This window comes from Rosa rugosa, chromosome 2 (assembly GCF_958449725.1).
Source record: "Rosa rugosa chromosome 2, drRosRugo1.1, whole genome shotgun sequence".
Taxonomy (NCBI): Eukaryota; Viridiplantae; Streptophyta; class Magnoliopsida; order Rosales; family Rosaceae; genus Rosa; species Rosa rugosa.
Window position 1 is genome coordinate 56,036,527 of NC_084821.1, and position 72,089 is coordinate 56,108,615.

The window sequence follows — 72,089 nt, forward strand, 5'->3', positions numbered from 1 at the left end:
CCACCCGAAGCAATAGCGAGAGAAGCAGCAAAACTTGCTGTGACAGCATCAATGGAGGCCATGGAGGGATGGAGAGGCAAGGAAGAGATAGCAAGGCTAGGGATGGAGGCTAGGGCGCCGTAGAGAAAAAAAACTAGGGTGAGAGGAAAACTCTCCTAGGTTTACTGTTTAATTGATATCTTAACAAGGATGCTAATTCTATACTTCAATTCTCTCTTTTTGGAAGGCAAAAGGGGTGATGTACTACTTATCTGTGGCTGCATATAGCATTTTCTTCAATGCATCCAGAGTTTTATATATACTACTTCTACTTCTCTTGGTTTCGATCTATGCCTTTTTAGTCTCGAAAAGAAAGAATCATTTTCATGACTTAGCAGCTTTGGCTTGTAACCAAGATGGCAGGAACTTGTTTTTTTTGCAGTTTCAAGAGGCTGTAGCATACTCAAATGCATCAAACTGCAATTGTTTACGAAATCGAGCATGGTGAGGTGATCATGACTGGTTTTGAAGAGTAACAGAAATGGAATCCTGTGATCTTCATACCAACCTAGTATCTTGATACAATAATCGTACACAGTACTACATATCTTAGGGGTTTCTATTATGAATTACTGTCAGAGAGAGATAGGAAGTTGATGTAATGCCACATTAATTTCTATGTTATAATCTGTTTTTGTGTTTTTCTTAACAAAACCTGAAATAATGTTTGGGACTCTTTGGGGTTCCAGGTCTTCTGACCAACTAGCTATTGCTATAAAAGTACTTTCGTCACAATACTGAATGAGATCTCATCCTTGATTCCCCAATAGCATTTTCTACAATGCATCCAGAGTTTTACATATTCTTGTTCTACTCCTCTTGGTTTCATGTTGTCTTTTTAGTCTCAGAAAGAAAGAAACATTGTCATGACATAGCAGCTTTGGCTTGTAACCAAGAGGGCAGGAATTTGGTTTGTCGTTTCAAGAGGATGCAAAATATTCAAATGGACCATATATACCATTCATATGGCAATGGCTTTCGAAACCGAGCATGATGAGATCATCATGACCAAGTTTAACATTAAGATCTTCACCTACTTCAACCCCGATACTAAAATCATACGCAGCACCACATCATTATTCTTTTGGGGCCTCAGTTTGAAATATTGTTCTAGCTTAATTAGTAATTAACCGTACCAGTTGTTGCCTGTCAAGCACGGCTGTTACCCCTCAGAATTCAAAGATAACGATCATCCAGGAGACAGATATACTCATATGTATACCCTATACAACAGATAGTGCACAGAAGAATTATGATTTATGAGCTTCCACACATGCCTCCGTTTTTTAACATTGGGGGTTGAAAACTGTACCAAGCTCTTTTAGGGATTCTCAGACTTGTGGCAGGTCATTTCAACTCTTCAAATTGAATTTCTAGGTTTTCTTTTTTTTTTGTTTTTGTCATCTTAGTGCTCTATATTCATTAACTGATTTCATGTGTGGTTGCTAGATAAAAAGGTTAGGCGTCATTTGGTACTCATCACTGATTATATTAAACCAGTGAATTTGTACAGTACAATAATTGTTCTTATTTACTCAATTTTTACAAGTTCAGCAATAGCTGTATATATATGTGCCTAGAACTCTGGCTAGGAGTATACCGCAGGACTCGGTCAAAAAAAAAAAAAAAAAACTCCAGCGAGGACGTACAGCTAACCCATTAAAATGGCTATTAACTTGTAGCTCCAAATACTAAAGCCATGAGTAAGCTTTGTTATGGATATAATAGGTATTAGATAGGTGTCCGTTTTTTAGAATAGTATAAAATTTAACACTGCTGTAATATTCAACATCAATCCAGTAAGTCCATTTGTGCACTCTCTCCCTTCCTCTTCTCTCTTTACCTTTCTTATTTAAATTTTTCTGTAAAGCTTTTATGGTACCAGAGCCAGTACGTACTATGATTGCTATGCAGAGACAATACTTATTCGTTGTAGTATGCTAGGAGGATAGTGTATGTTCCCATTACACATTGTAGAAAGCTTCTCAAAATTAGTGATTGTTTAAGGAAATAAGATGCAAGAATGAATTGGTGTGTCTATCATTTTTTTTTTTTTTTTTTTTTTTTTTTTTTTGAAATAATGGTAATTCCATTGATAATAGCGCATGCCAAGAAGGCCATTACATACCCATCCGCTGACACATAACAATGGCCAGACAAGACTTCGTGGAGGAGCCACAGTGATACATAGGATAGACCAACTATATTTGAACTTATCGCTCGCATAACAGCGAGCCTATAAGCTATGAAAAAACATAGCAAATAGACAAGCTAAAACAAAGACACTCGTTAGGTTCCTAATACAAGGAAATTATTGTAATTAGACAATAAAGCTAAAAACATAGAGTTGGACCAAGGGCCAAAGCCCTAGCCCAAATTAAAGCCCAGCATCCCAACAAATAAAAACCAAACTCAGGCCCAGCAAGACAGCTGGCCAGAAGGGAACGCAGACCCGCCCCGAAGCCATTCTGCAACCCTGATGCGGCGCCGCCCGACTCCGCTGCCACAATCCGCAGGACCACCATCCTCTCGACCCATGCCGCCGTGAAGCCGCCCGATCGATCTAGCGCCCACAAGAAACCGGCCTCCACGAAGCCCCTCGACCCATGTCGCCATGATGCCAAACCGTTCGATTCAGCATCCCGACCCATGCCGCCGTCTTCAGCATCCTCCGACACTGTCGACGAGGCCCCACCAGACCCGTGCAGACACAGCCCCGCGCTGCAGTGACGACCACCCGATCCGGCCACCCATCCTGCAAAAAACCTCGAGCTCGAGCACCTATTCATGGGAGCCCAGGAAAAATACCATCAAACATCCCGTCCGGCAGCAGCCAGCAACGTCGGCAAGGCCAGCAGAGCCAGCCCGGACGTCCGGCGCCACCGGACGAGAAAGAGATCTCGCAGCCGAAAAGACTTTAGGGTTTTTTCTAGAGATGCTACCCGTCCGTCAGAAAGACTTGGTGTGTCTATCATTGATAATAGAAGCTCTATATATAGGGATTACAAAGTACAATTTCTTGGAGGAAAATTCTAGTATATGTTGACGTATGTCATACATCAAGTTTTTTGAATATTTTAGACCATTGGATTTAATTAAAAGTTTAATATATCTGACGGTCTGAAATATTTAATAGTGGTAACCTGTTTACCCGTTAACCTGTATTAACTTTTTTATTTATTTATTTATTTTTTATGATTTCCAATTACATATTGAAAATAAAATTTAGAAAACCCTAAATTGAAAAGGAGAAGAAGAACTCCTCAACTCTCTCTCTCTCTAGATTTCTATTCGATTCTTCCATCTTTTTACACTTTCTTTGACTTTCAATATAGTTTAATCTGGTCCCTAGTCAAATTGTAGTCTTCTACTGAGTTTAATTCTAGTTCTCAGTAGATTTGAAAGTGGGTCATCCATTTACTGAAACTGATGGATGAAGATCCCCCCTGGCATGCCTCCAGTAAAGGGAAGGAGAAGTAATTCCCTATTCCTTTTTCAATTAACCATAATTCTACGTATACTAAAGGTGGTCGCACTGTTCATCACTGTTCATGTAACAGTGAGATGATGGTTTCGCCCTTGGTTTTTGTGGTCATGTAACAGTCAAATGATGGTTTTGCCATTGCTTTTTTGCTTTCTACCTTCGTTTAAGCCTTAAGGGTTCATAAAATAGTTGAATGCCGGTATTGCTCTAGGTTGTTCTACAAGCTTCTCATTCGATTTGTTGCCGGTTGCCGACAAAATAATCTTGAGAGAGAGAAATAGCGTGCGTTTCTTTGAGATCAGTCGTTGCTGCAATCAGGTAATGAATCGCTCCGGTTTCTGAAATTTTCGCTTCCGTATTCGTTTGGCTTCTGATTCAGTGGGTTTTTTTTTTTTTTTTTTTTTTATATATTGGTTTTGCAGGAATAATCTGAGGATCATACAGCCAAGGGTTGGGATCGTGTTCCGAACTTCTGGGTAGGGGTTTTTTTTTTGCTGATATTGATATGAGTTTGAGTACTGGGTCAATTGGATTTTGATTTCAATTGGGTTTTGAATATTGTTATGCGTGTTTTTTTTTTCCATTGATATTGATATGTTGCTACTTGAGAATGACTTTTGTAAAGAATTCGTTAATAATGGTTCATGTGTGTATTCTCTGTATTTTTGTTGGGTTTTTTTTTTTTTTGGATGTACTTATTTTATATAGCTCAGATTCTAAATGTCAGAAATCTGATTATAATGTCTTCCTGAAATCAGCTGGAAGGTACTCCGGTCTCATATTTAGATCAAATCTCGGTCATGTCATTATTACGGGTGCCTACTTAGTTTTTCTATGATGTGTTCAATGGGTTTAATTCAACTAGATTTTACCTACCAATTCCAAACTGGTTGTGTAACTTGAATATAATGGAGTGATTAAATTCATTGGGACCCATTTGATGTTTTCAATTTCAGGAGACAATGGCACAATAGATGGTCAACGTGAATTCTGGTGGCAACAGTTCCACAGGAAGAAACTAAAATACAACGGCCCTTACCTGATTGAGATCATAATTGTTCTTATATGCCTCTTCAGCTTCGGCTTCAGTTTTTGTACAACAACAGCTGAAGCAGCCAGTTTTTTGAACCAACTCCAGTAGCAACTTTCGCTACGCTAACCTATTTCATACTGCTAAAACTGGAGCAGCTATCCTTTCTGTACTGTTACAATTAGAGCAGCTACATTTTTAAATATACTTTAGCAGCAAGTTTAACTAGGTTAACCTATTTTTGAATAGACTTCATCTGGAATGAAAAATGTAAGAAAAGGCCTCCGTGGTTTGAACTTAATGACTGAAATGTAAGTGATTTGAATGTCTCTGTATTTTCGAATGAAGCCTACATTACATTTGACTGATGAGACAACGAATTGTTGTAGAAGTAGTAATCAAGCTCTTATTTGTTGTAATTTTTTATATTACAAGTTTGAGAACCATTTTACTAATTTGACAATAGATTGCTGTCAAAGTGGTAAAACTTTACGTATATATAGTAAATGAGGCGCGAGTTCTTAATTGTATATTAAAGTCCTCTATTTTGTAACTAATACTTTTCTTGTGTAAATCTTATCATCCATGAGATAATTACTCGTCTGACAGTGCATTTTACTATAAATTACAACAATCGAGGTGTAAAGTGGTATTTATGGTTGTTTTTATGATAATTACTTGAAATATGATTCCATTTACAAAAAAGACGATCACTTTACCAACGTTACAACAAATGTTTTGTTTATATGGTAAATGATCATATTAGACCTAAAACTTCTCAAGTCCTTATTCTTGTAATCTAGTTGTTCTTTTTATAATTAGAGTCCTTTCTTTTGTAAATTATATCATCGATGAGATACTTTACAATAAACGACCACATTGGACGTACTTAGTAATAATTATAGTTGTAATCAAAGTAATTACTATATTTACGATCTTCATTACAAGTTTTTGAACGATTTACATATAAAACAATAAATGAGTACTTAGTATGGTAATTTTTTTTTTTTAAAAGTACACATGTCAAATTATAAGTGGATAACTTGTTGACCTGTACAACAGGTTTCACCAATTAATTTAATTTAATATATATTTATTAAAAAGTTGATGTATGACAAACATCAACACACCTTAGACTTCCCCTTTCTTGGATTACAATGATTCATATTCTAACTTAAATTGGGAATCTAGAGTATTCTCTCCTATTACAACAATAGAAAGTAAACCTAGTTTGACAAGGCACACTAAAAGTCAACATTCTTCAACACTCTCCCTTGTCCCGCTCAAACTTGGTGGTGTCATGACGCTTCAAATGTTGCCTCATTAAAAACCTTGCTCGAGTAATAAAAACCCTGTGGGAGAAAAACAACCTCGAGAAGGAGAAAAAGAGTACAACACGTCCTTCACTCTTTGAGATCAAACATGTAGACATCATACCTCCCCCTGATGTTGACATCTCCCCCTGATTACTCTAATTGTGGGAGTTCAGATAATTTCCTCATTCCGATGATTAGCACAGGTTTTTCGAAAGTGGATTTAGGTAACGACTTAGTGAATAAGTCTGCTACATTATCCTCAGATCGGTTTTGATTCAATTCAACCTTTAGAAGTGTTTGTTGTTGCTGATTTTAAAAGAACTTAGGCGATATATGCTTGGTGTTGTTGCCCTTGATGAAACCTAACTTCATTTGTTCAATACAAGCTGTATTATCCTCATAAATGCATGTAGATTCATCTGTGGTAGACTTCAAACCACGAGTTCCTCGAATATGTCTAATTATAGACTTTAGCCATATGCATTCACGTACAGCTTCATGTAGAGCAATAATCTCTGCATGATTCGAATAAGTAGCGACAAAGGTCTGTTTTGTAAACCTCTAAGATATCGTAGTGCTTCCCATGGTAAAGACATAATCAGTTTGGGAGCAACTTTTGTGAGGGTCAGAGAGGTACCCAGCATTAGCAAAACCCATCAAAACATCACCATTGTTTTGATGCAATGGAGGTGGGTGACGCCGGCCACCTTAGGCGGCGGCAGCACCGGCGACGGCGTTATGGAAGGCGACGTTTTGCCTAATGGGGTCCGATCTCATTCTTTCGTCGATCCTTTCTTTTCTCTCTGTAGGAATAAAACAAGCCCATATCAATCATACCCTTTAAGTATTGAAAGATAATATTTACACCAGTCCAATGGCGGCGTGTTGGTGCAGAGCTATGTCTAGCTAACAAGTTCACTGCGAATGAGATGTCCGGTCTTGTACATTGAGCTAAGTACAATAATGCACCTATTGCACTTAGATAGGGCACTTCGGCCTCTAACACGTCTTCGTCCTCATCCTTCGGACGAAACGGATCATTTCCAGGTTCAAGACTACAGCCAATCATAGAAGTACTCACATGCTTCACTTTATCATCATTAAAGCGCCTTAATATTTTCTGCGTATATGCTGACTGATGGATCATTATCCCATCACTACGGTGCTCAAGCTCTAATCCGAGACAAAACCGTGTTTTCCCAAGATCTTTCATCTCAAATTCGGATTTCAAATACTTAGCAGTTTCCTTTAACTCATCTAGAGTCCCAATTAGGTTCATGTCATCAACATAAACTGCTACAAATGCAAATCCGGAACTTGTCATTTTAATGAACACGCATGGGCATTTTTCATTGTTGACATATCCCTTCCCAATCAAGTAGTCACTTAGATGGTTATACCACATCTGTTTGGATTATTTCAATCCATATAGTGAGCATTTTAACCTTATTAAAAACGCACTCCGTGGTTTAGAGCCACTTGATTTGGGATTTTGGGTAATTGAAGTCCATCGGGATCTTCATATGTATCTCTGAATCTAGATCCCCATAGAGATGTGCTGTAACCACATCCATAAGCTGGATGTTAAGTTTTTTGGAAACTACCAAACTTATAAGGTAGAGGAACGTTATAACGTCCATTACGGGAGAATATGTATCCTCGTAGTCGATTCCAGGGCGTTGTGAGAAACCTTGGGCCAGAAGGCGAGCTTTATATCTTACAACCTCATTTTTCTAATTACGCTTTCTAACAAAGACCAATTTATTGCCAACAGGCTTTACACTTGAGGGTGTCAGCATTATAGGCCAAATACCTGTCTCTTTGTTAGTGAATCCAATTCATCCTGAATCGCATCTTTCCATTTAGGCCAGTCTGCTCTTCGTTGACATTCTTCAACAGAGCAAGGTTCGATATCATCATGTTCTATTATTCCTTGTGCAACAGAATATGCAAATCCATCATCGAGGATAATATAAGCTCTATTCAACGTCTCATGTACACTAGTGTAATTCATTGAGATCTCTCTATTATCTAGAATTGGTTCTAACATTGGAGCGTCCTCCAATGATGTTTCTTGGACATAACCATAATCCGGAATATTCTCATGAGACGGATTATTTGTGTTGATGATTAATGGATTATTTTGTGTCAAACTTGCTTTCTTCCCACACTTCCTTGCAGGAGCCTTGGCCTGACCCACAACGCCAACTCCATAAGGGATGGTGGCGCCGTACCCACTCCCAGGTACGGCGACATTATGTCATCCATTTTTAGGGACATCAATCTTTGCATCAGGTATATGTGATCTCGTCAATTTAGCGATATCAGTAAATGCATCAGGCATTGAATCTGCTACGTTCTGAAAATCGAGAATTCTCCTCACTTCAATGTTGGACTATGCGATTCGGGGATCAAGATGAGACAAAGTGGGGATAGACCACGACAATGCATGTCGTTCCTGTTGAACATTAGTGTTCTTATCTCCCCTTAACGACGGGAAGACTGTCTCATCAAAGTGACAATATGCAAATCTAGTGGTAAAGAGATCGCCTGTTAAGGATTCTAAATAGCGGATAATGGTTGGAGAGTCATATCCAACATAAATGTCTAATCGTCTTTGAGATTTTGGTACGTTGTGGCGGCGCAATTGGCACATAAACTACACACCTAAAAATGCGTAAGTGTGAGACATCAGACTCATACCCAGTCACCATCTGAGACGTAGAAAAGGGTTGAGTGGTAGTGGGCCTCAGACGAATAAGCACAGCTGCATGCAATATTGCATAGCCCCAAGTAGAAATAGGGAGACTGGTGAGCATAACCAATGCTCTAGCAACCATTTGAAGTCTTTTAATGGTAGCTTCTGCGAGACCATTTTGGGTATGAACATGAGGAACGAGATGTTCAACTTCAATCCCAATAAACATGCAATAATCATCAAAAGTTTTTTATGTAAACTCCTCAGCATTATCAAGACGTATTGACTTAATAGGATGATCAGGGTAGTGAGCTCATAGCTTTATAATTTGTGCTAGGAGTTTAGCAAAGGCAATGTTTCTTGTGGACAAGAGCATGACATGTGACCAGCGTGTCGATGCATCACCAACACCATAAAGTATCTAAATAGTCCGCAAGGTGGTTTGAATAGGTCCACAAATATCATCTTGGAGTCTTTGCAAGAATGAAATATTTTCCTTAGTGTCCTTCACTCCTTTGCATAGGATGGTCTCGATCCTAATTTTGCTAAAGAGCAGGCTTTGCATAACGAAAGATGGGCTTTAGAAGCAACCAATGAGGATTTTGGTTGAGCCATAAAGTCACAATTGGCCTTAGAAGTAGAAAGAGGAGTCAAAGAAGCAAGTTTGGTGTCAAAGCCATGCTTGGGCCACAGGGGGTAGGTGTGAGCCCCGGAAAAATGTGTCGAGCTTAGTGGAGATCGTACGAGAAATTATTTAACGATCTCGATAAACGTCAAGGTGCTAGATAATATTTTCAGAAATTTCCATAAAGTGAAATCCTCAATTTAGGAGTTGGATAATAAAGTACACGTCACGACGAGTTCGTGAAAATTTTCGGGGAATTTTCCGGACACCCGAAGTGGTTATAATGAATTTCCGAAGTTTGGAAATTATGGAAATTCATTTAAAATAAAAAGTAAACAGATGGCACAATCCTAGCCATCCACCATCTCCACCGCTTAATCCTAGCCGTCCATTATTAATTGGACAACTCTATATAGATCTGTGAACAGGGGGAAAGCCCAGAATGATCGACAGAGAGAGAGAGAAAACCAGAGTTCTCCGACCCGGAACCCGACCGCGACTGGGTCTGACGGAAAACGTTCCTCCGGCCACCTCTCCACGGCGGAAAACCGGCAATAGCTTCGTCTCGCCGTCTCCTACGTCCCTGTGGTCTCAGATCATCCATGCAACGATCGTGCACGGGGAATCGACAACGGGAAGCTTCGAGCTTTCTCCGGCGAGTTCTGCAGTTTCCGACGCCTCCGGCCACCGTTTGGGCCGTCTGGGGTACGAAACTTCCTCTCCTCGTCATGCTCTTCAAGTCTGTGCAATTAGTTTTTCAATTTGATCGAGTTTTGACAAATTGGTTCTGGGTTGTTTCTGGTTTCATCTCGGTTCTGCCGTGTTTTTCAACTCCGGCGATGTTTCCGGCACTTCTGAGCTTGGTTTTCGGTTGGAATGCGTCTGTAGGCGAGGGCTGACCTTGATTTGGGAGTGGAGGCTAGAAATTTCTGGTTGGAGACTGAACTGGGAAGTTTGGGTTTGCTGTGTTCTTCGTCGGAAAGCAGACCTGCAATTCGAGGTTCCTTTCGATCTAGTTGATCACAAGGTGAGTTGGATTCTGTTGAAGGTCTAAGAATTTACACTTCTGGAAACTGGGCTGCCTTGTAGCTTGCATGCTGTGATGTTGTGTTTGAGAAGAGTAAATTGGGTAGTTAGTCAGAAGAAATCGAAAGCTTTGTTGTGAGCTTGCTGTTTTGTCCATGTTTGCTAAGAGTGTTGTTGTTAAATGATTTTGGTGATGGATGTTGTAGTATGTTTCTTATTCTGGTGAAAATGACAAAGCATAAGTATGCAAGTATACGTTTAGTTGAATTGGTTCTGACAATGTGAAAAAGATCAAGTTATGTTTAGGTGTCCTTAGTAATTTTGGGTACACCCTTGTATAAAAATTGGAAAGTGTTGGGTGTCCATAGTAAATTACTATGTGACGAAATTATTAAGTAGAGAAAAGAAATTATATTTAAAAGAAATTATATTTATATATATTGGGTGGCCTTAGTAAATCGGGTGCACTTAATATATATTTTTGGTCGATATCGTAATTTCAAGTAAGGGTTCGGTAATTTAGGTCAATTATCGAACAAGTCTCGATTGGTCAAACATTGGTCACAGTTAGTCAACTCCTGGTCAAGCTAGGAAAAGTTGGTTGTACGATTTGTTAATCGTCGAGATTTCAGTTATAAATTCAATACGATATTAACTATCGAATTGTCGGAACTTAGGACTCCAGCTACCCGAGGAACGGAAGGTTCGTGATCTCCGAACAACGTGAAATGGTAAAGCTTCGAAATCCAGGTAGGGGACTCGGGACTCTCTATTGGCTAGTGAATTTCCGTATTTGATTATATACGTGATGCATGATGAAAGTACATTGTCAGTTCAAATTTAAAATGTTTTTAAGTTAACGTGCGTATAAGATTGTTGATGGCGGTGTGTGAGAGCGGAAAGGTGGTCGATGACTTCCTTGGGGATTAGCCACCCCTAAACCTCTGGAGGGTTAGCTGCACCGGTCGGACGGTGCGCAATCACAATGTTGACCCGGTTCCGTGTGTGTAGCTAGTGTGTTAATTTTGGCGCTCTGTGACTGGTAAGATCAGATGTTGGTTCTACGGAACCAAGCCATCAGGTAAATCGCACGTAGTTTTCTAATCATGCATCGGGTTTTAAGAGAAATGATATTTTAAGTTTGTCGTTCTTACATATATATTCGCTTTGTTTTCACACTGGGCCCAAATCCAAATTATTACAAAGTTGAGTTGATTTTCAAACCTAGTCGTAGTAGAGTTTCCTGCAGAGCAACGAGGACGAAAGCTCACCCTACAACAGTGTGGATGCAGGTACTGTGCACTGGTGACGGGACAAAAGCGGATGGAGCTGGGTGTGCGGAATAAGTCCGGTAAACCATTGTTTGGACTTTGTTCTACCTTCTATTCCTTGAACTTCGTATTCCGTGTCTTGTGATTAGTCAGTTGTGTGTCAAATCTAGTACACTTCTGTTCTTTGAAGTTTATACCATCCTTGTGAACATTAATTCCAAGCTTTAGACGAATGAAATGAATTTTCACCTCAAAAGTATTTGTAGCTTCCGCTGTGTTTTCCAAAAAAATTTTCAAACCAAAATGCCTAGCGGTTCTCTAGGATGTAAATCGAGCGTTCGGTTTACGTTTTAGAGACTCGCGGCACTGTGACGTGCTTAAGCTGGTGAGGTGCAGCTTGGGGCGTTACAGTAGGCGGCGCCGGCTTGTGTTGCACGACACCATGTTGGTTCGTTGATTACACGCATTTCTATGCGCGTAATTATATTCTAAACACCAGAATTAAGCTAATCTCTAAATCAATTATTATGTAATTGATCAATTTTTGTTTATTTTGTAGAAAATAAGCAGAGTCGCGAAAACAAGATATAATGAGGTGAAATTTATGCAAATTAGAGTATTCCGACAAAAGGATGAAATTGCTGATGCGGTCAACTACAAGTCAAAGCGGTCGAGAAACGCAGAAGTGATTTGGAGAAAAGAAATTAAAAAAAAAGTAATAATAATAACAATTAGCTTTAATTAACCAATGATTAAGCAAAGCTAATTACCTGCACGTTGGCTTCGTTGAAAGGGGTTGAAGACCAAATGATTTTGGTGACAAGTGGCAGCAGTATAATTAAACATGCATGGATGGGCAGCCAACGTAATAGCGAAAGCCCATTTCTCTTTCTTTTCTTTTTCCCCACGCACTGCAGCCCATTTTTTAATTTATCCTCTCCTCTTCTCGCACGTGCAACCTCATCCGGCTCTTGTTATCCACCCATTTTTACTCTCTCATATATAACGACGGCCAGACCACGACCTAATTATACCTCACCTCAGACCAACAGCGCCGCATCACCAAAAGCTGCTCTCATCCTCTCTTCCTCCATTTACCATATTTTAGCTAGTTTTCTTTTAGAAATTTAAAGGATTACTCACTCAAAGCTTCAAAAATTCATTAAAGGCTTTTTATTTCTATAAGATTCAAGACTTAGGTAATTGTAGGGGTTGTAATTCAAGACTAATCATGCTAGCTTTTTAGCTATTCATGACTATTCTTGTTTTCTCATATACTTCTATACTATTTTTTCTTTGAATTTTGTATCTTCGATGTTCATAATTATAGGTTGTGAGTAATTTTCTTGTTGGGGGCTAGGGTTGTGTGCCCTAGCCCAAATTTTGTGTAAAAGATGTTTAATTTAATGTAATAATGTAATTTTCATATGATGGATGCTTATATAAATTATTGTTGGGTTGAAATGCATGTCTAGAAGCCTAGTCAACTCTAGGGTGTGTATTTTGAGCATGTTTAGGACGGAGTTAGAGGCTTGACCCCCTATAATTTCTAAGCTAGAAACCCTCAATTTCGTATTCGAGGGGTTATAAGCATTATAAGCATGGTGATTTACACTCATTCCGTGATTGCGCGGGCGGATCGCTTAGTAGTCTAATTCCTCGATCTCTAGGCCTCTTGGTGTGAGTTAGTGACCCTTCGTCTCTAATTCCTGCCAAGTGAGTTCTTACGACCCTTGAACCGGAGTAGGAATATCATGAAAGGGAATTTCGGTCCTTAAGCCTTGAACCGCTTTGGATACGATTACCACCAAAATGGTAAATTTGCATCTACATTAGATTAGCTTCCGACATATAAGATTTGGGTGAAGGAACCTCCCTAGCACCCGCCATTCCCATCTATTTGGTTTATCCTTTTATTAATTTCTTTGCATTTTTATTAATTGCTTTCATTTCATTACATTTTGTTAATCTAAAATCATCTTTCAAAATATTGAACTCTGACTCATTGTAGATAATCATCACTAGACTCTTAGTTTTGATTAGGCTTTGGTGAGAATCAAAGCCGAGCATTGCTAAGGCTTGGTGCCTTAGATTAACATTTTTATTAATTTGTTTATTTTCCTTTATTTGCTTAGTGACTTAGTTCCAACTATCCAAGGATTGTGGGTTAGCCACTAATCCCCGTGGTACGATAAACTTTGGGCTAAATACTTCCTTTACATGACACGATTTGTACGCTTGCGAGAGTTTATGCATCAAGTCATCCATGTCACTTCTTGAATCAATTTTTGATTCTTACTTCTCTTTGTTTTGAAGAAAGGATGTCCGTGTGACGTCTTTAATATACGGATCATCATGTCATAACCTGGGTGTCCCAAACGGTCATGTCAAAGTCTATATGTGTCAGAATCCCATAAGTCATCTCTTATGACATTATTAGATTCAATTACTCGAATAGTGGTTACATATAACCCACTAAAGCGACACATAAGTTTCTCTAATACCTATTTTTGTCCATAGTCATTAGAGGTGATGCAAATGAACTCTTGTTCATTCTCATAATGTGTTTCCACATGAAAACTATTGGCTCTTATATCGTTAAAGCTCAAGAGGGTTCTTCCAGCCCTAGGAGCATATAGAGCTTCGGTGACATTAAAAATTGTGCCATTTGGCAACAGAAATTGAACTGGTTCTTGACCATGAATCAATTTTGATGCCCCAGCCATCGTAGTCACTGAAAATCGAGTAGGCATCATCTGAAGGAATAATTGCCTATGCCAAAGTGTAGTGTGCGTGGTAGCCTTTCCACGAGGCATTCTAGCTCTCCAGGAAACATACTTGTTTGATCGATGCTTGAAACTTTGAATCACGCGCATGTTGGTGCAGGCGTGAAGATGCTTGTCAAAACGAGGCTAGTGGAGCAAGGCTAAGCGTGGCGAGGCGAGGCTCACTGGGCAGGGCAAGGCTAACCGGGTAACGCGGGGGCACGCTGGGCAGATGCTAGCAAGGCTAGCGGGTCGGCGCGGGGGCACGCTGATGCAAGCGAGGGCAACGTAGGCAGACGCTAGTGAGGGTAGCGCGGGTGAGGCTAGCGAGCAAGGCACAGGTGCGAGCTGGGCTGCGGGGGCAGGAGAGGCTAGCCCGGCCTAGGGGTAGCAGATTGCAAGCGGTACAAGGCTAATGGCGAAGGATTTTTCCGGTTTTTGGGTTTTTGATTTCAAGGTTATGGCTCGTGCTGATAACTTGTTTAAGAAAATAAGATGTAAGAGAGAATTAGTGTGTCTATCATTGATAATAGGAGCTCTATATATAGGATTACAAAGTACAATTTCTTGAAGTACAATGATTCCTATTCTAATTTGAATTGGGAATCTAGAACCTTCTCTCCTATTACAACAATAGAAAGTAAACCTAATTTGACAAGGCACACTAAAAGTCAACATTCTTCAACAGTGATGAAATTGAAGCAGAGAAGCTTGAGAAGGAAATACGCGACACGATACTAGAAATTGTAAAGAAAAGAGAAACAATGTAGTGACTCAGCTGGAGCAACACAACTTTAGGGGTGATTTTCTTGAATTACTTTTGAAGGCTCATCATGATGATAGTAATGATAAATATAGGACCACGATAGATGATATAATTGATCAGTGCAAGGCATTGTAGAAACTCATGACCTCCTTGTGTTTGGCTCCAATTTTGCTGCAGCTGGTCAACAGTCTCTTTTCTTGCGCGGGCGTGCCAGCACCGTTCGGGTGCGGTCGTCGGGGATGTCCCTTGACCTGACTTCTTTTCAAGCGATTGTAGACGAGGAGAGCACCAACCTCGTCGTGGGATTCTTTGTGCCTCGTGGTGAGGACTTTGCTGAAGTTTCTTCTTGTTAACACAATCGATACTCAATATTGTAGATCGAGCAGAGCGACATCACCGGGAAATGTTGAGATCTTGCTAAAGCGTGACTTTAGCTTGGCTGGGTTGCTAGGGCGTTACCCTTGCTTGGCTGGTTCTGTAACCGTTGTGGTCGCGGCACTACCGTCGGCTCCCGAGGAGACTAGGACCGAAGCACGTTGACAGAGGGTTTGGTGGCACTGAAAGTCGGCTTCTGAGAAGACTAGGACTAGGAGTGTGATCACCGCTAAGAGAAAGAGAAAGAGAGGGAGAGGAGTTGCTCTTAGAGAGGTTTGCTCTAGAGAGAACTTAGATCATCTTAGAGATGTTGTTGTTGAATGTGAATGTGTGTTTTAGAATGAGAGGAGAAGGTGTTTATATAGGGAAGAAAAAGAAGAGTGAAATGATGAGTGGAAGAAAAATAATGAAAGTGGAGTATGAAAGTGATTTGTAAAATATGGAAAAGATAGAGAAATGATGAAATGAAAGCAAAGCATGAAGGTGTAGAAACATGGAAGTGATGATGATCTATTAAAGAGATTGTCTTGAAAAATATATCCAAGGAAAAGAAGAAAAGCATCTAGCTTTCTTCATGTGGGTAGGAAACATGAACATGTGAATATTGAGCTGGTTTTAGGTCAGTTTCTGCCCCTTTATTCCTTCAATTATTTCTCCAACAAGCCTTCAGAATGAGCCTTCGACTTCTTCAAAAAAAATGTTCCACTATGAGTGTAGATCATCCTGACAAATTTTCAGAGCTTTATTCCATGCGGTTGGGCTGGAAATGCTGCTAGACCTCTTACAGGTCCAGTTTTCCAATTTTGCTTCTGTAGAAAATTGGACTGATTGTTTGAAGGCCTTCCACTCAAAACTAACTCTGGCACTCTTCATAAGAAATGATCCTTGGGCTGTCTAGAATGGATCTGCAGAGTTTCAGCTCATTTCAAGTTCATTTGGTCAGGCGTCCGCTCCTTCTGTTTAGCTCGGTTTCTCCTAGCCGAAGTAGGAAAATGTGCTAAAGTTGACTTTTCATGTTTCCATGCTTCCATAGTAGGCTTTATTTAGCCTCTAAATATATATTTTGAACTTGTCGACAATATATAGCTTGAGCCACTGACATTGGCTCAATTTCTCCAAGACACGCCTTGTCAGGCCAAAATGCTTATTTTAGGTCCAAACACCTTGTGCGTGAAAGCCAACTCTCGATACTCTAACAGATAAGAGCGAGCCCACGATAAGGAGCGAAGAAAGAACTCCCTTGGCTGACACATACGACAATACGCTCAAATCTGTGAGCAGCATCGTCGGAAAAGTAATACAAGCGGTAATCAAGATGAAAGTCTTTCTTCCGCCAATTATTATTGCCCCACGTCCAAGGTTAATGGCGAACATGGTTAATAAATTATGCCAATTGTCACTTTCAGCTATTACCAAGCCGAGAGCAACTAAGTATAGTTCTTTGTTTAAAAACACGGAAGCTATAATCTACGATCTATTGTTGAATGCTCGTTCGACAATATCGAGATAAGTTGTTATTGATGGGTCACGTGCATGCTTTAAGTAGCATGTCATCATCGCGATGACAATGCAAAGAAGAAGTAAGACCCACCCTCCTCTTGAGAGTGCGTACGGTATCGCAATAATGTCTATCCGTGAAAATAACAAGTAATTAAGCTGATTAGCAACGATAAAATTTATATTTTATTTTTTTATGAACAATATGCATGCATATATCAGTAAGTGCCTAGAGAGATTACCTTACTAAACTCATATCAATGCCTGATAGACATATATATCCACAACAAGCTCAAATTTGTGAGTAGCAGTATCGGAAAAGTAATGCATGCGGTAAGTAAGACAAAAGTCTTTCTTCCGCCAATTACTGGTGCCTCACCGCCAAGGTTGATGGCACATGCGGAGAATAGTTTGTGCCAATTTTCGCTTTCGGCTATCGCCTCACTTTTGACTTGAAGTCGACGTTTTCCATCACGATCTTTTTCTCTCAACCTAAAAATTAAGCCGTCAAATTCTTTTGCTTTCCCAACTTTTGGTGAACCATTTTGTTTTGTGAAGGAAAGAGTGGTATAGATTGCCCAACTTGGTTTCTTTAGTGTCTAATTTGGTGGGTTTTTGCTGGAGTGGAGACTTATGAAATTGCTTGTGTTTTCTTGGGTTGGTGGCTTGGTTAAGTTGAGTACGTTGAGACTGAGAAACAAGGTCGTGAGGAAACTAAGCTAACTGAGGACTGATATGGTGGATATGCCAACTTAAGAGATATTTATAGGCAAGGCTGTGAAGTGTAACTAAGCTATCCATTAACCTACTCACAGTGATTAGGTAACTCATGCGAGCCACGCCTCTCTTTTGAGCAAATTGGTGACCAAAAGTACATGAACAGGCTCCTCGAACATGTTGATGGATATGCGCAACCTAACTCTAATCACACAATAATGACCAACAGAAATACAATCTACTATTCCTTACCCGGCCATCTGCATATACCAAACAAGCTTCAAATCTATTATCAACCGGTGATGAGCAGAGCAAAAACCTAATAATTCTAACATGGTTTAGCTAGAGTCCTTCAATTAATCTACTAGCAGCCTCAGATAGATCTTCATTTATCATCATTTCATAAATCATGTTCTTAGGACTTACTTTCCCTCGGTCAAGCTCAATCTCTAGACGACTATACACCTCATACATTAGAGCTCGACTGACAGACCGTTCAGCACCATCATACTTACCACTCTTCAACTTCAGGGTTGCCGAAGCCAACTCTTTCATGGTGGAGTAAAACCCTTTGCTACATTTTTTCCCCTTTTTCAAAATTGCTGTCACATTATTATCTTTGGCGTCGAGAGCAATTTCTGTCATGTTAGTGGCCAAAGTCTTGGCATTATTGCTTACACAACTTAGGATGATGATGGCTCATATCCCAACTTTGTCAGCCTTCTCGCTGCGTGGATCGGAGATGAGGCACCCGATGCAGGTTGTTGGTACTTCGGCCTTGTGACACTCTATTTGGATTAGTTGCTCATCTGCAATGACATCAAAAAAGGGGAATGCAGCAGAACAAGAAGAACAATTGTGAATGAAGAAGCCAGTGTCGATCTCTGTGATTCTACAGGTGAATTGTGCTTAGTTTCCTAGTATAAATAGAAGGGATAGTGCTCAAAGAATGTAATTAAACGGTTGAAATGTTATTAATTGAGGTTGTTTGAAATGGAGATAGTGCTCAAGAAATGTAATTAAACGTGAAATGTTATTAATGGAGGTTGTTTGAGATGGAGATAAGGCTTCTTTTGAATCTTTTCTTGGGTGTTTTGTTTTGTTTGTTTTTTTTTTTTTTTTTGGGGCCGGGGCTTAAACCCCGACAAAGTGAGGGTAATTTATTAAAAAGAAAAAAGAGTACATCATAGTAGGAGGGATCTAAATCTTATCCCACCATGAACTATGTCAATCTTTGCTTAATTATGTTTTTATGAGCCAAATAGACATCTTAATATCATTTGGTGTAATAGCATTAGTCACTCTTTTGTAATTAGAAATGACAAAACAAAGAAAAAAAACTAAAAAAAATAGTCTATCTCAATTGACATAAAAGTTCTATTCCATGAGACATACTAATTAAATGGTTGAAACTTTTTATTTATTCTTAAATCCTTAATAACATGGTAAACCTAAGTTAAACCACTGAGGGATAGAAGAATATCTAAGATACAGTGAGATGACTCTTTGAAAAAAAAGAAGAAAAAAAAAAGACCATTGAAACTTCTACAAATGAGGCAAACAATAGGTAAAGGTCCAATGATGATAGAATCAGGAGGATTTGGCAAAATCCATTTGGAGCTTTGGTGTCTCAAACCAAATAAAACTCTTTATTTGGAGCATTGAAATTCCGAAGTCAATTTTTGACAACCTTTTTTTAATATTAATGAATTATCATATATCATTTTCTCCATTAAAAAAAAAGAAGGAAAAAACCGAAAAGGCCCCCAGATATGATTCTCATGTAACGAAATACGAAAGATTCTTCAATGCACTTTTTTGTCACATCACAATATCACATGCAGATAGCTCCTTTTTGAAAAAAAAAAAAAAAAAAAAGAGAGAGAGAGAGGCTCCTAGCCGTTACAGGCGCCTGGGGAGATCTCGTGAATACGTCCATACTACAAGGATATTCTTGGAAATACATCCTTTTAAATTCCTCCAGATTCGACCGTTAGCATATTTAAAAACTCGCGACCGTTTCCAATACCCTTTCACCCCCAATCTCTCTGTCTCTGTCTGTCTATCTTCTCTCTTCTCTCTCACTACAAAAATCCATGGCCGACGAGACCGCAAACCAAGCAATCATGGAGCCGAAAATCGCTCACCCACTTCACCAAATCGCCTCCACACCAAGCCACAAGCTCCTCCTCAAGCAATGGCTCAAAGAAGAGGAGCTAATCCTCAACCGTCTCTCCCTCAAGGAAACCCAAATCGACTCCGTCCGCAAAGAAATCACAACCCTCTTCATCTTCTTCTTCCTCTTCCACTCCATTTCCCTCATCCTCCTCTTCAACTCCTCCTCCACTGATCGACACGTGCTTGCTTGCCGCCGATCTTGGATCCCCTCTCTCTGTTCTCTCTGTTTCTCTCTGGGGATCATTTGGGCGATACGGTACAAGACCGACACGGAGGGGCACCTGGAGAAGCTGATGGAGAGGGAGAAGGAGGACCGGAAGCTTCTCGGGAAGTGTATCGAGGAGTTGAAAAAGAAGGGGCTGGAGTTTGATCTGTTGAAGGAGGTGGATGCGCTCAGGAGGGCCAAGAGTATGAGGGTTGAGGCCAAAGTGGTGAAGAAATGGTCTGCTAGGGACTTTGTGACTCTGTTTTTCTTTGCTGTTTCTTGTTTTGTTCTTGCTATAACAAGGGTTATCTTGTGCAATTAGGGATTTGGGGATTGGATTGGTTGATTATCAGATCCGTTCTAGTTGGGGTTAGATGGGAAGCAACTGCAGAATGTTTTGTTCTGCTCTTTGTAATTTGGGGGATTTGTATGACATAACTATGAAATGAATTTGGATTTACTGCTTGTATCGACCAGCAGATGTTACTCATAATTTGATGTATTTGGTCTCTCTGATACATTTGATGTAATCTTAATGCAGTTGATCAGAATTTGGTTTACTTGAGGTTTATATTGTTCTTCTAAAGAGGCCTAAGGGTCACGGAAATTGGATTAGTCTAGTTGATTTAATACATGAACTCCTGGATTTGGAAATACATTTGGGTTGATTTAGTACAGTTTTTCGAATCCATGATTGAGTACAATTTTTTGGATTGATGATTTAGTAGTTCAGTCCAGCATGCGTAAATTATAGTGTGTAGAATAAGTTCAGACCAAAACAACTATAGAAGAAGAAAACTGAAAATCTGGGAAAAGTTTCATGTTGGGGCAATTTGACACTCTACCAAACCATCTGCAGAGGAATTTGCATCATTTGTATAGCACTTGCTAGAGATGTATTAATTTATAGATCCAAATAGATTAGCTCAAATAGAAGGAAGATATTTACAGTTCTTGGTTCTTTCTTGGCTTACTTTAGAATCATCTAGGCCTGCTAAAATAGATTGATTAGATGACGAATCCCACAGTCCTTTCCAGTTTCCATTGTAGGTTAGTCTTAGGGCTCATCTGTGGCAACTATATGATCAGCACCATACTGACTTGCTAGTAGAAAATGATGATTAAAACCCTACAAAGTAAAGATTGTCTGACAAACTTTGTAGCTGCATGTTACAACTTAAACGACGACTCTGACTCCCTTAAAGCAGAACTTTCTGATAGAGCTCCCATCCGATACATCATTTTGCTACTTGACGGGAGGTTGCCAGCAGGCAGCAGGTCCAGTTTGGTGGATGTGGCAGGGTGAAGACTGGCAGGAAGGCAGACAAGGGTGCGGTTGTATTTCGGAACTGAATGATGGGTCATGCACAGGAAACTTGCAGGTGATTGTGGAAGCACACGAGGCTGACCTTGGGAAGATTGTTCCAACTGATACTTGTGTGCATGTACACGTGGATGGTGTACTTAAGCTGTCACCGGCTCGGGCCAAGCAGAAGGCTTAGAGTTGAGAGGGCGGTCCATGTAGGTGAAGTCAACGTTGACGGGGGTAAGAATATATGCAGTGCCCAAGACCAGGCTAACCCCTGCGTTTTTGAGGGAGAGGAACTTTGTTCATTTGTGTCCCAGAAGTAACACCATTGCTGCAGTTGCTAGCATCAGAGATTCAGAGATGCCCTGGAATATGGAACTCACACATTCTTCAAAACGAGGGGCTTCCTTTGTTTGCACACTGCAATCACCACCACCAGTGGTTTTGGGGGTGTTGGTGAGATGTTTCAAGGCACAACATTGATTAGTGAAGGTGGAAAGTTGGAGAAGCTAGCTGATCAAGAACCCTACTCCTTCAGAAGCATAAGTTGATGAAGCTGCCAAATTATCACCACCAGAAATGTGTCGCTGTGGAGAAGTTGAACTACAAGAAAATAGTGCTGCTGAGGAGAATGTGTTAAGCGGGATGAGGAAAGATTCAAAGCTTCATCTCCTAAAAGCTAGGATGGGAAGATTGACTGCATGCAACATTAATTAATTTTATTTGCCCGTCTAGCGTTTTTGACAGTTTCTGGCTAACTCCAACTGGAATGTTAAGCATGTGCTCTTGGTAGCGTGTATACATTATGTGCTGAGAAGTCGCACACTTCAAGGCATTTGATAGAATTCTGGATGTGGAGTCTGAATCAGCATTTGCAGAGTTTCAGAAGGACATGAACTGTGCCGAGGAGTACGTGAAATTCTTCTCTCAGTGGTTACTTGACAATATATTGCCTTGATCTTATGGAATATTTCTTGGCTGCTAAATTTAATAAGACTTGCATTTGTCATTTCAGCACCATTCAAACGCATAACGTACGTATACAGAAGCAGTCCATGCCATCTGGTAACTGAGGCAGTAAAAAAGGGTCAAATGTTTGAAACTATGTAGGGTGGGGGATTGATTCGGCTTCTATACAAGAAAGAGTTTGAGACTTTGAGAACCATCTGGGGCAGTGAGTAAATATAGTCTATATAGACGACATTTAAACTTTTCCCTCCTCTCCATGTGCAACCAATCCTGTTTAATTTTGGTTTATGATGCAAAGAAAATTGAGGAAGAACGAAACTAAAATTCAATAAAATGATTTGCCATCCCATTTTGCTAAGAGTGTGAGTATATATGCTTAAAGCAATGCACTACAGTCGTTAACATATATCATACATACAATTATCATTTTTCGAATTTAATTACTCAAACGAGAACCTACTTGACTCTTATGAGAACCTTATTTACTATAATGAGGACTTTTTCTTAGTTATCACATGAGTTGTTGAAGTGATAACATGAGTCCTCAAAGTGGTCGATATTACAAGAAATAGGACATTTATGATAAATGTTAATATACCATACTCTTACCGACAGTATTAAAAGCTGTGTGCATGTGTGGTGATTTAATGAAAGACATGCATAAGGTTAATTAAAAATTAATTAGAGTTCAAATGCCTAGCGAGATTACCTTATTGAACTCATGTTGACGTCTCAGAGTAACTCCAACAATTTCCCTATAATTTTGTATTATAGGGAAGCAAAAGTCAAAACTTTAAACAATTTTTCTTCTCAAACTCCAATAGATTCTCTATTTTGTAGCAATCTCTAAAATCTTCATAATTCTTCCTTAAAATTGTAGAGATTGCTGTAAATTTAGGGAATTTTGTTTTCTCTTTCCTCAGTTCCTCACTATCCCTCAAATTGGGATAGTTATAGGAAATCTGTTTGGAGCAAAAGATGTTCATTTTTCCCTAAAATAGAGAAAAATCAAAATATGGGGAAACTGTTGGAGTTGCTCTCATAGACATAAATATTGAAAGTACGACCAGGAGGCCCGCAAAGCAGAAAATATAGAAGCTGATGGCTGTCAGGATCCCACTTATGTCCCACAGCTGCCCTTAGTGTGCATGAAAGGCAACTCTCCCACGATCATGAGGAGGGAAGAAATAACTCTGGTGGCTGACACAGACAATAGTAATCTCAAATCCGTGAGCAATAGTGTCGGAAAAGTAATGCACGCGGTAAGTAAGCCAAAAGTCTTTCTTCTGCAAATTACTAGTGCCCCGCCGACAAGGTTGACTGAGAATGTGAGGAATAGTTTTTGCCAATTGTCACTTTCGGCTATCACCAAGCCGAAAGCGACTAAGTATATATAGTTGTATGTCTAAAAACACGGAAACTATAACTCTCGATCTATTGGCGAATGTTCGTTAGACAGTATCTAAAACCGGGTAGCCATCGAAGTGATTAACCGAAAATGTAAAAAAATATTAGCTATATAGACTACTTCAGTACATTTTCCCAAAATACAAAGTTTTAAGATCTTACAAAGTTACAATGTTCTATATTAGCTATATCTTTTTTTACATTTTCGGTCATATGTGTGTGTGTGGGGAAGGTAAGACCGGGTGTTTTTCGCAAGTCAACTGAAGTAAGCATATAGTCTTATAAATTATGTTATATCCAACCAAAAAAATGTAAAAAGATTTGGCTATATATATAGCCTACTTCAGTACATTTTCCCAAAATATAAAGTTTTAAGATCTTACAAAGTTTACAATGTTCTATATTAGTTGTATGTTTTTACATAGACGTATTCGAAAGTAAGATCGGGTGCTTTCCACAAGTTAACTAAACTAGGCATATAGTCTTATAAATAATGTTATACCCAACCGAAAATGTAAAAAAGATATTGGCTAGCTATATATTTTTGAGAGGAAGATGTCAGCCCTTTATTAAACATGAATCAATTACAAATTACAAACTTCAGCTGCAACTGCAGCTGAGAGGAACGAAGGAACAGAAAAATAAAAACAATCTTGGGATAGAGAGCAAGCATGAGTTGCTAGTTGATGAGCAACAGAGTTACCCTTTCTCCCAATATAAGCCACCCTCAACACCGATGAGGCTTCCAACTGTGAAACTAAGTCATCATACAATCTGCCTAACACCGAAGTATTAGGAGCAGTAGCATCCATCAATTGACGCTGAACATTCAGTGCATCCGTCTCCAGAATAACAGGTAGGAAAGAATGGTCTATCGTAAACTCCACAGCCTTCTTGCAAGCCAACAGTTCCCCATGTTCTGGAGAAAGCAAACCATACACAGGACAAGCTCCTCCTGCTAACATTGCTCCAGTCTCATTACGTATAACAAAATCGGTGCCACCCTGACGAGTAACATGATTGAACGATCCGTCCACATTAATTTTCAGTACACCCAATGGGGGAGCAGACCAGCGCACTACCTTATACCGTCGACTCACGCTATTTGTTTCTTTCAAATTATGGAACCTAAATTCTTGCAATCGGGATATAGAACTTAAGATCACAGCACAGCTCGTTCCCTTTTTCTGACTCCAGATTCTCTCATTGCGCTCCTTCCAAACACCATATAGAAGAAATATCAGAGTTCCAAAGTCAAGCACAGACAATTCTTGAGCACACGAGGTCAACCAGAGATACAAACTACTATTCCGAACTTGAGGTCCATAACACACCTGTTTCAAAATAGCACTAGACTGAAGCACCGATCGAGTAAAGCTACACTCTCTACACAAATGTAGCGTAGACTCTTGCTCCACCTCACACAATGCACACAAGGTCGAATCCAGTTGTACCCTTCTTGATTCAAGTTTGGCAAGTGAAGGCAATATATCCAAACAAACTCTCCACATATGAATTTTCGCCTTATTTGGAACATTAACCTTCCATAATTTCTTCCAGAAGACACTTCCCAAAGAAGAGAGCATAGGATTATGGGTAGCAGAAGAAGAGAAAGAGAACCTGTACGCAGATTTCATGGAATACCGCCCATCCTTTGTCAGCTTCCAGACCAGCCTATCCGCAACCACTTGTCTACTCAGAGGTATGGAAGTAATCAACTCCACTTCCTGAGGCGGGAACAGGCTCTGAAGACGAGGTACATCCCAAACTCCTGTGTTCGAAAGTAAGTCACTAACCTTACTGACTGCGTTTTGAGCTAACGCTGAAGGTGTAGGTCGCCCAGTAGGTGACCCCAGCAACCAATTATCAGTAAAAATTCGAATGTCTTTTCCGTCACCAACCTGCCAGCAACAACATTCCTGCAGCAACTCACGAGTAGAAAAAATACTCCGCCAGGAATAGGAGGGGGAAACATGTGCAATAGCCTCCCAAAACGATGTCTCAGGATAATACTTCGCCTTATATAACCTGGCAATTAAAGAGGAGGGGTTGGTAAGTATTCGCCATGCCCGTTTCGTTAGCATGGCCCTATTAAATTCTGTCAAACTACGAAACCCTAATCCACCTTCCTCCTTAGGATTGCACAATGCAGTCCAGGTCTTCCAGTGAATTTTCCGCTTATCTAGGGTACTCCCCCACCAAAAACGTGCACACATCTGTTCCAAATCATCACAAAAATTCTTTGTCAACTGGAATCCACTCATCGCATATGTTGGTAGCGCTGAAGCCACCACACGAATTAGAATATCCTTTCCAGCCCCACTTAGCATCTTCCCTTGCCAAACTGATAACTTCTTCGCCAATTTATCCTTGATATACTGAAACGTAGCCGTCTTCTTCCGACCCACATAAGTGGGGAGCCCAAGATATTTTTCATGGACCTCAACCATCTGCACCCCCAAAAAATTAGCTACTTCCTCCCTCCTATCATCTGAAACATTCTTACTGAAAGCGACAGAACTTTTATCAAAATTAACAAGCTGCCCGGAAACTGATTTGAACAAAAAGGTAGTTCAAACGAGAACAATTTTATGCATCAAAAACTCACACACTAAACTTCAGTTTCAAAACCTTTTATAGTGGAGGAAGACTCCCCCTCAATCAAAAATCTTTTTGTCCCACCAAATAAGATATGTAAGTAAGGTTTTTAAAACTGAATTCAATTCTTCCTATCCTTGTGTAAATCAGATCTCTACTTGATATGCATGCCGAAAACCTTTTAAAGAGGATAAGCATATTAGATCCATTTATTCAATAGAAAAATCAATTTAATTTATGCACAATGATATGAAGTGAATCCTACCATTAATTCAAGATCAGTGATAGTGATTTTCCTTGATTTTCTCTTGACGATCCAATCTTGCAGATTTCTTCCATTTTCTTCAAGGCTCCGAGCATGTAGGAGAGATACTCTCCTAGTGTTTTGCATTATCTGATTTCCTTGTGGATTTGGGAAAGTCATGTGTTGAATAGGGATAGTCTAATATATTTACATAAGATGAAGAACAGAGTTCTTCTAGGCACTCGGTACTGGTACTGGTATGGCTATATATTCTGTGTACTGAGTAAGATGAAGAACAGAGTTCTTCTGTTGGTATTTCTGGCAGCGGAATATGGGTATGGGTAATCTAGATTTCTAGAAATGGGTATAGGTCTAATTAGCAAAACTGCTCTGATACCATGTCAATTATAGAGATCTGTGGTGTAATTGCCAGTGTATTCTTCTGCAAACTGGAGGATATATATATAGAAGTAAATTACCTATAGCTAAGTTTGAAAGGTAAATACAATAGTAGAGCAATGTATGAAAGATAAATACAAAAGGTCTTGCAATACGGCTGTATCAACTACACAAGATTTGCTAGAGCAGCAGTCAAGATTTGCTGCTGCTACTTCTTCCTGTATGCCTTTGTTTTTCATGTTGATATCAGCTCATGTAACATAATAGAATAACCATGTAGAGCTGCAGAATGAAAACCTGCACTGAGTGCTAAGGTTCCGGTGGTTAAAACATTTGATGCACCAATCCTCTTTGTGGAAGTTAGAATAGGTAATCCCAAAATCTAACAATATGTTAAATATCTGCCTTAATTATTCATTAATATTTGTACATCTGAAAAGAATGCGTGATTTTTCTAGTTGCTTCTTTCCTTAGTTTGACAAGTATACAGTTCAGTTTGCGTTATTTCTTAGTTTCTTAGTTTTAGTTCAAGAAGTACAATCCAGTTTGGGCTCTGGGCTCTTGGACTCCATACATCAGCAATGGACAGTGACGCTGGGCTTTGCAATCATCAATATTTATTCTAGGGTTTTTGTCCATTTACCCCATTTCTAGGATTTTTTTCCCACTTACCCCATTAAGTTTTTTTAATTCCCTCTTACCTAAAACACTCTAAGGAGATCTTCCCTAATATCCCATTAAAGTTTTTTATTTTTTTAATACCATTTTACCCTCACCCCTTTGTTACTGAGAGAGAGAGAGAGAGAGAGAGAGAGAGAGAGAGAGAGAGAGAGAGAGAGAGAGAGAGAGAGAGAGAGAGAGAGAGAGAAGGAGACTTCACCAGAGCCAGTCACCGTCGCCGGAATCTGGCCAATTTTCTTTGGATTTCGGCCAACTTTCGCAGGAGTCCGGTCACCGACCGCTACCCACAGGAATTTTCTGAAAACCTCTATTGCCCCCCAATAGAACTTTTGGTCACCGGAATGGGAACTAATCTTTCTAAAATTAGACAAATAAAACTTTGATTAAAGAAAAAAACAAAGAGATTATATCAATTCAAAACGTCTATTGCCCTCCGATAGACGTCTATTGACCCTCAATAGGCATTCAATTTTTTTTTTTCCTTTCCTTCTGCTCCATTACTTAAAAAATAAAATAAAAAAAAATCTGATTTGGGCTCCCAGAAAATGCTCTAGGCACCAAATCGGAGCAAACGCCTAACTGCTGCATGCCGTCTTCCTCTACTTGCTTCCGATTCTGTTCAGCTCCATTTTGATCGGACCTCTCCCAGCCATGTTCAACTTCTAGTAATTCTGGTAATTGGATCATCGGGTCCTCGGGTCGTCAGAAAACCCTGGGTTCAAAGCCCAAACCCTCGCCATCGTCGTCCAGATCCACCCCTGCCCGCCGCCGTAACTGGCTCGAACTCCCGCCGGAGATCACCGCTTCGATACTTTCGCGGCTTGGAGCGATCGAGATCCTGACGGCCGCCGAGAATTTCAGTGGCGCACCATCGATATGCGCAGGAGCCGGAGGAGAGTGAGAGAGAGAGAGAGAGAGAGAGAGAGAGACAAAGATATTGCCTGGGTCATGCGCCAAGCCAGAGGTCAGGAGGGAGAGAGAGAGAGAGAGAGAGAGAGATTGATGTTTAGTGGCAATGGTTGTAATTTTTTAATTGGGTTGAGGGTAAAATGGTTATTTTTTGTTAAATTGTGTAGGTGGGAACAAAAATCTGTTGGTGGAGTAAGTGGGATAATTTTGGCTGATTTTGGTGCTTTGGGTCAAGAACCCTTTATTCTATTAGAGCATAATAAAATCACATCATCTCGTGCATGTTAGAATATTACATATTATAATACGGGGTTCAGGCACTATGTCCCCCCCTAATATTCTATGGTTTCATTAATCAAGGTTTGAGGGCAGCCGCACCGGCCCTCCTTCAAAAAAAAAAAAAAATCACATCATCTTGTGGTGGTTGTATCCCAAATCAAACCAGGCTCCAACACAAACACACAAAAGATGATTATCAATCTTGTATATAGATTATTAATCATTACAAGGTACGATAGTGAATGAGAGAGAGAGATTACCACTAATTAATCATCAGCTTCCAAGCACATCTTTTGGAGTCGCACATAAAGCCAGTCATAGGAAAAATTCAAGAACCTATAGTATGAGTATCTCCAGGACCTGATGAAAATCAAACTTGCACAAACTCCCCAAAATCCTACTGCAAACCCAATCCCCATGCCGTTGTAAAATCCTTGACCTATAACCTCATCTTCATGATCCGTGGAGTTGTTGATAAATTCTGGATGGATAAGGAGGGTGTCACCACCATCCTCATAATTAGGGGAGTTTTTAATAAATGTCGGAAGGATAAGGAGGGGATCCCCAAGGTAGGACTCCTCCTCAAATGTTGCCAATTGCCCACTTGAAGGAATTACACCAGAGATGAGTGGATTGTATGCGACGGTGAACTTGCTTAGCTCAGTCAAGCTGTTTAAACTTATAGGGAACTTACCAGAAAAGTTGTTGTAGGACAAATCCAGATTCTGCATGCACTTCATGTTTCCCATTTCCATTGGGATATCGCCTGAAAAACTGTTTCTACTGAGGTTCAACACTACAAGTGGCAATTGTCCGATCTCTGCAGGGAGTTCTCCGTGTAATTTATTGAAACCCATATCCAACATACTAAAGTTGTGCATCTTACCAATCTCCGGAGGGACCTGACCTGAAAGCTGATTTCCACTCAGTTGAATATAACCAGAGATTTTTGATGTCCTTATACTACTACCAGGAGTACACATGGGAAAACCGCCATTTCCCTTGAGTAGCTGATCCCATTTGTTTCTACAACTCTTCCGAGAAGGGGTTGTATACACAAAACTGAATGGAGAGTAGTCTCCTGGAATCCATCTCTTCATCTCTAAGCACTCCCCAGATCCAACTACGACCTGATCCTTGTCCTGATTGTTTGATTCAAATGTTGGTCCAACATTTGTCCCAATATTCTTCAATTCAGATGGGATTGTCCCATTGAGCTTGTTGTTTGAAAGGTTCAACCACAACAAGCTAGTACAATTCCCCAACTCCTTAGGAATTGGACCAGTTAGCATATTTCTTGCAAGCATCAACAACAAGAGAGAATTCAATTTTCCTATGGTGGTGGGAATTGACCCGGTTAGGCTGTTGAAGGAAAGGTCTAGTGCTTGGAGGTGTAGCAAATTTCCATACTCTGGTGGTATAGTTCCATTGAATTGATTGTAGGCAAGGAACAAATACTTCAAGCTTTGCATTTGGGCAACTTCAACTGGTAAACAACCTGCAAAGTTGTTGTGGCTGAGGTCTAACTGAGAAACATTGGGTAGCTTAAGAATTCCGGATGAATATATACCACCCCTGTACGAGTTTGAGTGCAGCACAAGAAACTTCACCTGTGTGAATTTCCCGAAGATGTCTTGTATATCCCCTCCAAAATTGTTCCTACTCAAATCTAATAAGACCAAGCTGCTCAACTCCAACAGGGATTCTGGGATCACTCTAGAAAAAGTATTATTGCCCAACGATAAAGATTTCAGACTTGAAATGCCCCCAATCTCAGATGGAATTACTCCTGTAAATTTGTTTCCCCATAGATTCAAAGTAACCAAATTCCGGCAATTTGAAATCTCCTTTGGAACTCGACCAGAAAAGTTATTCTCTGACAGGTCTAAATTCACTAAGCTACAATTACCATTGAAAACAGAAGGCAAAATTACCCCACTGAGATTATTATCAGCTACTGAAAACTCCCTAAGCCTTGTGAATCCAACCCATACATCACCACTAAAATTGTTTGAGCTCAAATCCAAGTACTGCAAATTCAAACATTCATCAAAGTACTCATCGATCCTACCAGTAAAGTTATTCAATGAAACATTTAGTACCACCAAGTTTGTGCAAATTCCGGGGAAGCTCGTCTTCATATCCCCATAAAACCTATTCACAGCCAAATCAAGAACAGTCAATTGACTCAACCCGTGCAATTTCAGCTCACTTTCAAGAATGTTAAATGATAGGTTGAGATACTTGAGGCTCAGGCATTGACTCAGGTCCTCTGGGACAGCTCCAGAAAGAGTGTTCATGGACAGGTCTAGGTGTGACAGTGCTGTCAGGGAAGAGAAATTTCTGAAAACCTCACCAGAGATTTTGCTACCGGCGAGATTAACTGCAGTGACTCTGTTTTCACCATTGCATGATATTCTAGGCCACTCACATGGGTCGTTGCTGATCTGGTTCCATATTGAGTATTCACCTTGGTTTACTCGATTTTGTTCTTGCAGAAACGCCTTAAGGATCAGCAGAACTTCTTTGTCGGTGTCTAGTGAATCTCCGGCCACAACATCAACTGTGAGTCAATAGCAATACACTTACAAACTTGGTAAACAATATCAAACTCAGACGACACAAATACAGATATATGAGACTATGCCGCACTAAAATTAGACTAGGAACATAAAAGTTGCAACTTTTTCAATGATCCTATGATATGTACCTGTGATCATGGTGATGACTAACATGGAAGAGTACAACACTAAGCGCCATTGATTGGTTTTCCGATTCGAGTACATGGCTTTCTGGCTTCCACTTTGGTACTGTTGAAGTGTTGATGAAGAGGCTAAATGGATTGAAAGAATGCGATGTGTAAAGACTTGCATAAAGACTTATAAGTCATAGCGCACCCCAAAACAGACTGGGAACGACGTCCTCATTTGACTCGCACACGCAAAAAGCTGAGAAATTTAGATAAATGACCAATTTTCAGCCTTCAATATGACTTTTGACCTACATTTAAGAAATAGTTGAAAAATAACCTTTTGGTATAGTAAAATGACTAAAATACTCTCTTGTTGATTGAAACACTTTTGAGAACCATATTCTCATGAAAAAAGTATTTTCTTGATGGTTGATTTTACAGTGAAAACGTGAAGGATAAGTAGATGAAGGCTTTCATATGCCTTTCACCGTGGATGAATATTGTTTGCATACCTTTTAGCCACACATGGAAACAGAGAGCGAGAGAGAGAGAGCCTAGAGATGCAGATCTTTGAGAAAACCGTAACTGGGAAGACCATCACCCTTGAGGTCGAGTCCAGCGACACCATCGACAACGTCAAGGCCAAGATCCAGGAGAAGGAAAGTATCCCGCTGGACCAGCAGAGGCTCATTTTCCAGGAGAAGGATTGCAGCACTCAGAAAGAATTAGCTCTACTCGGCGAGCTTCGTGGTGGTATTATCGAGTCTTCTCTCATGGCATTGGCTAGGAAGTACAATCAATAGATTGTTATGCACTCCTCAAAAGGAGATGTCCTTCACTGTGGACGAGTTCGAATTTGCTAAGAATATTGATTAGTACAGTTGTACGAACAAACACTAATATCTAAATTGAGTCGGTCAAGATAAAATCTTTTTATCAAAATGCTCCTTCCATTGCTCAACATCTCTTTTCAACTGAGAAACAAAACAAGATCATTGATGTATTTGGCGAATCAAATACCACGGTCTAATCCAATCCTGGAAATAGAGCATCCCTTTTTTTTTAACTACTCAAGCCACACGCTACTTCTAACAAGTTGCTGGCTTTAAATTCCAGCTATGATCAACCTTTCAAATGAATAATGAAGGTCTTGAGTGAGAATCCTATAGGAAGTTTCTATTGGTTTTGTCAAGGTCAATCCAACTGGTCACAAACATCGTAAAGTGCTGCTCTTCGCCGAGCATCTGCCAACAAATTTTCATTAAAATAAAGTTGGTCTAATCATTGAAAGCCTAAAACTGGGTGGAGGTCTTGGTGGTTGTGTGTGCTATCAACTGGAGAACTCAAATAAAAGACTGCACAAACTGAAGAAGACGGTCATATGGGCTTTTAGATATTTTTATTATTTTGAAGGGTACTGTAGTTTTTTTAATTATCATTTGGGTTAGATTTCAATGAATCTAAAAAATAAGGTTAAAACTCAATTCAAGCCTCAAAAATAGGTTACTTTTCAAAATTTCTCCAAAAAGCTGGAGTCTTTGGTGTATGCCTAGGCCCAGTTTGGCATAGTTTATGCTATGTAAAAAATGCTTAACTTATAAGTTAATTAGCCAAAATGTATTTGATAAAATAAAATTAAATTAAGTTACTGCTTATAGAAGTCGATAAATAGCAGCTTTCATAAGCTACAAGTGCTTACGAGTTACGATTTAAGCTAAGTTATCTCAATCTAAACCTTAATTTCACATAGGTCGGTTTGGACTCAGATTTATGGCCGAAACCACTTTTCATTCCTATTGGGTCTATTAGGGACAGCATCATGTTATACTCAAACTAAAACTAGAGAAACTTGTTGGTTGGCATATGTTGTTTTTCTCGCAGTAAAATAAGAAAATCAGGACCTAGTCCTGAGAAATGTTCTCCTCGAATTGTATGTTGTTTTTCTCTCAGTAAAATCAGAAAATCAGGATTTACCTAGTCTTGAGAAATGTTCTCCTTAAGTTGCATTCCCACATTGGAACAGGCGTACTTAAACAAGGCAAGTGATAAGTTGACAAAAAAATAAGGCAAGTAATAGTATTTCAAATTTTTCCTGGTAGGTTTTATCACTTTATGCAATCAAGAACATTCAAGTACTACTTGTCACCAAGGAGTTAAGTTAAGAGAAAGACTTACAAGTCATAGCGCACCCCAAAACAGACTGGGAACGACGTCCTTCTCAATTTGACTCGCACACGCAAAAAGCTGGAGTCTTTGTAACTATTTCGTGTATGTTTAGGCCCAGTTTGGCATAGTTTATGCGATGTAAAAAATGCTTAACTTATAAGTTAATTAGCCAAAATGTATTTGATAAAATAAGGATTAAATTCTGCTTACTACCTTGTACTTTCAAGGGTTCATCAGTTCAGTCCTTGCACTTCTAATTTAATCAGAAAAGTCCTCTCACTCTTCAATTTCATCAAATCGATCCATCTCCTCATCTTTCCATCAATTTCCACTGTTGAGGTGCTAACGTGTCCGGACGCCGTCTGATCTGTCAGATTTGTGGGACCTTTTCACATGTAAAATTCCCAAAATGCCCATAGACTATGAGAGTGAAAATGGGGGTTCATCATGATTGCTACCAACTTCCATATCACTCTCACTAAAACCAAACCCACTGACCAAACACAGTTGCTTGGCCAGCAATTGCTGCTTCAACACCATCTTCCTCAGCGATTCGTCGCAGTGTTTCTTAACCACCGCCTTCCCATCCTCCACCCAGGTCAGGGTCTATGACGACATGAGGCTGCATGGGTTATTACTCCGCGCGACGTGTCGTAGATCGGGATGCTGCACCGTCGTCCACTCCATCGGAGATTTCTTTCACCTGCAAATCCAGCACCCGAGATCCTAGTCGTGATCGTGAATCGTTGACTGTGGAAAAAAGAATTGGATCAGAAAAAGGAGCGGAAGGATTTAGATCTTGATTGAATTTGAAGAGAAGAAAATTGGAGTTACCTGAAGAGAAGTGAATTGTTGATCGTCGCTCAACTCTTCAGTTCTCTCTCGACCATGCGGCGGACGTCGTCGTCGGAGTTGACGCGTAGGCGGCACAGGAGCTCGATCCGGAGTCGGGGAGTTGGGGGAGAGATCGGAAATCTTCGACTGGAGCTTGGAGAATGCAATGGTCTGGTTGATGGAGATGATCCGGGTCTCGCCGCCGACGTAGCGGAGCTTCCCAGACGGTGGCCGGGGGTGGAATGCGCCGTTGGAGCTGCAGACGAGCTTGAACCTCTTGGGCTGGGTGTGGTTGGTAATGAGCTTCCGATTTGGATTTGGGAAGAACGAAATTTTGTAGAAGAATGAAATTTTGATTTGGGAAGAGATCTATATCTTTGGTTTTGATTTTCATGTTGGGTTTACATGCATCTTGATTTGAATTTTGTTCATATTTGGTTTTTCTGCATCTTAGTTGAATCTAGAGGACTCATCTCAACCAAATTGGGTTAATTCGCACACCCAAATACTTAAATTTTCTAGGTTTGCTGTGAGCATGATCTTTGGCCGCGAGGGAGGACATTGATGAGAGGTTGAAGAATGAACCCATACCCCCTCTTGTTTATCAGTCTCTCTCTCATCTTCTTCCGGCCATGTTGATCGGTGGAGGAAGTGAGGAACCATAACTAAAAGCTAAAAAGAAGAAGAGCTCTGAGAAGAAGAAGAAGAGCTCTGAGAAGAAGAAGAAGAGAAGACGGGGTTCTGGGGAATTAGGTGCTCGGGTGGGAAAAGGGAGGGAGATATATTGGAGGGGTAGCTTGGGAATTTTGCATGTGGGAAGGTCCCACAAATCTGACAGATCAAACGGCGTCCGAACACATCAGCACCTAAACAGTGGAAATTGACGGAATGATGAGGAAATGGATCGATTTGATGAAATTGAAGAGTGCGAGGACTTTTCTGATTAAATTAAAAGTGCAGAGACTAAACTGACGAACCCTCGAAAGTACAGGGTAGTAAGCAGAATTTAATCCATAAAAAAAAAAAAAAAATTAAGTTACTGTTTATAGAAGTCGATAAACAGCAACTTTCATAAGCTACAAGTGCTTACGAGTTACGATTTAAGCTAAGCTATCTCAATCTGAACCTTAATTTCACATAGGTCGGTTTGGACTCAGATTTATGGCCGAAACCACTTTTCATTCCTATTGGGTCTATTAGGGCAACTCCAACCATTGGCTCTATTTGGGGGTGCTATTCTCATTTTAGCACCTCCTTGTTGCACTATTCATATAGGACTCAATTCGCATCTCCAACCATGAGGTGCTATATGGGGGTGTTATTTTCACTATTCTTGACTAAAATATAATATGAGTATAAGTTTGATGAATATTATATTAAAAATATGTTAATTTAATTAAATAAAATAAAATTTACATTTATATTTTTATCATAATATTTAAAAATTATTCTTGAATGAAAAATTGTGAAAAATTAAGAACAAGAAGATGGGGTAATGAATGAAAAATTGTGAAGGAGATAGAGGATATTTGGTGTGAGGAAATAGAAAAGAATGGGTTGGTATTTATAGAATTTCCTACAATTTACTGTTCCAACGGGTATATTATTTTCCCTCATTTTTCTGGTTATTTTTATATATTTTTTAAAACAAAATGGAATTAATAACCCATGATTTAATAAGAGCCATTGATTGGTTTTTTACCTCAAATCTCAGCCCTTAGATTTAATATACATCAGTTTCAGTTAAAAAAAAAAAAAAAAACCCCACATCAAAGCCGTCCATATTCAAACAAGAGAACCCCCAACGGTCGGCAGGGGAAAGATTTTCACGCGGGCCCCGCTTCGGCAGAGTAACCAAAGGCCGAATTTTTCTCTCTCCAACGCCTCAGCGCGCGTCAGCTTCCTTCTTCCACTTGTAGCGCGCGTCTTCTTCACTTCACTTGGAGCGCGCGTTGCATCTTCAGTTGGGCTGACGCAGCCACATGGATGGAGCCCATGAACAGTCTTCGGATCTGGTCCTGGAAAAGTCTCAAATATGAGACTACAAATGAGTCCAAATCCTATATTTATAGGACCAGACCCCCCAAAAACTCATGGTTGGAGATCCAAAGTCTCAAAATGGCCCAAAATCTGGTTTGGCACCCCAAGGTTGGAGTTGCCCTTAGGGACAGCATCATGTTATACTCAAACTAAAACTAGAGAAACTTGTTGGTTGGCTCATGTTGTTTTTCTCTCAGTAAAATAAGAAAATCAGGATTTACCTAGTCCTGAGAAATATTCTCCTCGAGTTGTATGTTGTTTTTCTCTCAGTAAAATCAGAAAATCAGGATTTACAATGTTCTCCTTAAGTTGCATTCCCACATTGGAACAGGCGTACTTAAACAAGGCAAGTGATAAGTTGACAAAAAATGAAAAAGGCAAGTAATAGTATTTCAAATTTTTCCTGGTAGGTTTTATCACTTTATGCAATCAAGAACATTCAAGTATTACTTGTCACCAAGCAGTTAAGTTAAGAGATAAATTACTATTAAGTATTTGACCATTTCGGGTTCAGTTCTTATCCAACAGATTAGAGCATGATAAATTTCATATCGATCAATTAATTATGGTATGTCAAGTGGTCGTAACATAATGTCATATTCATTTTCCTAACTTCCATCTAGATCTTATACAAAAAAAAAATGGGCAAAATATTGTTTAGTCCCTGAAGTATGTCTTCGTCCTCGTTTCAGTCCCTGCCTTTCTAATTTAATCCCTAAAGTCCCTGAACTCAAAATTTTTAGTCTAACCGGTCCATTCCCTCCATTTCCTCCGGTTGCTCGATAACGTGTCAGTTATGTACTTGCCAGCTCAGCGCCACGTAAGTCACGAGACTTGTAAAGTGACGAGAATGCCCTGCTTCAGTTTCTTCCAAAATTTCCTCCAAAATGGTCAAGAGTTCAACTACAAACCCTCAAATATTTAGCAGCAACAAAAACCACAATTCATCAACAACCTCGACATAATTAAAAATCAAATCAAACCTGAAAGAAACATCCACAAACGAAGACGACCCAGTAGCAAAGACAACTTTACCTCAGGGATCGCAGCAAATCACGAACACGAAATCAAAACAGTCAAAAGCAAAGCAAAAAGAGCAAAGTAAAATTGTCTCAGCATCTTTTTCATCTCTCTTCTTTCTTATCTTCTTTCTTCCTCTGTCCAGAAACAAGAGATTTTCCTTTGATCTGGAAATTTTTCTTATCTTGTGCGATTCTTGATTTCCAGTAAACGAAGAACACAAAAATAGAAACAGGGAATCTGATTTCTTTCTTTCCTTACTTTCCGTTATTTTTTTCAAAGCAATCAAACAGAGGCTAAAGATCAAGCTGGCCCTACATTAACCAAGATTGTGAAAAAGCAACAAAGCTTTGCATTTTCTAATAGGAAATCGATGACCACAACAAGGCACAGAAATGGACAATTGTGATCGAATCAGGATTGTGAAAAAGCAAACTTAGCTGCAAATGACCGGAAATGCAAAGCAAACTTAGCTGCCCCTAATTTGATAATTTGTTAGAGAGAAAAATTTGTTAGACACAGAAGGAAAGAGATACGATCGTGTTATTGGTCCGAGTTTGTCGGTGGTGGGTGGGTCTATTCCGATCAGCCGAAACGAATCAAACGAATCGTCCATTTCTGGGTTGAAATTCAGAGGCAGATTTAGCTCTGAAATTGTGCTTGGTTAATGTTTGTGGTTTTCAGGTTGGTTGCAGTGGTTCTGGGTTTGTGAGTAGCTTGATTTTGGAGGCTCAGATTGGTTTGTTTGGTGATTTGAGTGGTGGTGGATGGTAGAGGATGGTGACGCCGGAGTTCATTTTCTGGATTGTGATCGCTTCTGCTAATTCTATTGGTTGGTGGGTGAGTGACTTGGGGGTTCTGAGAGAAGAGAGGAGGAGAACGACGTCATACAAGCAACGATGCGACGGAGCGTGGGCTACTTCCGAGCATCAACGGACGACAGAGAGGCTGCCGGTGGATCGTCGGAGGCCGCTGAGCACGATAGTGGTGGAGGTGAGGCACGGTGGTGCCTAGATATCCACTGGTAGAGGAGGGAGAGAAACCCAGATCTATTTTCTCTCTCCTCGAGTTCTCCCTGAGCAGGAACCCCAATTGCATTTTGTTTTCTCTCTCCTCGAGTTCTCTCTGAGCAGGAACCCCAATTGCATTTTGATTGAGGCCATGGGCATTCTCGTCACTTTACAAGTTCCGTGTCTTACGTGGCGCTGAGCTGGCAAGTACATAACTGACACATCATCGAGCAACCGGAGGAAATGGAGGGAATGGACCGGTTAGACTAAAAATTTTGAGTTCAAGGACTTTAGGGATTAAATTAGAAAGGCAGGGACTGAAACGAGGATGAAGGCATACTTCAGGGACTAAATAGTATTTTGCCCAAAAAAAATTATAGGAAACTTAATGTCATTACCACCATACATTTTTTTTTTTTTTTAATAATGTTGAGCGACAATGTAACTCCCACCCCACCTCATCCTTGATGTGAGTGAGATTTGAACCCGTAACCTCCACGGTGTTAGTTAGGCTACCTAACCAATAGGTCACAGCTCACCGACACTATTATTTCTTTTGTTTAAAACAACAAGTTCTTGATTTATTAAAAGACTAAATTACTCAAATACAAAATTACAATAAAAGACAATATATTGTGATTGCGTAAAAAACAAAAACAAAAAATGGCTTTTGACCATTTATCCTAATTCTTGAGACTTTTTCCCCCTTACACCACTCACTTATTTTTTGTCCCACTTACCCATAAAGACTATAATAATGTATTCCCCAATACCCAATTTTGCCCTCACCCCTTTGTTACATAGAAAGAGCGAGAGAGAGAGAGAGTGGAGGAGAGAAAATGGAGGAGAGAGAAGTCATAGGAGACTTCGCCGGAATCCAGTCGCCGGTCGCGGGAGTCTGATAGCTGGTCGCAGGAATCCCTTCATTGATTGCTGGACTTCTCTGAAAACCTCTCCTGTCGGAGGTATCCAAAGAAATCGTCAGAGATTTCATAAGTCGATGGAGAGATTTATTGCCATTTTTATTAGGGTTTATTGTCCCCCAATAAATGTTTATTGGGGGCAATAAAGGTTTAGTAGGGGGAAGGGGAACTAATTTCCTTAAATTAAACAAACTAAACTTTTATTGAGGAAGAAAATGAAGAGATTACATCAGTTCAAAACCTTTTATTGAGTCAATAAACGTTTATTGAGGGCAATAAACACTTATTGAGGGAAATAAACATTTATTGGGGCAATAGTCGTTTTATTACGACATAATAAAACTTTTTTTTTTCTTTCCTTTTAGAACTTATGTCCACAATTTACAAAAAATACATAAATAAATAAAATAAAATAAAATTGATTTGGGCACCCACGTCTTCTTCTTCTCCCTTCTTCGACGGTTACAGACCCAGGACCTGTAGCAGAAGCAGTGGAGGGGATTGCGAAAGAGCAGCAGAAGCAGAGCAGTGGTCTACACCAGCCTCAAGAACCTGTTACCACCCTCGCCGCCGACGATCTCCTCACCGACTCTCTGCATCAAGACTGAGTTTGACTCCGGCGAGGTAGCTCCGACCTGAGCTTCTTCGTCGTCTTCAAGCGTGAACGTCATCGCCGCCATGTCGTCCAAGATCGTGATGCCGGAGTTCGATGCTGCACCAGAGGTGGAGATCAGAGAGAGAGAGAGAAAGAGTGGCATAAAATGTAGTTTATTAAATAGGTTAAGGGTAAAATTGTCATTTTGCTTCAAATTGGGTTAGTGAGAATATTAAAAAAAAAAAATTGCTAGAGTAAGTTCGACAATTTTAGCTGATTTTAGTGCTTTGGATCAAGGACCCAAAAAAAAATGTCAATATATGTGCTTTGTCCCCACTCGAGGAATTCGCCAGGGCTGCCCTCTATCTCCTTATCTCTTCTTATTTGTGGCAGAGGGTTTCTCCAGTTTACTAAGATTCGCTGAGGTCACGGGTCTGTTGTATGGGTTACAACCATCGGATTCTGCTCCACCAATTTCTCATCTCTTCCATGCTGATGACAGTCTCCTGTTCTTTGTGGCTGATCAAGATACCCCCCAGGTTCTTCGCAATATTTTCACTATTTATGAAGAAGTGTCTGGTCAGAAAATAAATTTCCAAAAGTCTGCCCTCTCTTTCACTCCCAATATTGCACCTGATTATATAGACTTTATCAGCTCCTTCTTGGGAATTCCAGTGGTTGAATGCCACGAAAAGTACCTGGGTCTACCAACCTTGGCTGGGAGAAACAAAAGATCTTTATTCAAGTCTGTGCGTGACAGAGTTTGGCACAAGGTCTGTGGTTGGAAGGAAAAACTGTTATCTCAGGCAGGAAATGAGGTTTTATTGAAGTCTGTTGTTCAAGCTATCCCCTCTTACTCTATGAGTGTATTTCGGTTGCCTCTATATCTTTGTCATGATTTGTCAGGTCTTTCAGCAAGGTTCTGGTGGGGCAGAAAGAAGGGCAAGAAAAGCATTCATTGGTTATCATGGTCTAAACTTTGTCGGAGTAAGTTGCAAGGCGGCTTGGGTTTTAGAGATTTTGTGGACTTCAATCAAGCTTTATTAGCTAAACAAGCATGGAGATTGCTTTCACAACCAGACTCTTTCGTTGCTCGATTTTATAAAAGTCGTTACTACCCACACACTTCGTTTCTCAATGCACCGGTTGGTAGATCATCTTCATACATTTGGAGATCCATACTTTGGGGAAGGGAACTCCTTATTTCTGGCCTAAGATGGAGAGTTGGGGATGGCAGTTCAGTTTCAATTTACAGGGATGCTTGGGTGCCTTTACCTCATTCTTTCCGCATCCAGTCCCCACCAGGTATTCTGTTCAACGCTCCAGTTTCTTGCCTGATAGGTGCTGATGGTTGTTGGAATTATGAAATCATTGTCCACACCTTTTGGGATTCGGAGGTTGAGGCAATACTATCCATCCCATTACCTCTTTCTCCGGTTCCAGATAGGTTGTGTTGGCATTATACCAAGAATGGATTATACTCAGTAAAGAGTGGATATAAGTTGGTATAGCTTAAAAGAGATTTGCAGAGTGGCGAAGAAGGTAGCTCGACCTCACATGACAACCCCATTTAGAGATGTATTTGGAATCTTAAAGTCCCAACAGCGGCAAGAATGTTCATTTGGCGAGCTCTTGTGGATATTCTACCTTGTGCTTTTCACCTTCATAGGCGTCATCTGCTTTTAACTCCAATTTGTGCCCGCTGCAATTTATTTCCTGAGATGATAATCCATGCTCTTTGGTCTTGCCCCAAGGCCAAGGAGGTTTGGCGGCTCTCTCCATTCCGTAGTGCAGTTGGTAGTTGGAAACAAGGGTCTTTTATGGACCTTTTTCAATAAGCAGCTTCTGTTTTATCCACTTCGGAACTTGCTCTTGTGGTGTGTTTAAGTCGACGCATTTGGCAAGCTAGAAATGAAGAGATTTTCCAACACAAGTTCACCGCTGCTAACACTCTGCTATCTCAGGTTGCTTGTTCTCTTGCTGATTTTCTTTCGGCTGCGGTTGCTCCCCCAAGTTCAGTTCACATGATGGCCAATGGTGATAAATGGTTAAAACCTCTGTTTCCTTTTCTCAAGCTAAATGTAGACGGTGGTGTAAATGTTGCTACTGGTGGGAGAGGTTTGGGTGCTTTATTAAGAGATGAAAATGGTGACTTACTTTTGGCAGTATCTAAGAGCAGTGGAGTCTTTAGCGATGGTTCATGGTTTAAGGTTTGCTCTGCATGTTGGGTTTAATAAATTGGAAGTGGAGGGAGATGCTTTGACAATTTTCAATGCTTTAAATGATAGTAGTGAGGATCTAAGTTCTGAAGGTCATATTTTAGATGAAGTTAGACAGTTACTTAAGTCTTTTGCTAGTTGTAGTTGGCGATTTGTAAGGCGAGATTGTAACAAAGTTGCACATCGCCTTGCTAAAGAAGCCTTGAAGTTGAGTCAACCTTTATTATGTTTGGAGTCGGGGCCTAGTTGGCTTCACCAGTGTGTCAGTATGGACTTCGAGTGTGAAGTCTAAGGTGGGCAAAGCTTTCTTCTAAAAACTTTTGCTCCTAATCTCATTGTAATCTTCGTTCATTAATGAAGTTCATCTTTTGATAAAAAAAAAAAGGTCTCTAGATGTGTGAATTTGGTGAACGTTATATTCAATTCAATGTAATGGTGGAACCGAATCACACCATAACCGAATTATATGGTTAAGTCGATCCATTTCGGTTTTGATACTTGGATCACATGAACCAAAACTGAACTGGAATAACAATCTAGTTTGATTTCAGTTATGATGGCGAGAAGGGGTAGGGTAATTGGATTTCAAAAAGATAATTTAGAAATTGGCCACAAGAAATTACCAATTAAAGAGATTCTAATCAAACTAAGCTTTATGAATTTGGATTTTGCAGACGTGTGCTTTCGTTATTGACAGAAGTGTTCATGAATCACGAAAATCAGTTCAATGACTTTGGTACTTCCGCTGAAAAGAGATTTGTCTGAATTACAAATATGAATTCACTCTCATATTAAAAATTCCAACCAAATTAAAGAAAAGGGAACAAGATAATAAACCAATACATGAGAAGAGAAATCTACATATAATTTACATTCGTAATCAAGAATTTCAAATTATGTGTACATTCACTGCTACCTTCTTCTTCTTTTTTTTTTTTTTTTTTGAGAAATTTATATGCACTGCTACCTACCTATATAGAACATAAAAATCAATCGTGCTGTGTGCCTTTTAATTCAATTCCTTCAAACTTCTCACCGACCATCATTAACAGTATTGTGAAGAATGGCACGAGTGTCATTTGTAGGTGTTTGCCTTGCATCCCCTACTATGCTTGTACTAGCCGATGAGTTGTAATAGCTAGAATCAGTTCCTTCAGTTGACACACCAAGTGTTATGTTGCTGGCAATACTTGTATCATTGAATTTCCAGTCGGTCAAGTAACCGGGCTTTGAAGTTACTGCTGTCACTTCAGTAGCTCCTGTAAGCATTCCCACAACACCAGACATTGTCGGTCGCAGCATTGGTGATGTTTGAGTGCACAAAAGTCCTATCTTCATTACTCTTTTTACTTCTTCTTCATTGAATTCGGATAATCTGTAGTCCACTAGTTCGACTTCACGGTTGTTCTCATGCAAGTTCCAAGCCTGAGAAGCAGAAAGACAATCAAAAAATATGAAACAATGCAGAAGATAACGAGAATGAATGTTTTGATGAACCCCAAGTTTTAAGAGACAATAGGTGTGGTGGAAGCATACACAATGAACATAGCAAGGATTAAAACTGAAAAGCCTTCATAAAATTAGGAGGGGCAAGGATCGACAGGAAAATAAGATAATGTCCTTACCCATTCCAGAAGATACATCTTATCTTCTTCCAAACTCGGGTCAGAATTTGGCCTACCACTGACAATCTCTAGAGCTACAACACCAAATGCAAACACATCGGTCTTTTCTGTAAGGTGTCCACGCATGGCATATTCCGGTGCAAGATACCCTCTGCATCATTGACAAATATGTGTACTACTTGTCACTAACAAACTAAACTAACTTATTTGTAAGACAAATGGAAAATGAAAAACCATAGTAATATGATAAATCTTACATTGTTCCCGCAACCCCGGTACTTATGTGGGTCATTTTATTGTCATAAAGCTTGGCCAAACCAAAATCTGATATCTTGGGGATAAGATTAGAGTCGAGCAGAATATTACTAGCCTTCACATCTCTATGTACAATTCGAAGCCTTGATTCCTCATGAAGATAAGTTAAACCTCTAGCTACTCCCAAGCATATGTCAAATCGTGTTGCCCAATCAAGATTCAAACTTTTCTTTCCTGTTTCATACAAGTCGTAACAATATATCTTTATAATGTTTCATAAATTATACATTAAGAGTAATAAATCAATAATGTTATTCTCATACCAAATAACGCTTGATCAAGACTCTTGTTTTCCAGATACTCATAGACAAGGAGCCTTTTAACTCCCTCAGTGCAGAACCCATACAAAGTCACTAGGTTATTGTGTTGCACGGCAGATATAGTGGCAATCTCAGTTACAAACTGGTTCTTTCCTTGGTGGGATGCTGCAGACAATTGCTTCACGGCAATTACTCTTCCATCGTTAAGGGTACCCTATCAATAACAAAATTCCAAGTGTTTAGAAAAACTAATATAAACTTGTTCCCAATATCCTCAAGTCCATTTAGACTTGAGCAACTGATGTCTTTATAGCTTGGACAGACTTCAATTCAGTTTTTACATGGCAATCACAAAGATGCATGTGCTTATGCCTTCAGCCTTTTTTACAGTAATGCTTCTTCCTCATCTCACTATAACATTACTACTTTTACCGGAATTTCACTTAAAACAATCTTATGACTCATAATCTCAGGGTAACGTGGACAGCTTTGGGAGATCATCATTCATAGGAAGTTAGGAACATAAGAAGATAATTACAGAAAGGAAATCAGAGAAAAAGAAAGACTAGGTGTGGTGTTATATGATGTCATGATTTGCATTTAGGAAGATGCAATAGATATGCAGCAGTTGGGACTCAATGAACCAGTAAACATTAGGGATTGACATAGTTTCAGCCACACCATGTCATTGATTAGAGTAGCAACTTACTTTGTAGACAGGTCCAAATCCTCCCTCTCCAAGCTTGTTTTCCGGACTAAAGTCATTCGTAGCCGACTTTAGTGCGGAATAACTGAAAGTGAGCGGTCCAATATCAATCCCTAACAGCTCTGCAGATTCAACAGAACACAATATTATGTCTCTCAGACTGTATTGATCTTTTTAATATTTGTTTAATAAGGCCTCGAGCACCTGCTTACATACCTACTGTGTTAGCTGGTAGGCTTTCAGCTTTCTTGTAAGTTAGATAGAAAAGTACTCATTTACATAAAATGCAAGCATAAACAAAGAATTTGACTACAAAGAAAATCCCCTTTTTTCACAATAGAAGCAACAGTTTACCTTCGACATCATTGAAGTCGGGCCTTTTTCTTCTTCGAACAATGAAGAAAACTACCATCACCAGAATTAAAACTCCACCACCAAGAACAATCCCCACAATCAGCCCAGTCCTGTTCTTCTTACTAGTTGGAGTATTGTTACTGACAGTAGGTTCGAAATCTGTAGAAAACCTTTAGAGTCAACAGCATGGAACCACTTTGAGAAAACGTAAGATCTAAACATCCTAAATTGCATCTTAAATTTCCATAGTATATTACCTGGTGTAGCACTAATGGCTGAAATAATAGGTCCATAAGTACCCTGCGCAGGTACACAACAAGTCCCCTTTCCGGCCCAAAAGAGATGGATTTCAAGGTAGTTCTCTGAAACCTGAGCCGTGTATTCCTTCTGAACAGCTAGGAAAGATCCCCCTGCCTCCTTTCGTATGTCAAAATCCTTTAGAACCAGATTTCCCTGAAAACAGAGAGATGAGGAACAAATAGGGTCAGATTAATTATACTAAATTTTGAGAGATTAGCTAAACTTTGTTTATAAAGAATTAATGAATTATCCCAAGAGTTGAAAATTTGAGATTTAAAATTACTTAATAGGAACTGGGTTTTGAAAAGTGATTACATTGGACTAAATTCTTGGGTTTAAATAAAAGATACGTGATGGTACAAGGAAACAGATAGGGAGTAAGGTGCAGAATCAAGAGCTAGACTGGTGATTCAATGCCTTTTTGAATACTTTCAAGAATTGTTCTAATACCCCCATCAGGTTTAAAAGTGCATCTTGATTCTTGACCTAAACAATATATACAATTGATGAATTTCAAAACACAGTTAAATGATTTATAGAGTTTAACATCTTCTTAAATCAAGGCAATAGCAAGTTGGAACAAAATATAATCAACTTACTCATTCACAGAGAAATGTTAGTCACAGGAATTCAGAACATATTATTAAAAAGATCCCTTAAGATGATGCAGACCTGGATATAAATATTAAACACGCGCCTCCCAAGACTTTTCCATGTAGTAGAATCTAGGATAGCTTGTTCAGCAAACTGTAGGTTCACTGTGTAGTTACCATTCTCAAACCCCAAGCCATAATATCTAAGTGATGAAGCAGAGAGCCTTGCAGTCTGGAATAGCTCAGAATCTAGAGTATTTTTGAATTGAGATGAGGAGAAAATTGTGTACTGAGGATTGCTGCTTCCAGTGAAATACCCAACGTTGCTAACTCCCCATCTGCTTTCGTCATTCACAAAATATGTAGCTGGACCAAGGGTCTCATTTTCCGTCTGATACACAATGTTATTAGAAGACGTAATCTGAGGACCCCCACATTTGATCCCAAAGTTATAATCTGCATAAAGATAAGAAAGACGGGGCTATCACATAATGGTCACAAAGGCATTTCAGTTACAATGTTAACAACATATAAGGTGTGCACTGTACTTACAAATTCCAGACCCACTGTTGCAAGGAAAGTCTCTTTGAAGGCAATTCAACCCCGAAGGAAGAGCACTGAAGTACAACAATTAAATAGTAAAATACTTCGTTGAGGAATATTCATTTCCTTCGTTGGATAACAATTAATAAAAAAAACTTTATCTAAACATGCCCACCGAAATTTTTTTCAACAAAAGAAAACGTAAATGGGAAATGTGATTATTATTTGAGTCCAAAAGAACAAAGAAATATTCTTTATAGGTAGAAGTGCCTGACTAACACAATTATGTTTCTAGGCATTAAGTTGTTGATATTGACCTCATTTCCTAAGGAGTAGGACAAATGTAGATTACAAAAGGTTTACTTGCTTGGTTCAGTCTTGTGTTTTCTGTTATTATAGATTATATTCAAGTACGTAATGATGGTTAATTGATAATTTGATATTCTCATATTGATGTAAGCTATATTTGGGAAACCATATGATGATAAGGCCAATAGATCATCGGATTGACAGTGTGACCTGAGTCAGAACTGAAATAATGAGAGATTTGATTCAGGATCTAAGCCGGTACCACACGGATTTGGATGCAGCCTCAATTGAGAAACAAAAGCACAAAACAATGACAGGCATGCGTGATAATGACTTGTGACTCATATGCATAATCAAATGTTCAATACACCGAAAGTGAGCTAAGATGCACAGAATCACCTGCTGTTTGAACTGTCCAGGGTGAAGTTGTTGGCAACTAAATTACTGCAAATAGACCCAAAGAAATTCTCAATGTTAATGTCATCGTGTATATAAATGCAAGGACATCCTACCAAAGCAAAATCGTTATGATTGCTGGAAAAACTGACACTACTAAACTAACAAATTGATATATAAAAAAGTAAAGAAGTTATTAAGCTAGGAAAAAAAAAAAGAATCATGTTGGAAACAGAAAAATAAATATGTACTGCAATATTAGGACATACAGCTGTAAATTCGTTCTGTTGACCCAAGAAGGAATGCTCCCAACTAGATTATTGTATGATAAATCTCTGCATACATGTCATGACAAATACATCAATTACATAGTTCATAGTTTCATACAATTAAATATAATAATACCACGACCATTATCAGAATTCAGGCATTAGTCAAGCCTATCAATACTCTGATATATGATTTTGCATCATATTAATTTGAATCTAAAACCCCTCTTTCTACATGTTTTCCCATGAACCCACAAGATTATGTTTCAGGATTTCCAGCAATGAGAATCCATATCTTGAGAAAAAAAAAATTGACTGACTGACTGACAGAACAAGTTGTAGGACAAAGAATGGGCTCCTAACCAACTTGAAGGGACAGAAACAGTAGATTAGTAAATTACTGAATAAATAAATGCAAGCCTCCTATAGAAAAGTAGCCACTTTGTGGGGTGAACTTTAGACAATTAGCTGCAACTCATTGCTATTTACTATTTTCCTTCTCATAACCCGTTGTCAAATAGTCCTGTTATGATAAATTCTAGTGGTGAGAAACATCTGTTCAGTAGTTATTGTAGCTTACTGCATATAAATCTGTACTTCTATGGAATTATTGCTTAGTTGTAGGCATTTAGTACAAATTATCAACTAAAGAACAGTAGCATCTAGTAATGAGGTAACTCAAAAAGATTATGAGTTAATTAGAAAAAGAAGTGGGGGCATTCAGAATCCTTCAAGTTCATGTAGAAGCTGATATTGTACAGTTCAGATAAAGCCGAAGTAAGTACATTATATATATCAACAAAGAGATGACTCAGATGAGTTCATCAAATACAGAACATATTTATCAGAAAACTCCAAGTGTAATGAATTATGATGATGTTTAAGGAAAACATGCTGAAATACTTACACATTGAGAAGAGATGAGCTTTTAGATTCAGGTAGAGTACCATTCAACTTATTGTTTCCAAGAAACCTAATCATGAAGACAGAAATACATGCCTCAATTAGTACTTGAAGAGTACGTTTAGGAGGAATATAAAACAAGTAAGAGGGCTTGAGATATTACAGGATGGAAAGAGAACTCAAATTAAACAGCGAGTCTGGTATTTGTCCAGTTAGATTGTTGAAGCTCAAGTCCCTGGTAATTAAATAATAATAGAGTTACAAGCCTGAAGGACAAACACAGTCAGTGGTAAAAATTCTGATACAGAAAATACCATTATAGATGCATCCAGTACTAGTGAAATTCATTATAAACAATATAATTTTTGGTTAACCATATAATAGAGAAGGGGATAGCATTGACTTTAGGATATGGTACTCTCCTTTCCAGGTTGGACAATTTGGGTTTACTCAATATAATGGTCTTTAATCACCAATAAAAACTTACAGCTGAGATAAACTTTGGTATTCTCCAATGTTGGAAGGAATTGAATCAGAAATGTTATTATTTCTTAGCACTCTGCAGGATGTCAAACCAACTTGTCATATTTTTTGGATGGAGAACAAAAGCATAGAAGTATGATCCAGAAGTTGAGTACTCAAATTTGAGCAAGAAAGATTCTCCTTACAAGACAGATAGAGACTTCATATCCTTAATAAACCCAAGAGAAGAGCTCCCATTGGTAGTAGATAAGTCAGTTATATACCTATTATCACATCACACAGGAGATATTAGCTTTGAAGATATGCTTTAATAAACATAAAATGACAAGTAGATCTAGATACTCACAGCTCTGTCAGAGAAGTCAGATTGGAAAGTGCAGATGGTATAGGACCTTCAAAGGAGTTTCCTTGAAACCTCCTAGCAAAACATTTAGCTTACTATTAGTGGAAAATATATTTTTCCTCCATAAACATTAAGCTTATAAAGCCTAGCTATAAGATGAACCTATTATCATTTAACTGAACTGGAACAAATATAGATATCGAGTATTTATTTAGAGTAGCTTACAAGGAAGTAAGCTTTGACCAATTTCCTATGAAGTCAGGTATACTGCCAGAGAGTTCAACATCTGATGCCCAACTGCAACAAACAAATGTAATCATCTAAGAGATATTACATATAACAAATCTAGTGCATATATCTTAATGCTTTTTCATTTGGCGAAAAGAAACATGTTCATAAATTTCTCACAGTGTCTGCAAGCTTTGTAGATTAGCAAATGTTGATGGAATCTCACCGCTAACTCCAGAACTATCAAGGTAACTGCGAAGTAGACAGCAACGGATTATTATAGCTTTATCACTACCATCTTTTTATAAATCTTGAGTTAATAGATGCTGAGCCTTCATTAAAGAACAGATGAATGTTGTTCAAATAAATCAGTTTAAAAATGTAATGTAACTGAGAATTCTGTCAGCTTTTCGATTTGCAAAGTTTGTATCCATGACTTCATCCATGGTAAATTGTTACTAACTAAGGATTTGTGCTGGGGTTTCAAATAAGTACACAGTGTATAGTATGAGGGTAACAACTCTGCTAACCGAGGCTACACATTTTACATTTGCAGAATCATTTAAATACAGATGACCGCCTCTCATACATCAGCTATGAAAAGGAAATCAAAAGAAAACCAAACTTACAGTTGTTGTAATTTTGATAAACTCCCTAGTTCGGATGGCAGAGGACCAGAAAAGTTGTTTGTCCCAATAGCACTACAAAATTGACAGTCAGTTAGAACTTACCATGAATGTTTCTTAGAGGTTTAGATCATCAACATTAAGTACAAGAAAGTATAAGATGACAATCACATGCCTGAATTGGGGTATACTGTATACCTCAATTGGCATTATATTGGAAAGACATGTTGTACCATATTATAGTGACCTATATATATAAAAGATTGATATGCAGAAAGCTATCACATGGAAAGGAAGCAAAATAAGAATCCACCTGATCACACATTCAAATAAGGATAATCTTCTCCTGTACTCAAATCACTCCTCTACACAATCACACATTCAAATCTAGAATGCAACTAATCAATGGTTTAAACAACATGACATCAAAGATGTCAGGTTGTCCGAGGCTCCCATGTGAGGAAACTTACAATGATAGCAATTCAGTGAGATTTCCGAGTTCCTTTGGTAGCTCGCCCGATAAAGCATTAATGCCAAGGCTCCTAGCAATAGAAATTAAAATAATGATCATGAACACCAAACTGAAAAATAACAATATCACCAGAAGTATCGCCATATGTGTGGAATAAACCTTTCAAATAATTTAGAAGGGCTTACAAGTATTGCATGCTAGTTAGATTTCCAATGGAAGCAGAGAGAGGTCCTGTCAAGTAATTCTGACCCAAATTACTGAAACAAGATAGACAAAGATTACAAATTAGGTATTAAACTTAACTAACTAATGTGAGGCCAACTCAAGCACAATAGTTTAGAACAGCATACAGATTGAATAGGTAGCTCAATGTCCATAGCTCATCTGGAAGTACACCAACAACATCCAAGGCATAAACTTTCCTGCAAATGCAAATCAGCATCATTGCATGGTGTCATTTTGAAGGTAAAGTATGGTTCTTTAGAGTGGCACTGAAGTAGAAACAAAGACAGTAAGAGACTAAATTACAGTTGGGTAATGTGGCAAGTGACATTATCAGAACAGTCACATTTGATGAAGGGGTTGTAATCGCCATCGTCGAATGCGGTGGAGTCAATGGCAGCTCCACTACATGGGTCTCCAGTTGTGTTCCACTGCTTCACATTGGCCTCAATCCCCCATTGCGCAAAGATTGAATTCAAAGCTTTCACTGCACCATCAATTGTAAGAAATGAATATATCACTGACATGATGATTCAGTAACTGAATAGGTTGAATACCTGAAATTAAGTTTCTTTGTTCAACAGATATCAAAATTCAACCTTGCAGATGACCCCATTTGCAAGTGCCGCAGAGCCACACCCTCAATAGGAGTTAAGGGCTGATGAGGACCTCTGCTTCCATTGCCAAAATGGTTCAAAAGTTGAAACCCATCAACCATTAACTCTATTGTGGGTGTGGCAGTTACTTACTTTCCCAATGGCCTCGGCAGAAGAACTTTCACACTGGTGATGGACTGATGGCTATCAAAGTTTTTACTTCTGGGATGGTTTTACTTGAGAGGCCTCGTGAAAGTGACAAAATTGCCCAAGAGGAAGAGTCAACTTGTTCTCGATAGTTAAGCTATTGGTATATGTTTTTTTTTTTTTTTTTGGAACATGACATATAATTTGATTTTTTGCTTTTATATTTTTATATTTTGAGAAAAACAATCATAGTTTTTTTTTTTATTAATGATAATTTCATTGATAAAACTCAAGTTAAGAAAGTTATTCCGATCAAAAAAAAAAAAAAGGTTAAGAAAGTTATTACATATCCACCTGTTGTCTCACAATGGATAGAACAAAATTCCGTGGTGAAACCACAGTGGTACATAGGATAGACCAATTATATTTGAGAAAAACAATCATAATTCATTAATAATTGGCAATACGATATAACTAGTAGTATTCTTAGTTTTATTGTCTTTCTTACAGACAACAACGTACTAGAGGAAAAAAAGAATTAAAAAAAAAAAAAAATTAAATTGATGAAGAAAAACAACAAAGGCTAAATAAAGTCTCCTCTAAGACAACCAAAATATAAAAGATCATGATACAAAGCATTAGAAGTTGAAAGAGGAAGAGAATTGTTCTAGCTTGCAACTTGTTGAGAATGACCAACTTATGTGATTGCATGAGGTAGGAAGTTTGCTTCTGTCCAAATATTTTTAAATGTAATCTGTTGATCAAATTATGAGGATAGCTTTCCAATATCTTGAAGCAGCTTCAAAATACTCTAGGGTGGTGTTATCTATCGTTTATGTTGTCTATAAGCACCAAATTGGTGAAAAGCCAATTGGCACCAAATTGTTATTTTTCTTTTATGACAACCTACTAAAAGTCATTCAGGTGGTTGTACCTGGATACTGTGGACCTATGTTAGGTAATGATTATTGTTATTTAATTTTCTTTTTGCTCTTTGTAGTAGTTTCATGGACAAATCGCCAGGATTAATATGTCAGAAATCTAGAAATGAAATTTTAAAGCATTTTCGTATTCATTGGACAATGTGAGCTCTCCATGACTCCATAACAACTAATCCTCCTGAATCGAACTTGGATCATATAGAACGATGCATAGCTATGCACAATATCCATATTACTCTGCATGCACTGCTTCGTTATTTGGAAACTAAGCAAAAGAAAAAAGCACGTATATATGGAGGAGAAAGAATTAGAAACCTTCAGATGGATCAGTGGTGGCCTGAGGTTGAGTTGAAGGAGCTTGAGAAGGAGCCTGAGCTTCTGTTACACCAGTAAGGCCAAAGATGAAGCAGCAGATGGCAGCAGCACACCGGAAAAGGACCAGAACAGACGACGATGATGATGAGCGTCCCGACATCTATATGGCTGGAATGCTGAGATCGAGAGCAACAAGATGTCGAGATCGAAGTTGGCTTTAGATAGAAGATTATTTTGCAGTAGTCACCAAAGTTGAAATATAACCCTGACGGCTAAAGCCCACTTTCAAAGGGTGATAACAAAGTTGCATTAGTATAATTTGCCCAATTAGATTGATTTCTGTGTGTGTGTGTGTGTGTGTATGTAAACCAGCTGTGTCACATCAAAGGATACGATATATATATATATATATATATATATATATATATATATATATATATATATATATATTGAAGCACAGAGATAGAGATCAGCAACTTGGAAGCTTTGCGAAGTCTACGCAGAGTAGTCCCATTCAATTCAATAAGCTTAATTTAGCTGCGCAGATGAATTTGAGAAAAGTCGCCACACACGCAGCCACCAGAAAACAAATTCTCATTGATCACATAATCACAAAATTTATTTGGATTCACCTTATATGGTTCAATGTATATTAATTGGCATGCAACAAGTTCATTACATTCCAGCTAGCTAGCTAGTACAGTAATATATACAGTATGGTCTATAGAATTTCCTAGCCCAAGTTAATGTATGTTTATATGAGGAATATTAGCAAGCAATAAATTTTAATTTTGATAGTGTAGTTTTATGATTTGAGTTATTTTTAAAATTTCTATTTTATAAAAAAATCAACGAAATCAAAGTTTAGTCGTCGTGATGTATCAAGTAGATGTACGTTTTTGAAATACCTCTTTGAAGTAACATCCTAGCTAGATAAACCAAAATTTTAATTTGTATGATGAAGTTCTCACATTTACACACTTGATCCTATCCAAATCAACCCCGTAGAGAACTAGTTTGATTTACGTTCACGGCTCCTTATTAGGGCAATTAGTCCTAATCATACCTAGTTGACCTGGAACTTTTTTGTTGCAGATTACTGAAAAAGTAAGCTAAACCCATAGGAACTAAACTACAATATATAGCAGTTGACAACCAATTAAGATCTTGAATCAAGAAGAAAAAAATACAATAAAGATCAAGCAACTAGCTAGCTCTTAAAGCCAAAGAAGATGATCTATTATCTATAGACCAGGTACCACACTGATTTAATTTGAAGGAGATATAGATTCAAATCTATGGAGGAGGTTAACTACAAGTGGAATCAAAATTAATTCCATGTTAATTACTATCAAAATAAACTTGAAAGCTATTCTATACGGGATTGGAATCAAAGTTTACTAGCATTTCGTCCACTTAAGCACGCCATCTGGTACAACAAATTAAGCACTTCAATTGGGAAAACAGAAGGGGCGGGGGGAACCTACGATCTCAATCTAAAAAAAGGTGTGCTGACAATGGAAATAGAATATGACAATCGTGTGCTGACAATGGAAATAGAAAATGACAATCCCGAGCCTTCTTTTGCTTAAATTAAATGAATTGCCGTATAGTTGCCCTAATCGAGCATCATGCATATATGGGTGCTTACTTTTGAATCTTCAAATGTATGATTGGATGATATATCAATAGTTAAGTAGTTGTTTGCTTAATTAATCTTTAAATTAAGAATTTGAGATTGACATGATCAAGGCAGTGTGTTTACACTTACATGCATATCTCATCAAATTTATATGTTGAACTGTTAAAGGGTCGAATAGCCATTAACATCTAATTAATTATGTATGTTGACTGCCCTGGCGCTAATTAATACGTATGGAACCATCAAGAATTAATATATGACTTGCACACGTTATGTGAATATATAAGTGAATTAATTGCTAATTGCGTTCATACTCAAGCTTTAGCATGGCCAAGACTTTCATAGAGGTTACCAATGACTTTACTAAACGGATCGATGATTAAGTATCCAAATTAAGTTTCCTATGTGCAAGTCGGAATTGGTAGGTTAACTTGGACTAGAACAAAATGGGTGAGAAAGCTAGGTTACCATTGTGTCAATTTTGACTGAACTGAATTATCAGTTTTCTTTCATTGATATTGAGATGCGAATGTTCACATATATATCCACTTCTTCGTTATTTATATATATATATATTTTATATGTGTGTGTGTGTGTCAGGGCCGGGAAATTGAGAGTTGTGATTTGTATTGTAGTATCTTTTTTTTTTTTTTTTGGGTAGATATGAGAAAATAATCTCATCAGTAGTTAAACCAACCTCATAAGCAGATGAAGGTTTTTCTTGTCTTTACAATGTTAATGATACGGCCATACGGGCATGAAATCTAAGAGTGGTAACTTGAGGTATTAAATCAACAAAATTGAAACTTGTACATATGAAATAAAAATGCCCTTATAATCTGGGGGTAAATTCACTAAATTGTATTTCGTCCTAAAGCTACTGAACTACAAACAACTTAATAGTTCACTAGCAAGTATACTTTTTTTTTTTGAGGGGAAATTGTCAACTCTTTATTCATACTTAAACGAAATTACAATTAGAAGAAATTACATTAAGAATAAAATTTGGGGGAATGTTTTCCCAAACTAAAGAAGATCTAGACAGAGAAGCAAAAGAAACTAAACAGTGAGCCACACAATTGGTTTGACGATAAGCATGCTTGAACATAGAACCTGGAATGAAATTCAACCCTTCTATGATGTCATCATACACACGACCCAATTGGGAAGTACGGGGAATGACAGCCTGCTTAGTAGCATTAGCAAGAGTTAAAGAATCTGTCTCAAACACTACCGGAGAGAACCCTTTATCTCGTACAAACTTCACAGCTGCTCTACCAGCAAGAGCCTCCACATGTTCGATCTGCAGAATAAACATCCTCCAGAGCCTGACAGAACCCCCAACACAAGTACCAACAACATCTCTAACAACAATACCAATACCTCCACTAGAACTAGAGCTTGAAAAAGCCCCGTCCATATTCACCTTTAACCAACCTTGAGCAGGAGGTTTCCACCTACAACTCCCCCTCTCAATCCTAGGCAATGACCTCCTATAGAACTGGAAGTCAGTAAGCCTAGCATTTAAGCTGAAAAGCACATCACCTTCCCGGGCCTCTACCTGTTCCCAAACTCTATGATTCCTCTCCTTCCAAGCACCCCATATGAAAAATAATAATTTACACCACCCTTCTTTTGAAAGCTTCTTGAAACAAAAGTTCAACCAATCAAATAAAGTAAGATCAATTGCAATTACCTCATAACAAACTCGCTTGAGCTCCTCCTCCGACTCCAATAAAGTCTTCGTAAAAGGACATAAACGACACAAATGATCTGAGGACTCATTCCCCATCCCACACAACACACACAAATAGGACTGAATTTGTACTCCCTTTGACACCAATCTGTCAACCGTAGGCAATATGTTTTGAAGCACCTTCCATATGCAAATTCGAGCAATTCCAGGAATACAAGCTTGCCATACACCTTTCCAAACCTTTGAAATAACTGCTGCACCCCCACCATTAGCTGCATGTTGTAGTCCCAAGAAGAGTATACAAGCACTTTTTACAGTAAATTGGCCTTTTGGGTCAAGATGCCACACTCTTCTATCATTCAAATTACGTTCTGAGAGTACTAGAGACTTCACCAGTGCCACATCTTGAGGAACAAAGAGCTGCTGCACCTTATTCATATCCCACCTCCCTGGAGCTAAAAGAAGATCCTCCATAAGCAAAGTGACATCCACACCAATTGCCCGAGGCACCGGAACAAAAGGATAGGCATTGGGAAGCCACGGATCCATCCAAACTCGAACCCCAACACCATTACCGATCTGCCACCCCATTCCTTGCTTTAGCAGATACCTAGTACCCACAATGCTCCGCCAAGAAAAAGAAGGAGAACTATGATCGGGTGCCTCAAAAAAATCACAATCCGGAAAATACTTGGCTTTGTACATTTTGGCAATAAGAGAATCTGGATTCTGTAAAACCCGCCATCCCTGCTTTGCTAACATTGCTTTATTGAAAGCATGAAGATCACGGAAACCAAGGCCCCCTTCCTCCTTAGGTAAAGAAAGAGTATCCCAAGAGCGCCAGTGAATTTTTCTTTTATCCTCCGTACTCCCTCACCAAAATTTGGCACACATCTGCTGCAAATCATCACAAAAATTCTTTGTGAGTTCAAAGCAACTCATAGCATACGTAGGGAGTGATTGAGCAACCACCCTAATGAGAATATCTTTTCCAACCCCAGTCAAGCATTTCCCTTGCCAACCATCCAGCTTCTTCCCAAGCCGTTCTTTAATATACTGGAAGGTTGCAGTTTTAGCTCTCCCAACATATGTAGGTAGCCCTAAATATTTTTCGTGGGACTCCACCACCACCACATTCAACAACTCTGCAATCTCACCCTATAAAGCTTCTGTAACATTTTTACTAAAAGTAACAGAACTCTTAGAAAAATTTACCTTCTGACCAGACGCCATCTCATAAATTCGAAGCACATCTTTAATCTGATTACAAGCTTCAACAGAGGCTTGAGCATAAAGCATACTGTCATCTGCAAAGAGCAGGTGATTAATCTGAGGAGCTTCAGGACAGATAGCTATACCCGGTAATGTTTTCATCGCTGCCCTCTGGTGCAACAATGCAGAAAAGCCCTCAGCACCCAATAAAAATAAGTATGGGGAGAGAGGATCCCCCTGTCTCAACCCTCTAGAAGGTATCACATAGCCTCGTGGCTTACCGCCAAAAAAAAAAGAGTAGCGTACTGTAGAGATACACTGCATAATAATATCAATCCACTGTTGTGAAAACCCAAAACGCTCCATCACCTTCCGCAAAAACATCCACTCCATTCTATCATACGCTTTACTACGATCAAGTTTCAGTGCCATCACCCCATCTTGACCACCCCTCTTATTGTGAATATAGTGAGCTACCTCATTAGCAGCAAGAACATTATCAGTAATTAACCGTCCAGGAATAAAAGCACTCTGACTTGGAGAAATAATCTCTGGTAATAAGAGCTTCAACCTATTTGCAATCACTTTAGAACAGAGCTTGTAAATTACATTACAAAGAGCTATTGGTCTAAGATCAGACATGCAGACAGGATTCGGAACCTTTGGGATTAAACAAATATGGGTAAAATTAATCTGTTTCAGTAACTGACCGGAGTGAAGAAAATTCTGAACAGCTGCAATAATTTCAGAACCAACAGAATCCCAATAATGCTGATAAAAAAGAGGGGGCATACCATCCGGGCCCGGTGATTTTGTTGGATACATTTGAAATAACGCAATCCGTACTTCATCTGCAGAATAGGGAGCACATAGTTGCTGATTCATTACTTCAGTAACTCGAGGTTGGATAGCATTAAGAGTAGTATTCAAAGCATCAACCTCACATGCTCCTGCCGTGAACATGTCAGTAAAATACTCAGTCACTACTGATTCCAAACCGGCCTCATCCTCCTGCCAAACACCATGGGAGTCAAACAGCCCATGAATCCCATTCTTCTGCCTTCTATTGGAAGCTTTACGATGAAAATAGTTAGTGTTTTGATCTCCATCCTTCAACCAAGTAACTTTAGCTCGTTGAGCCCAGTACGATTCCTCCTGAGTCAAGAGCTGCTCAAGTTGTTTATTGAGGACACCTTTCTCATTATTCAATTCATTCGAAATTGGAAGCCCCATAATTTGTTCCAACCTCTCCCAGAGTCTCTGAATGCACAACTTACGATCACTAAACGTGTTCCTGTGCCAGGCAGTCAAAGCCTTACTGGTCTTCTCAATTTTCTTTACAACCTGGAACATAGGCTGTCCAGATAACTCATTCTCCCATTCATGTTGGACAATAGCATCACATCCTCTTTCCTGCAACCAGAAACTTTCAAACCGGAACCTCCTGAATTTCTGTTTTTCAACCAAAGGCACCGCACTTACCCTTAGAAGAATAGGAATATGATCAGAACGACTTGGCAGCAAATGAAGAAGCTTAGAGCACCCAAACATATCTGACCAAGACGCTGTACCAACTGCACGGTCAAGCCATACCTTAGTCACCGGAGTAGCTCCATGTATGTATATTACCAGTAAACCCTAAATCAACCAAATCTGCATATCCCAAGGCTTCACGAAAACCTTGCATCTGGGCTTCAGGACGAACCCTGCCACCTGCCTTCTCACCTGAATGAAGGATCTCATTAAAATCTCCAATAGTGACCCACGGCAGAGAGTCTTGATCAGCCAAATCCTTCAAGAGTTGCCATGAAAGATGTCGATCTCTTCTTCTAGGGTGCCCATAAAAACCCGTCAATCTCCATTTTGGGTCACCTGGACCACCACCAATTTCTACATCGATAAAACGAGGAGAAGAATCACGAACCCAGACGTTCAGACCCTCCGTCCAGAATAATCTGAGTCCGCTTGATTGCCTAGTACTCAAGACATGTTCTTCATGCGCAAACCCTAGCGCGCGGTGCAGTTTTTCAAATTCTCGATCAAACTGGATTTTCGTTTCACACAAGAATAGAATAGAAGGCCGGTTCTGAGCAATGAGATTTTTCAAGGCATGAACCGTGGAAGGATTGCCGATACCTCTGCAATTCCAAGACAAAATCTCCATCAACGAAGAATAGATGCAGGGCTCGAAAACCTAAAGAATTAGGTCTCGTTCCCAAACCCTAGCAGAGCTAGGTCAGTTCTATAAAAATACCTAAAACCAACGCAATATATGTTGTTTGCATATGATACAAACCAACGCAAGATTCCTATATTTTTTTAGAGAACATGGATATTACTATAGCTCCATTGTTTAATATGACCATTTTTCTGGGCAATGCATATGTTGACAGACTAGCAAGTATACTTATATCTGGTCAAGGTGATGTACGTCTCTATCTGAGTTACAATGAGTCTCTTTGCAGTCTTATCTTTGAGCGGTCTCTTTGCAGTTTTGGTCATGTAGCTTGTCCAAATTCCATTCAAGTAGCTATGGGATCATATAGCTTGTCCAAGTTCCATTCAGGTAGCTGTGGTTATTCAGCAATATTAATATATATATAGAGACAGAGGATCAGAAGCAGACGTCCGCAGTCCCGCAAAGTGCGGACGTCCATGTTTTCTCAGCGATTAGGCACCGACGGTGGCCCAAGCCTCGATTTTCAGCTTCTTCTTGCTGGTGAACTCACCAGCTACCAATTTGTAGTCCACCTTGATCGGGCTTGAAGTTTCGGGTGAGGTCGCTGCCCAGACCTTCGACCTCGATCTCCCTGGCCTTCATCCTCATAGTGACGTCGTCTGGGATGCTCATGGTCTCCGTCTGGCAAGAGTTGGGCCGCCGTCGACGCCTGACCGCTAAGAAAGCATGGAGGTCAGCACTTTTGCAGGATTGCGGACGTCCACCTCAGATCGGGCCCATATATATGCATATATATATAAATACACACACACACACATGTATAATCTCTGAACAAAGCCTTGATGTCTGGTCTTGGACTTGGATTCCATCACTTCAACCTCTATCTCCCTGGCCTTCATCTTCATGGTGACGCCGTCTGGGATGCTCATGGTCTCCGTCTGGCAAGAGTCACGCCACTGTCGCCTGACCGCTGAGAAAGCATGGACTTCCACACTTTTGCAAGACTGCGGACGTCCACCTCAGATCGGGCCCATATATATATATATATATATACACACACACATGTATAATCTCTGAACAAAGTCTTGATGTCTGGTCTTGGACTTGGATTCCATCATAACTGGTGATGGTTTGCTTCATTAGAGTCCCCAGTCTTGATGACTTCACGGTGGGAAAAACTAGCTTATTAAGAAAGAGAGGATTTGCATATACAAACTTTTCCAATCTCCATCAACATTCTACTACAAGGTGCCGATCACCGCACTGGGTGAAAAGCTGTTCATTTTTCCAAAAGTTTCGAGGAGTTGAAAGCTGTGTGATTGCCTTGTAAAGTTCTTCATTGTATGGTGAAAACTTCTTGAGATCCGTAATTAAGATCTGATTCCACCTTCTCGTGTCGATCAAGTGCTGAATTCAAGATATTTCTGAATTCAAACATGATTTTCAGTGAGTATCGATTTGTTATCATCAAATGGCTAAACAAAATTATACATTAAATCTAGACAATGGTGATGAAAAACTATAAAAACAAAAAGAGGAGCAACTGAAGAGTAAAGTATGTCTACCTTAGCAACAACTGAGACTGGCCTTTGATACCACCATTTCCCAGTGTTTTTTCCTTTGGCACCAATATATATTTTTTCCCATGCCACCCATTTCTACAATAGAAGAACTGAAGAAGTTTCATTGAGTAATTTGAATCTCTCATGTTTTCCTTTCCCTTCCCCTTTCTCACGTCCTCTCTTTCTTCCCTGCCGCTTCCTCACCCTAGCTAAACCATGAAATGGAATGTCAAATTCTAGATTAAAACTCATGACCCAATCGAAGAAACGAATATGACTAATTAGCTTGGCTATTCATGTTTTTGGAAAGAAGCTTAGGGATGTTTATATAGAAAATTGGACGATAAAATCTATGATGGCCTATAGCAAAACGTATTCAAGTACATATCACATTTCACGTGAAAATTCAGATAAAGCATGTACATAGCAATTATAAAAGTAAAAGATAATTGAAACCGTTTTTAACACAAATTTAAATTTCATGTCGTTTCACGTGATATAATCTTTCAGATAGGTTACATTCAACAATTTGAATTCATTCTCTCTCACAGAGTTTTCATTTCTCTTTCGCTTTTTCCTTCCCTTCTTTCTTCCCTACCTCATCCTCACCTAGCTAAACCGTAAGATGGAACGTCAAGTTCTGGACTGGATCAAACTCATGATCCAAATAAACAAATATGACTAATTAACTTAGTTCAAGTACAGAAAAAACTGAGATGATAAAACCTATGATGGCTTGGAGCAATAAGTATTAAAATACATATCTCTGTTTCTGTGTAGTCCAGCCGATAGTAAGTCTGACAGAATCACTGATATCATGCTCTACAATCCTGTCCACAAAAGAGACAGGTTAGGAGGGAGACCAGGGGGTGCTGTTCTCAAACCTTCTAATGCCTAAGTCAGTATCAGTGTGATATGCCGACAGAGTAATGGTACAGAAAGGGCAAAGTTTGGACTTGCTTAATTTGGAAGTATTTGACCCTCTTATAGTGAGATTTGGGAGTTTGGTTTCCCTTAGGCCTGATGTGGGACAATTCATAAGTCATTCTGAAGGTGTAAATGATTGTTTAACCATGCATTATCGGCCACTGTTTGTGGCTCTAGTTGGCATGGTCAGTGGTTGCTGCCTCTGGTGGAGGTTCTGGTGAGTTGCCTGGAAGTTCTCAGGTGGTCGACGGTGTGTACTTACCTATATAAATAAGTCCTACAAGCCCCCAGTCAAGAATTCTCTTGGGTGGGGAGTTTGTCTAGTTAAGCCACAGGTAGAGTACCGTCGATGGTCAGTTGGAGGTGCCTAATCGGGATATCCAGTCCCCCAAGTCTCCAAGCAAGATGATTTTGTCACGAGGTTATGAGATAGCGAGATACCGGTGAGAGATCCAAGCCATGGTGTGACTGGTGAGGTTATAGGAGTCTCGATGTACCAAATTCATTGTCTCGGCAGGATCTGGGCAACGCAACAGGTGTCGGTGTCATCATCGTGTTGAATGTTATGCTCGCTGGCAATGGGACACGTGGCGCCACCTGACAGGGGGGATGTGCGTTGAGGCATCGCCTCAATTTCTGACATGGCTCTTAATGGAGCCGTTTTTTCAATCATGGCAACGGCTCGCATGCGTCATCAAGGCAGAACGTGCCTTGACACGTGGCGAGATATGAGGGTTCATAACCTTTCGATATTGACGGTCGAGATGAATTTACCAACGGGTATAAATAGGGTAGACAGAGCAGAGAGAGCACTTTCACCATTTTTGCTTTGAAGTTTCCCTTGCCCAGAAATCAAAACACAGTGCTAAGACTCTCTTAAACTGAAAACCGGAACTTCCTCAAGCCTTTCCAGTCGTTTGCAACAGGCCAGAAAGTTGATTACTTTCCCCAGAACACTCATAGAAGTAAGAAAGGCCTGACCTTTTGATTTTGCTTTGATTGGCGGTTTCTGGGTTTATAGTTTTCTAGGTTTTGAAAATGCACAGTTCTTGTTTTGGTATGAGTATTGTGTTGTTGTGTTTCTAGGAGCAAGGGAAGAGTTGGTTTTGATAAAAATGGGTATATCTTTGCTGAAATTAGGTTTAGGAAAGATTTTGTGGATTTGGCTCCAAGAATCCTTGTTTCTAGGTTTTGAAAAATAGATACGGTGGGAGGTTAGGGGCGATAGATCTAGCTAGGCACCTCAGGTCCCGGTGCTAACTTAACTTTAGTTTAATCATGGTAGGTCGAGTTAGTACCGCCGAGGGACCCTAGGTGGTAATGCTATCCAGCAGCGATAACAGTTTAGATAGCAAGTGGGAGCGTGAGGCCAACTATCTTAGTCGCTAAGTGGACCAAGTAATTGTCGGAGGAGAAGCACCGTCGATCAGAGCTAGGTCTCAGATTGTCTCTAAGGATTAGTTATTGCAAGAGGTGGAGAATTTTCATCTTGAAGATGAGGCTGAATCTGCCCCCGCTGGTGGAGGTGATGCTGGTGCCGCAGCAGCCGGGTCTCTTGTAGTCTTAGAGGGAGATCTGCCACAGCATGTCCTAGTGGGTCCTCGCGGCAAGAGGTAGATAGTGCTACAGCCGCCGAAGAACATGACCCAGAAAAACATTGATGACCTGCGGAAGGACTAGGGTGTCTCCGCCAATATGGCGCAGGGGTTACTTGCTCCTGGCGAGTTGGCGAGCAAAACACCGCTAAGCTGGGTTGCAATTCATATAAATCAGTTCAGGCACGGCATGTTGCTGCCGTTGACTGAGCCAGTGCAGTACCTGCTAACGTGCCTCAACTTGGCACTGGGCAGCTACCGCCCAAATCCTGATTGCAGTTACTGGGAACGATAGCTCTATGGGTGCTGGCGGGGCTTGATTGCTCGACATTTGCCAAGTTCCCTGCATGTTATAGTATGTAGTACTCAAAGAAGGGAGGCAATGGTAGCTGTATTCTTTTTATTTCTGGAATTTTGGGTCAATCGTCGACGACCTATCGTCGTCCCAAATTCCTACCTAGCGGGAGAAGGTGTGTCTCGTTGGAGGTCGCTGGCAAAACTGGGATAGGAGCCACATAGTGCCCAGCACCTTCCAAGCAATTGGTCCACAGCGACATGGTCTCTCCGACATGGAGCATAAACGTATTCGGGGAGTTCTCAGCGTGTTCTCGGCTTCATTTGATAGGAGTTCATACCAATTATGCCGATTCTACGTCTTGCAGAAATTAAGATTAACCCATCCGCCAGAAATTAAGATTAACCCATCCGCAAAGTAAGATTGCCTATTTTGTAGAATGAAATGTTTTTATTGTACAGGTTGATACATTGTTTATGCAAGGAAATAGCTAGCGAGGAGCGAGGGGCAAAAGAGATAACCCAACCCACTATGACAGAATGGACAACCGAGACCTAATGAGGAGTTTGCTCGAGCAGAGCCTACAAGTCAAGGAAACGGACATCAATGAGGCGGGGGAGCCTCAACTTATGCTGGGGCAACAGGTCGATATGTCGCTACCACATGACGTGTATACTATGCTCCCCCCACATGTCTTTGACTGGCTGCAGCCGCAGCCCGATGTGAACGATGTGGTGGCGTATGTTGGGGCTCAAGAGCAGCCTATTGTCTACCAGGTGGCCGAAGTGCCGACAATTGAGGTTGAGGTACCTAACCAATGTAAATTATTAAATGAGAAAAAAAATGTGTATGTTTTTTTTTTTTTTTAATAAAGGGCTGGTGCGGCTGCCCTCAAGCCTTGATTAATGAAACTGTCGAATACAAGGGGGGGACATTGAGCCTAAACTCCTGATTACAATAGGCACCGAGAGAACATCCTGAAATAATATCATGACCCTCTACTAAACAATTGTATCCAATTATGCACCAACTAGCAAAGAGCGCTCTACAGGCGACTCTATTTGCTTTACAGCGGTGACACAATGGAAAGATAACTCGATCTGCAACTCGATTACAGCATAGCATAATTTCCATACTCACAGCTTTCCCATCATGTTGCCACTGGAAAATACATCCAGTGACACTTAGTCTCACCCTACCACTAGGCGGTAGCGACCATTTGACGAAGCAAGGAACTCGCCGCCTACCTAGAGCAGACAAGGCACTTAGAGTGCACACACAGGCACAAAACCTGACTAGCCCTACAAAACTATTGCAGGGACTTATTGCTCGCAAAAAGCGCAAACAAACTAAGCAACATAAGTAAATAACAACTATAAATAACATAAAAACTGAGGCAGGGCCCACAAAGTGAACCCAACCCCAAGCTCCAGCCCAGACTAGGCCCATAGGCATAATCCCAACCCAAGAAACCAAATCAGCAAGTGGATCTTTGCCCACCCTCTCGGCCCAAATGAACGTCGGCATCACCCCGCCCCTCCACAGGCGCCGTACCACCGTTGACTCAGCTTCGTCGTCCGGCCATCGGAAAGCTGCTCCAATCACCGTGATCCTCACCTGAAACCAACTAGACAAGGGAAGATCTGCGTCCGGCATCCAAGTATAGCCGTCCAACAACACACCAGACTGTCGATCCCGACCAACCAGCCGTCAATCTACTCCATCCATTCGACGAACCCAGCTTGCCGACCACAGACAGCCACCAAACTCCGCTCTGATCCACCCCCACACCGATCCGACTCCGATCCTGGTCCACCACCATGACACCGCCGCCCCCTTCGACCGAAACAGCAGGGAAAACTCACCACCTCCGGAACCTAGCTCTCGAGATTGAGACACGCCCACAAAACCGGATACCCGTCCGGCCGCACCCAACGGTCGCCGGCTAGGCCAGAGGCCATCACCAGAGCCAAGGCGCAGCCGGACAGGGACGAAAATTGGCAACGACGTTCTCTAGTTATCCAGCGCGTGAAGCGCGTTCTTTTTTCTTGTATAAATTATTGTTTTAAGTTGCGAAATGTGTATGTTTTTACATACAGAGTTTTTTTACATAAATACTCTTTATATATTAAAATACTATAGAAATCAAATTTATTAGAAACAGTAAACAAGTAGAATACAAATAACATAAAATTAAAAAAAAGACTTGCATAAGTTGTTTATACTTTATAATCCTCCACCTTTAGGTAGGATACCCGACGTTGGGCTTCCCCTGTATGTAGGATGCAGAGTCTCCAAGGTCACCCTAAATTGTCGTCTGTACGAGTGTACGACTTGATTCAATGTGGGTGTTTACCAAGAAGTGCAAAAACGCAGGGACGGAATATGAGTTCGGACTGTTGGTGGGCATAGGGGTGGCCGGCAAGATAGACCCTAAACCCTTCTGAGCTTCACATGTCCCGGCAAACTGAACATCTGGTTAGTTGGGCTTGGGCCTAACTCATGGCGTTGGCAATGAAATTCCTTTTACCTGAAAAAATGAAAACAGAGCATGAAAAACTATCAAGCTCAACCTTAATAAGTCAGATTGGGTTTTCATATGTAACCCCTCGAGTCCTTTGTTAGTCGTGGTCAAGGTAAAGATAGTTGCTTAGCTGCAAACGAAGGAAGCCTATCTAACGCAGACAAATACAACTAAGGAGATATGTCTTGCCCGCAACTGATTGAACTTGTCAATCATATCAGAAACGAAATTAGAGAAACACATAAGAAGTCATGGCCAGCGGTTGCTGCGTTGCTATCAGGTATAACCCATCTGTGGTGTTTCTTGGTTCTTACTCCCCATTTCAAACGTACATCTCTCGACATCTCGTGACTAATACTAATGGTGTTGGTACCTAAACGACACTTAGGGGGCCACTCTCTTGGCCTTTCTAAATATGTTTCATGTTCTTAATTATTATTTCATGCCCTCAGTCTCATGGAGTCGTTGTAGACTGAATTATCAGTCATTTGGAGTTTGGATCCATTATAATAAAATCTTGGGTTAAATAAATAGATAAAAAACGACAAAAATAGTACTAAAAGTTGGGTCTAACAAATAAGATATCGACTCCAACAAGATTCTCTACTGCTAAATTAGCTAAGAAACTGATGAGTCTAGCTTATTATATGAAAAGATAAAACAACCCAACAATGATGGTTAGAATACCACTAATATTTTTTCGGCTCCCACACCTTCATATTAAGAATTCATGCAAGAGTGGAATTTAAGTACTATGAGAGCAGTAAGAGTCATTTATAATCATGCGAGCTCGGAGGCCTCAAATCAAAGATAGAGTATTGATTCCTATATAGATTGGGTAGTGACAAAATGGCGCTAGAGTTGGATCCAACAGGAAGGCATCGACGAGGAGTGTCATAACTCCAAGTTTCTGGCTTGTAGCGACCATGTGTACATAGAAAGGTACGAGGACAGTAGCATGTTCTGAGGCGCTGAATACTACTACATCACAGGGATGTGGGAAAAGTGTTATAACTCACATCTTCATGGTAAAAGCTTTTTGAGCTTTAAACTGATGATAAAAATATAGTTATGTGGATCATCTGTGCTAAAAGGTATCAATGCTGAAGCCCTCCAGTATTGCTTTAGAGGAACTGGGTCATGGTTACGACAACTCCTAAACCAATGTGGAAAACAGCGTCTTTACTCTTTACTCTTTTGTGTATGTATATGATGGGGTAGCGTGAGTTCTTACGTTAGAAGGTAAATTGTCGCATCTCATATTGTAAAGGCTCATTTGATGAGTGTGATTCTCTTTTATGATGAGGAAGCCAACATCTAAAGGCGAGAGAAGATTATAAAATTCCCAATTCACCAATCGATTATGCAGAGACTTCAGAGAGTTTGTTCTATAAGTAAAGACTCAAAAGTCCATAAATTACTTCGATTAACTCACGTCATAGCTAGATTGTTACCAAAGGCGTCACAAATCCACCTCACTTTATAGTTCCGTGAACGACGTCGTTAATCTTTTCCCAACAAAGAAACTTACATTGGCCAAGACTTGCATGCATATCCATATCTGAAAAGGAAACTGACAGTCCCTACTCCCTAATCAATGGCTTCATATATGCATTACAAGTGGGAGAATGCTTTCCGATTTTGCATGGTGTATGAAACACGTACGTATACAGCTAAAACTAAACCTCTCTTCCTCTATCTCTCTTGCAGCCAGTAGTTAAGTTTTCTGAAAGGTGTGGTGTCTCTCTCAGCCTCAGCTTTTGCATACACGATAAGAAAAGAGGTGAGCCATAGCGCAAGTGGATTTCCATTTCCATATAATTACATTGCGGCCTTGTCAGTTTGTCACCGTCAGAATTCCATTACCTTCAAGCAACATCTCTTTCTTTTCTTTCTTTAACACGGAGCTTTGAAGCTGTCACAGTCCACTGGGGACACCAACAGCCCAGGCCGGTGGACGGTGGTGTACGGAAGTACGGCAAGGTTCTGTACCTCTCTGGAGCTTGGGCTCCTTGATTAGGGTTTCCAATATTATCTAGGAAAAAGAAAAGGATATCGATCTCTCTCTTTTTTTTTCCTTTACTTTTTCTTTTATATCAATATACGAGTTGGGTGTTCAAGGTCAAGATCAAGCTGGAGTACGTGTTGTGAACCATGTCGATAACGATTACCGAACTCAAATTTATGGCAATTGACAGGACAGCCATATTGAGCTACCGACTTGTACAGAACTCATTCAGCCCTAGATAGCTTAGTGGGCCAATATCATGAAAAATTAGATTTTTCCTACATTACTAATTTACTATTTGAAGCATATTTTAAAAAAAAATACTATTTGAAGATTATGTAGTAAATTACAAAAAGGTTCATAGTGAAGTAAAGTTGATCAAAACAAAAAATAGAAATTAAAAGGCAGAAGAAACTAAATGTACATGAATGAATCCAAACTGGTTCTGGAGTTTGTCTATGACTACAACAAAGTGAAGGAATCTGCAAATTCTGAAAATAATGATGGAGATAGATAATTGATTGTGTCTTATGATCATGACCATTCAAAGTATATTATAACTTTCTTCCACACAAGCAACTAACAATTTTGAACCTTCATAGCAAAAGGTTTCCTATACGGTTTATGTTTTCATAAATTTAACTCATTTTAATCAGTTAACAATGTCATTTAAAGTGTTTTCATATTGATTTCGGTGGATAAACTCATAACCATATATAAAGGGTGGTGCTATTGACACACCATTTTTTTCTATTCACACACCCCTTCTATTTTTCTATTACTTTAATTCAATTTTCTTTTAAAAATTACCCTAACTACCCTTCCTTATAATTATGTTTCTTTTTCTTTTTTCTATTTGGCAAGTCAATCATCCTCAAATCCTAAACTCTTATTTTCCCACAGACATAGAGGACTTCAAAACTCTTTTTGATTCCCTCTTTTCTTTTTTATCAAAACTTCTCTAGCATAGTCATCCTATCTCTCTAATATGATGCTTTGAAGTTTAACCATGGTAGAACAAGATACTTTAGACCCATCTTTTGAGAAATTTTTACATTTGATTTGCAATGGAGACATGGAAAAAAAAAAAAAAAAAAGTTCAATCATCATTCGAGCCTCTTTGAATCCATTATTCCTAGAAAGATTCTAACTGAAATTATTTGGTGTATTTGAATCCATTGAGCAACTATAGAACTTTACAACAGCCTAATAATAATGGTCTTATGATTATAAACATGATTTGTTCTACTATATTATGCTAGTAGAACATAATTTTGTCCCCACATGAAGATTGCAACTCATTGCATTCAATATTATGTAGAGCGCGCATCTCCAAATTTTGTGTACATCATCAACTGTAGTGTGGAAGCTTGTGGCTGAAGTGGATAAAACGCTGATTCCATATATTTTTTTATTTGAGGATGATGCACCTGGATTAAGAGTCATAAACAAACAAGCATTGAGTTTGGTACTTTGCAAAGTATGAAGACAAACTTTACAATTTGGATTCAGTTGGGTGATGAAGGTGATTACTTGGGAAGCATATTCTTTATCTAATAATACAGGTCATTCCACTTAATAAACATATTATTTTTCTTTCATTTATAGGTAAAAAAAATTGATTTATTGTATAATGATGTTTGATTCATGATTGAATTGCCAAATAGAAAAAAGAAAAATAAACAGATTTACAATAGAGGATAGTTAGGGTAATTTATAAAATTTTAAGTAATAGAAAATAGAGAAGGTGTGTGAATAGAGAAAAATGGTGTGTGAATAGCACCACCCTATATAAAACTTTTAAATAAATTTTATCAATTAAATTATTAGTAAGTATCGGTGAGTAGATATCGGTGAAATAATTTCGATTATTCCAAAAACACTGGATATAGAAAACCTTCTTCTTTTTTTCCTTCCTAAAAAGCATGTCTTGCACGGAAATGACGAGAGGATCGAAATTGACAATTTCACACACAGATTTGCACAAAGCAAAACTGGGACCCGAGGTGCTGTAGGAGTGTCCTCTGTTTGCTTCGCCTCTTTTCTTCTGAAAGGGACTCCCAATTCAGCTTTTGGAATTGCGTAAGGGGCAGGCGGATGATATCCATTAATCGATTGGTCGGTGGATAGTGGGTCGGGTCTTTTTCTTTTCCGTACTCCCGGGCCGTACGGCACCACCGGTCGAAGGTCCAATATCCCATCATATTCCCATACATATTCTGTCTTCGTTTTCTTTTCTAAACAATTGCATTTTCAATGTTCTAAACTTTTTATTCCAGAAATCTGAACACGACCGAAAGCAAAGCCAAAGCCCCAGAGCATCAAGTATTATTAAGCATCATTTTAATACCAACTTGTCAAAGTAAACGTATCAGCTTTGTTTAACTCTATTAGACCAATTGGCCTTAGAAATCTAACCAAGATATATATTTGGAGCTTGATGATGCTAAGCAAGTTCTTATCATTGAAAATTCCATGCATGGAAAATGAACATTTTTTAGGGTTTTTTAAATGAAAAACTAATGGCCATATATGTTTTGATTAGGTATATTTGAATCAATGCATAACTGTGAAGCTATTGACTCATTGAGCGTAATTAGTGCATGTTCTGAAATTTCTAAATAAAGCGGTTGGAAGAAACAAGAAAATACAACGTGATATGCATGATTGAACCATAAAATTTAAAGGTATATTAACAAGTCACCCATCGAAGTCTATGTATATATATACTCCTAGCAAGATATATAACCAATACTCCTAGTTAACTCATATTTCAAGGATTAATCACTATATTATGAGCTAAAACTTACAGATTAAAATCTAACAAATAACTATTATATATCCAAATTAGGGTTGTAAACAAGCTGGAGTTTGTATTGAATTTGGCTCAATTTTTTCTTGTTCGAGCTTGGGCTTATAAAGGAAACAAATTGAGTTTTTGGCATGAACAGCTCATGACCGGCTTGAATTTTTATCATGAGACCACTTGAGTTTAGGTTGAGCATGGTTCTTTCAAGAGCTTTGCTTAGAGTGAGGATCTCATGATAGGAAATGAATTGGGTATATTTTCTTTAATAAATACTTTTTGATTATCATGATATTTGACATTTTTGTATTTTATCACAAGTTTAAGCTCAAAACTTGAAGCTTGAGGCTCGTTACTCAACCAAGCCTAGCCAAGCTAATTATGGAAGAGTTTTACAAAAAAAAAAATTAA

General features: G+C 39.4%; 3 protein-coding genes and 2 pseudogenes across 5 annotated transcripts; 2 read left to right on the top strand and 3 right to left on the bottom strand.

The window, feature by feature from the left end:
- Positions 1 to 17,846: 17,846 nt before the first annotated feature.
- LOC133731084 (uncharacterized) lies at positions 17,847 to 18,797 on the bottom strand (annotated as a pseudogene).
- An 830-nt stretch (positions 18,798 to 19,627) lies between these two features.
- LOC133733937 (uncharacterized) lies at positions 19,628 to 20,502 on the top strand. Its single transcript, XM_062161593.1, has one exon. The coding sequence runs from the start codon at positions 19,706 to 19,708 to the stop codon at positions 20,312 to 20,314; it is 609 nt and encodes a 202-aa protein (XP_062017577.1). The 5' UTR covers positions 19,628 to 19,705; the 3' UTR covers positions 20,315 to 20,502.
- Positions 20,503 to 21,106: 604 nt separating this feature from the next.
- On the top strand, positions 21,107 to 22,452 carry LOC133731085 (asparagine--tRNA ligase, cytoplasmic 3-like; annotated as a pseudogene).
- A 6,273-nt stretch (positions 22,453 to 28,725) lies between these two features.
- LOC133732800 (probable LRR receptor-like serine/threonine-protein kinase At1g74360) lies at positions 28,726 to 31,598 on the bottom strand. Its single transcript, XM_062160385.1, has 2 exons — positions 31,498 to 31,598; positions 28,726 to 31,350 (listed from the first exon to the last, which is right to left on the bottom strand). The coding sequence occupies exons 1-2, from the start codon at positions 31,571 to 31,573 to the stop codon at positions 29,054 to 29,056; spliced, it is 2,373 nt and encodes a 790-aa protein (XP_062016369.1). The 5' UTR covers positions 31,574 to 31,598; the 3' UTR covers positions 28,726 to 29,053.
- An 11,467-nt stretch (positions 31,599 to 43,065) lies between these two features.
- Positions 43,066 to 53,471, bottom strand: LOC133728604 (probable LRR receptor-like serine/threonine-protein kinase At1g56140). 3 transcript variants are annotated; one of them, XM_062156024.1, is made up of 24 exons: positions 53,233 to 53,470; positions 51,540 to 51,720; positions 51,362 to 51,433; positions 51,197 to 51,268; positions 51,010 to 51,081; positions 50,543 to 50,614; positions 50,094 to 50,165; positions 49,911 to 49,982; positions 49,689 to 49,760; positions 49,528 to 49,605; positions 49,347 to 49,418; positions 49,023 to 49,094; positions 48,864 to 48,929; positions 47,957 to 48,022; positions 47,691 to 47,735; positions 46,992 to 47,056; positions 46,519 to 46,895; positions 45,804 to 45,999; positions 45,547 to 45,705; positions 45,196 to 45,314; positions 44,490 to 44,700; positions 44,169 to 44,400; positions 43,912 to 44,062; positions 43,067 to 43,711 (listed from the first exon to the last, which is right to left on the bottom strand). In XM_062156024.1, the coding sequence occupies exons 1-24, from the start codon at positions 53,390 to 53,392 to the stop codon at positions 43,319 to 43,321; spliced, it is 3,147 nt and encodes a 1,048-aa protein (XP_062012008.1). In that variant the 5' UTR covers positions 53,393 to 53,470; the 3' UTR covers positions 43,067 to 43,318. The 3 variants fall into 3 exon arrangements, with proteins under 3 accessions (XP_062012009.1, XP_062012008.1, XP_062012010.1); XM_062156025.1 differs by lacking the exon at positions 50,094 to 50,165 and having other exon boundaries at positions 43,066 to 43,711; positions 53,233 to 53,471; XM_062156026.1 differs by lacking the exons at positions 51,540 to 51,720; positions 53,233 to 53,470 and having other exon boundaries at positions 43,070 to 43,711; positions 51,197 to 51,242; positions 51,362 to 51,406.
- Between the last annotated feature and the right edge of the window lie 18,618 nt (positions 53,472 to 72,089).

Coding starts and splice junctions, on each gene's coding strand:
- LOC133728604 (XM_062156024.1), bottom strand. CDS start 53,392: ATGTCGGGACGCTCATCATCATCGTCGTCTGTTCTGGTCCTTTTCCGG. Junction 49,606..49,688: donor CTGACTTCTCTGACAGAGCT/GTGAGTATCTAG, acceptor ATGTGATAATAG/GTATATAACTGACTTATCTA. Junction 44,401..44,489: donor TCTTGATCAAGCGTTATTTG/GTATGAGAATAA, acceptor TGTATGAAACAG/GAAAGAAAAGTTTGAATCTT.
- LOC133732800 (XM_062160385.1), bottom strand. CDS start 31,573: ATGTACTCGAATCGGAAAACCAATCAATGGCGCTTAGTGTTGTACTCT. Junction 31,351..31,497: donor AGTCATCACCATGATCACAG/GTACATATCATA, acceptor ATTGACTCACAG/TTGATGTTGTGGCCGGAGAT.
- LOC133733937 (XM_062161593.1), top strand. CDS start 19,706: ATGGCCGACGAGACCGCAAACCAAGCAATCATGGAGCCGAAAATCGCT.